General features: G+C 38.8%; 1 protein-coding gene across 1 annotated transcript; it reads right to left on the bottom strand.

The window, feature by feature from the left end:
- Positions 1–8,899: 8,899 nt before the first annotated feature.
- Tmprss11a (transmembrane serine protease 11A) lies at positions 8,900–45,823 on the bottom strand. The gene is made up of 10 exons (XM_041671126.1): positions 45,780–45,823; positions 38,716–38,781; positions 38,518–38,639; positions 36,965–37,041; positions 24,674–24,741; positions 22,117–22,277; positions 15,619–15,790; positions 13,023–13,282; positions 11,307–11,449; positions 8,900–9,061 (listed from the first exon to the last, which is right to left on the bottom strand). The coding sequence occupies exons 1-10, from the start codon at positions 45,821–45,823 to the stop codon at positions 8,900–8,902; spliced, it is 1,275 nt and encodes a 424-aa protein (XP_041527060.1).
- Positions 45,824–60,948: the final 15,125 nt, after the last annotated feature.

Here is a 60,948-nt window from a genome sequence, read left to right as displayed (position 1 = left end):
TTTAAAGAGGAAGCTGTGTTTATGAAGCGAGAAGAGCGTGTTTAAAGAGGAAGCTGTGCCAATTAAGGGAAGTCACAGAGCACATAAACAGAGCACAAGCAAAAGAAAAGTTCTATTGATTGCCATGGGGCATTGACTTAGGTTTGATTTTCAAGCAAAAGAGCTATCAATGATATACTGATAGAATATGTCCAAATTATGGAATTACATTATAACTTAACAATTCAGTAAATGAGTGCCATAAGGAGAGAATGAAGGTGAAGAAAACCACAATGTGATAATAAGAGGACATAAACAATAGCAATGATTATTCCAGCAATCTTCTGCAGGTGATGGGTTGGCAGAGTATAGAGTCAATTTGGTTGTAGGTATACTTCACAAAGATAACAAAATTATGCAATTACACTTTGTATTATTTGTAAGTATTGCTTCATGAAACTTCAGTCTAAGCTATTACTTATGTATTTTATTGTGTATGTAAGGGATTATGACATGAAAATATACTGTTTCTTGCTATGAATTTTTGCCAAGCTAGAGAAACTAAGAGAAACCCTTCCTTCATGATTGCTGCACACAGTGAGTTCAGAGAATTCTCTGTCTGAAGTATAAGTTAGTGCTGTATGGCACAATATAGTAAAAAGTTTTTAATGCTATTTTTATTCTTTGAAAGTTTTGTACATTTCTATAATACAAATTGACCATACTTATCCACTACTACTTCCCTTTAACCCCATATATTCCATTCCCTTTCTTACCTCATGTCCTCTGGGGACTGAAAGTAAATCCTCCCACTTTAGGTGGAGAGAAATTCTCTGAGCTGATGAGCCTGTATCTGGAAGAGCCTCTGGCAAGCATTGTTCATCTATTCCAGTATTTACTAAGTAGGTGGTCTGCTTCATAACTCTACTGTGGCCGGGCGGTGGTGGCCCACACCTTTAATCCCAGCACTCAGGAGGCAGAGGCAGGCGGATCTCTGTGAGTTCGAGACCAGCCTGGTCTACAGAGCTAGTTCCAGGACAGGCTCCAAAACCACAGAGAAACCCTGTCTCGAAAAACCAAAAAAAAAAAAAAAATAATAACTCTACTGTGCTTTTGAACACTCAATGTCACATCTTTGGGTTTCTCATATTTCCTAAAGTGATCAACTGCCTTCAAAAAGACAATTCTCCCGAGCATAATTTCACACATTGGAAGATATTCGATGTACAGAGTTATTGCTGGTTATCAAAATTTGTAGAAGAGGGGTGCTACAGGCATTGAAGAGGGTGTGTTGAACCCTCTGAACTGGTGATCTTTTCACAGTAAAGATTTGTTCTTTGTCTTTCACATCATGCATCTCAACCCCTTTCATTTCCCCATTCCTTTGTATCCTCTCTCTGCCCTTGCAACACTTCCTCCAAATAAAATTTAAAAGAAAAAAATGAAAAGTCAATCTCATCATGGAAGCTGCAGTGTGACACAGTGAGTTATGTAGTGATGTGTGATTCCCCTCTGTATGCTGTGAATATTGTTGGTTAATAAAGGAACTGCTTTGGGCCTATAGCAGAGCTATAGGGGGACAGAGTAGGCAGGGAAAACTAAACTGAAAGCTGGGAGAAAGAAGGGCAAAGTTAGAGAGAAGCCATGGAGCCACTGGAGCCAGATGGAACTTTACCCAGTAAGCCACAGCCACATGGTGATACACAGATTACTAGAAATGGGTTAAATTAAAATGTAAGAACTAGCTGATAAGAAGCTAGAGCTAATAGGCCAAGCAGTGATCTAAATAATATGGTTTCTGTGTGGTTAGTTTGGGAATAAGTGGCCAGAATGACAAAGCAGCCTTCTCACTACAAATTGGTGCCAACATGGCCAACTAAAATTCACTTTAAAACCTGAGAGAGCTTGAAAAGGAATTCTAGCCACAAAAATACAGAGTCTAACACAGCTTCTTGCTGTTTGCTGGTGGCATACTGCAGCTCCTTTAAAGGAGGTTTTCCTGACTCAGTGGCAGCAAAAAAAGAGTCATGCTGTTTTGAAATGCTGGCTTTCTGGGTCATGCTGCCAGCATGACCTCTGGCTCTTTCAGGACACCGAGCATTTGAATGGGGTTTGTGAACAATGTGCTATGGCTTGCTTGGTGGCAACATAGACTGGTTGTGTGCCTAAAGATGGGGCATGTGCATGGCACTCAGAGGCAGCAAGCAGCTCCACGATGCTGGATTGTATGGAGCCAGCAGGAAGTACTATATATACCCTGCTAATGCTGCAGCTTAAGTTATTAAGGAGCTCTTAGCATTTTAAGGCGTACTCTTGGACAGTAAAGAATTACAGATACACAACAGGACAAATTCAGACATAAAAGACCTCTCAATGAGTCACAGTGTTGGATAAATGTACATAGGCTTGGGAGAGAGAAATGGGGATTTATAAAAGGAAATAAATGGTTTATAAAAATAACACAAAGTCTTTAAAGAAAGAGTACAGGCAGTCATAGATTAAAATGACTAAAGATAATAAATATTAAGAAGTAATAGAGTAAAAACTAATAAGCCACATAAAGATGGCAAATACATAGAGAGTCTGGATTATATTATAATTGTGTGTTCTTTGAATTCTTTGACTGTGAAGAAGCTAAATAACCAACATATATACTATAAAAGTATCTTGACTTTAAAATTTGAGTCTAAGGATATGTTGCTTTGGAAAATAGGTTCTTTTTTTGTTTCCACAGAGGATGAGAACCTGTAGATTCATTCCAGGCTAATGTGGTTTGATGTACCAAGACCCCATGAAAGGTTACCATGAACTATGCCAAAAAAGTACTCCAGCCAATAAACAGAAGGAAGAAGTTTGGACAGAACTACAATATTTATTGTCTATAAATATTTGTTTACATTTAAAGGGGGATGTGCTATAGAGATGCATATGCATTGGTATGGATCTTGTTTATTGATACAAATTTAAGGTCAATTTTGTTATATGCGTATTTCTGCTCTTGATTAAGCTATTATGTGTGTAGTTCATTTAAAAATGTAATGTATAATTAAGAAATATAGGTTAATAGATAATCATCTATAATGGTCCAGTTTGTAGTCATGTTAGTTAGGTTTTCTAGATGTATAGAGATGTATTTCAGATGGATAGGCATTCTTCAAACCTTTCAAAGACTACAGAATATAGCATTTAAAATGTTTAAAGAATGTAGTACTTTTTATGACAGTGAGACACATCTGCTCCTGGCAGCACCAATTACTTCAAGAGGAAGATGGGCATTGAAGAGGCTCCTATGGAGTTGGTTAGGCATTTGGGCAAGAAAGTGCTTCTGCCTGGACTACTTGATGAATTGGACACGCAGGATCCACAGAAAAATGACTGCTGAACTTGGCTAAATGTGAGACAATCTTTGGGGCCTCCTTTTTCATGAAAGAGTCTACTAGACATTCTGCAGGACACAGAAGAAAGTTACTGACAAGCTGCCAATATCAACAGAACTGTCTTTGAAATTTCCTCATTCATGAAAAAGTCTGCTGGATATTATGGGCCTGTAGGCTGAAGATGGATGCCCAATGGTACAAAGAACTTTGGGTGACTGTCCAGGCAGCAAGATGTCTCTGTCAATTCCAGGGTTTTGGAAGTTGCTTACAATGCACTTCCTGTTAACTTAGGTAATATTATATCCTTCTAGAGTATTTGGTGGAGTTGAAGAATTTATAGTTATAGTTTTCCTTAGTACAGTAGATATAAATGTTGTAACTGTAATTCTTACTTGATACCTATTTTGTTATATGTTATTTTACTATGTTAAAGATAAAGCCTTCTTTTTCATTTAAACAGAAAAGGGGAGGTGATGTGAGATTCCCCTCTTTATGCTGTAAATATCATGGTTAATAAATGGTTAATAAAGGAATTGATTTGGGCCTATAGCAGAGCTATGGGAGAACAGAGGTAGACAGGGAAAACTAAACTGAAGGCTGGAAGAAAGAAAGGGGAAGTTAGAGAGAAGCCATGGAGCCCTGTGGGAGCCAAAAGGAACTTTACCCGGTAAGCCACAGCCACGTGGAGATACACAGATTACTAGAAATGGGTTAAATTAAAATGTAAGAGCTAGCTGATAAGAAGCTAGAGCTAATGAGCCAAGCAGTGATTTATATAATTTGGTTTCTATGTGATTATTTTTGGGGCTAAGTGGCCAGAGCTAACTATCAAGCGGCCTCCTTCAACAACGTAGTAAACTCTTTTGCTTTGCCCACATACCTTCAATTGCAAGTGTCCATTGCAGAGTGATTGTTATGGTTGGAAGTATATGGTTTCTGCTACACTATCAATGCTGGGCCCTCACTGAGACCCTTCTTGAATAGTCTATTGCTTCCCTGTGACGTGGCAACCCTGCAACTTTGGGTTTGCAGGTCTGGCCCCATTCACATGCGCCAGCAGATCATTGATGGGGCAGATGCTGGGGTGGGCCAAGACAGTCTTGGTTCTGGGCCTGAGTAGTTTCAGAGTCCCTCAGACAGCCAGCCCTTCCCGATCCTCACCACCAGGGTGTGCTGTCCAGCATTATCCTGGCTGGTTGATCCCTTGTGGATATTGGCAAGGGGCAGGGCCAGTTCTCCTGTTGTCATGTCCTCAGGGTAGGCTCTCCCACACCTACTCCATCAGGGGCAGTTCTACTGTGTTACCCAGGGGAGGTGCATGAGCCCCACCCCCAGTGCTGCATCTCATGAGGAACAGGTGTAGCTCTGCCTCTCTTATGACTTCAAGGCCAGTTCTCCCACCTGCCACAGTCAGTGAGAGGATTTGCTGCCCCAAATCACCACATGGCAGGTGAGTTACCTTTTAATATCCTCCGTGCTCAAGTTCTTAGGGCCCGATCACCCATCCCAGTCAATAGTGTCAGCTCTACTGTGCTGCCTGCCCAGGCAAGGTGCAGGGCCTGCTTTCCTGAGTGCTGCATCTGGTAAGGGAGAGGGTCAGATCCCTTGCCCACCACAGGTGGTAGGGGCAAGGTGTGGAGGCCAAAAAATGCAGGATGGATTCAAATTAAGATGAAAAAAACTAAAACAATTATCTGAGACCTGGAGGCCCCTGGAGAACTAAACATTGGCTTGATTTGGGGTCTAGTATCTTGACCAGAAAGCCAATCTGTTTTCTCTTTTGTATCTGTACAAATGTGTGCAGGTACACATGTCTGCACATACGTGTGGAGGCCAGAGGTCAAAGCCAGGTGTCTTTCTCAGACACTTTCGGCCTTCCCCTGTTTTTCTAGACACAGAATCGTTCAGTGAGCTCCATCTTTTTTTTCAATTAATTAATTTATTTATTAAAGATTTCTGCCTCCTCCCCCCCACTGCCTCCCATTTCCCTCCCCCTCCCCCGGTCAAGTCTCCCGCCCTCCTCAGCCCAAAGAGCAAACAGGGTTCCCTGCCCTGTGGGAAGTCCAAGGACTACCCACCTCCATCCAGGTCTAGTAAGGTGAGCATCCAAACTGCCGAGGCTCCCACAAAGCCAGTAGGTGCAGTAGGATCAAAAACTTATTGCCATTGTTCTTGAGTTCTCAGTAGTCCTCATTGTCAGCTAATGTTCAGCGAGTCTGGTTTTATCCCATGCTTTTTCAGACCTGGGCCAGCTGGCCTTGGTGAGTTCCCGTAAAAAACAATGACTTCTTGAATTTTGCATACAAATGGACGGAAATAGAAAACACTATCCTGAGTGAGGTAAGCCAGACCCAAAAAGAGGAGCATGGGATGTACTCACCCATATTTGGTTTCTAGCCATAAATAAAGGACATTGAGCCTATAATTCGTGATCCTAGAGAAGCTAAATAAGAAGGTGAACCCAAAGAAAAACATATGGGCATCCTCCTGAATATTAACCTTCATCAGGCGATGAAAGGAGACAGAGACAGAGACCCACATTGGAGCACCGGACAGAAATCTCAAGGTCCAAATCAGGAGCAGAAGGAGAGAGAGCACGAGCAAGGAACTCAGGACTGCGAGGGGTGCACCCACATACTGAGACAATGGGGATGTTCTGTCCTATTATTTTTATGTGTCTTCATCATATTCTTTACTTATATTTCTTCAATTTCCATGTCCCTACCCTGGCAAGAGGTGATTTTTGTTGAGGCCAGTCCGACAGCAAATGGCGAGGGCATTCTTCCCTTGCAGTCACCATCATGTGGCAGACGATGGGGGCGTGGCAGACGATGGGGGCGTGGCAGACGATGGGGTTGTGGCCGGTTATATTACTCTCACACCCTCCAGGCCAGGTCACCAGGGCCTCCACCAACAGGGTCAGCTCTATTTTGGTGCCCAGGGGAGGAACAGGCCCCACCTCCTGAGTGCTACAGCAGGTGAGAGGAGGGTCAGCTTCCTCATCTCTCAAAGATGGTGAGGGGTGTAGGGTGAGGGGTTAGGGGTACATCCCTCCCTACCTGACCCATGGCACAGTATGACAGATAAAGAGGGTCATGACCAGCTCTTCCATTTTTGTGCCCTCAGGGTCTGCTCACCAATGCACCTGCTACCAGGGACAACTCGACTCTACCGCCCAGGTGAGGGGTAAGACCCTCTCTTCTCAGTGCTTCAATCCTGAGGGGCAGAACCAATTTTCCCCAGTGTTGGCAGTCAGTGAGGGGCAGGGTCAACTCTGTACAACGCTATCTTTTTGGCCTGGTGTTATCAGGAACCATGAACACCAACACAGACGGTGGCCATCATTAGGGCTATGAACTCAGACATGGGCCTCGGCAGCAGTCCAGGAAGAGACATCAGCATAGTCCTGGGTATCAACGAATCCACTCTCTTTATCCCACTTATCGCCACTTTCAACTCTTCTGTCTCTGCCTCTGTCTGTCTCTGTGTCTCTGTCTCTCTCTTCCCCCTACACCAGACCATACATTTGATGACCATAATAGTACCCATCTGGTTGGTGCTGCAAGACACTGGGCAGGACTTTGTTTTCTCCTTGGAGCCCCGGTTAGACCACCCCAGACATGCTTGTGGGTCTTTTTTTATCCCGCTTTGACCTGTCATGACACTGGGCACAACCATGCTTCCTCCTGGGAGCCTAGGTTGGCCCACCTTGGGTCTGTATGTGGTTCTCTTTTTCTGCTCAGTCCTTTATTGAGAGTATTATTCTTTTGTTGGATGTTTTTCTTGTTGTTCGAGACAAAGTCTCACGTATGCCCGCTGACTAAGTAGCTAAGAATGATCTTAGAGTCCTTATTGTAACGAATATATCTCTTAACAAAAGTTGAAAGACTCACACCATGATCCAAACACAGACTCCATGATATTGTTTATGGAATGCTCTGATCACCAACTTTATTAGATTTAAAATGATAAAACAGTATTTTTCCCACACAGCCCCAAATGAAATGCTGCAGCAGACAGTTTAGAACCTGTCATTTACAACTCCAAGATTTTCTGAATCTTAGCATTAGAAGCAAAATCATATCTTACCACCACAACACAAAAAATTTATGTGGAAATGTGTGTGTGTGTGTGTGTGTGTGTGTGTGTGTGAAGGAGCAACTTTGCTTTGAAGTGAGTTCAGATCATTGACAGCAGCTGCCTCAGAGAATTCTTTAAAATCATTACAGTAAGTTTCCTAGTTCAAATCAATAACACTTAGTGAAAAATGTCATGGGTGTTCTGATATACCGGATACAGCAGCCATAAAGAAACTTTGTAAGGAAAGGGTACATGTGACTTTGACAGCCAAGGATGCAAATTTCCAATTCTTTATCAAGCTGTTTATATATCTTGTCTTAGAAACACATACATCTCAAAATCCAAGAAATAGTCCAAGAGAACTTTATCTAATTCTATTATGGGCACTGAAACCTTATTCTCTTGATGCCTGCATGAGTTTGTTTGTTTGTTTATTTATTTATCTATCAATCTATTTATCTATTTATTGTTTGTTTGTTGTTTTGTTTGAGAGAGAATATATAAGGTTCCATGATTGAAATAATCAAAGCATGAACCTCAGGATGTACTTGGTGGCAGAAACAAAGGCATCATAAATATTCTTTCTGTAAAGAAACAGATTTCTTCTATGTGTTAAATTCTCAATTGTGTTCAGGCATTTGACCTAAGGTAATACTGGACAATATCTCCCCCTGGTGAACAAAATATGTAAATGCACATTCAAAATGTCAAATTCTTGTACACCTATCCTGGAACAGAATCCTCACAATGTTAGCAGACCCTCTCAATTTTTCATGACAAAAGTTACATATTGAGTAAACAATTCCTTTATATAAAACATTAATCGCTATTTCTTTTACATATATCTATGCAGTGGGGATGGTGATGTGACTATCGTTCACATGGTTGTGTGTGTGTGTATCTTAAAATCATAGAAAAATCAGAAAGGTTTTCCAGCAAAGGTTAAACTACCATTGCTTTATTTTGCCACCAGACTTTGATGGTTGCATACAATCTTCTTTTATAAAATTTCCTTATATGCACTTAGAAGTAGCAAATGTATTGTCTGTGATAGAAAGCTCATGAAGACAGAGAAGGAAAGTAAAGAGGACAAGAGGAGTTGGCGAGCTCTGGAGATATCATGGGCATAGTATGAGCACCTTGAGATTTCTGAGAATTCAGAAAGTCTTTCACTTGAGGAGGCACCCAGGAAAAACACACTCTAAAAGTCTCCTAGGCTATCTTCAAAACTGCACAATGTACAGTCCAATTTACTTGGCTTAAAGATATGAATATCTTTGCTGCATGATAAAACAAGCCATCACTTCACAAATAAGTGATTCTGAAATGAATCACATGTGTTTCATGTTGCTAGGTGCAGCTTTTTTATCTCACTTCTTGGTACCAGTGCCACCAAATGAATGTCTGAATTCTTATATACATATGGCCTGCATGCTACGATTGTGTTTAGTGTCTGCAGCCTGTTAGAGACCCGTTTTTGAAGCAATCCAGCGTCGGTAATAAGTCACTTGTGTGTAAACTCCGGGTTTGTTCCTTTGACCACAGTTGTCCCCCCAGCTCACAATTCCAAGGAGATACCAAGTGTCTTTAGTGTCTCTTACAACCAATGGTCCCCCAGAATCACCCTGAAAATAAACAAGAGAAAAACAATTAGCTAAACTGTTTATCACTTACAAAAGTTTGATGAATTACTTATTTTATTATTCGTGTATGTGTAGATCTCATCTAGTCTGTTTCCTAGGGGTACCATTTTATGGCTTAAACGTTTCTTATTGTATTTAACTCCTTATCAAGTACTTTCATTGCTGTTTTTTTTTCCCAGCTAGATGGCACATATTGCTTTTCTGTCATGGCAGTGGATATTTAACCCTTTACCCTCCACCAGATCTTAATGAGTTCTAGTTCTTACCAGTGATGCTTGTCTTGTAAATATTACTTATGAACGAGTCAAATTCTCCAGAAAGGTATTGCCTGAACCCACCCACTGATTTCTTTTTGTTTTAATTTTTTTGGACAATGAATACATTCTGATCATGGTTTCCCCTCCTTCATCTCCCAGATCCTCCCCACTTCCTACCCTTCCAACTCCAAGCCTTCTTTCTAGCTTAAGAAAGCAAACAGGCAAATAAAACAAATTAACAATCGAGAGATGTGTTGGCTGTCTGTTGTTGGGCATGCGGTCTACCCTTAAGTAAGTGTGGTTTGTGCCAGTGAGGCTCCACTGGAGAAAACTTCTTCTTCCTTTACAAACATTGTCAAATTTCAAAAATGGCTTCTTCCACCCAGTGTGTTCTACAGTGATTGAAATCACCCAAAGAGAGCTCTCTCTCCCTCAGTGCCTGATGGTGGATAGTAACCCGAATCTATTTTATCAAATGTTTGACTGAACTACAACCAGAAATAAAACTGAAAATCTGCATGAGGTTGTGAAGACTCTCTTTTTTCCCCCCTGGGTTTCTCATCAGCAATTCTGATAGTTTTTTATTTGTACTTGGATCTTGCCTACCTAGATGTTTGGTGGAGGAATATTCTCATTCTCGCTCTTGTGTTCTTGGGCTCTTACACGGAGGCTCTCTCCTGCGTTCTCTGTCTCTGTCTTTGTCTCTCTCTCTCTCTCTCTCTCTCTCTCTCTCTCTCTGTCTGTCTCTCTGTCTGTCTGTCTCTGTCTATCTCTCTCTTCCCCCTCCATCCTTCTCCCCTTTTCCTTTTCTCTCTCCTCTATTGATATTAGAGAGATCTATTGAATTCTAAATGAATATTTGATGATATAAGGAATCCAGGTTGATGTTGGTACTTTTGATTCAGTTTTATCAGTTGCTCTGAAACTCTCATCATGTACCCTGGTCACCATCACTTGAACTACTTTCCCAGTGACTTTCCATGAGTAGAGGTTTTTCTTAGATATCTTTGCCTCCCATCCCATTGAGTCCTCTTGCTTGGATCCTTAAATTCTGGCTGCGTCCTTCTGTACTCTTGACAACTTAGATTACCTGTGCATTAGGCCCTGTTCGGACCTACCCTGTGTGTTATAAAACATTGTGCTCTTTTCACCAATGGCTGCTTGTTCTGTAATTTGTGGGTATGAGGGTAGGGCATTAAGCATCCCACGCCACTAACAGTCTCATCATTTCACTGAGTAGATTCACCTCCTTGAAATTTTCAAGAGTCTGATGTCAAGAGAACGATTGCATATGGAAAGAAGCACACCCAGACCTTAATCAGAAGACGCATATTTCACGTGGGTTATGGAAGACTGAAGGAAACACCACACAGGATATTGACAATGTGACCTAATCAAACTTTGCACTGCTAAGTAGACCTCACACCTGTCATCACACTTGTGTTTTGCTAGGGGTTACCAATTATGAATTACAATAGTCGGTAATGAATACGTATACATCTTCAGAGTTTTAACTATTCTCTCTTCTAATTTTGTGATTGTGTAAGATTTACTTATTCTTTAGTCCCCTTTGGAGCAACATCTTTCTGATGCTTGTCCCAAAAATGTTTCCCTGAAGGGAAAACTGTTTCTTTTCCATTATATTGTTAGAACATCACAGTTCATTGTACATGGTTGTTGCCCTTTAATACAAACATGAGCCTGTTGTGCACAAAGACATTACTATCCTCTTATCCTGTGAGTTTCTGGTTATTAAGACATTTAAATTTTGTGTTTGATAGAATTGATGAAATTCTTTACTTGTTTCAGGTGGTTTAATAATAAAACACTTAAAGTACTTATATACTATGGAGGTTACACATTTGGAGATGTCAGAATGTCTGTGCTGTGCTAGCATAAAGAATATAAAAATATTTCCTGGACTGGGCAAAAAGCTTAGTGACCTTGGTGATTTTCTCTCCCCAACCTACCCTGCAGGCATCATAAATTCCTTCCAGATATCCCGCACAGAACATCCCACGCTTGATTTCATTGCCATACACCTGTTGTTGCTTGCACACGTCATTGCTTATGATCTGCACTCTGGCTTCTCGGAGCTCGTTTTGAGATTCCCCTTAAGAAAAAACAAAGCAGTCTCAGAATTTTCCATAGGTGTTCTTAGATGGACTGAATTGAGCTTGTTCTTCTCCAATCTCCTTCACTCTAAAGTTGTTTATGCAGACTGCAGTTAGGGTGAACTGTCCTAGAGAAAAAAATTCTAGCTAAAAGCCTTTAACCCCCATATTTGAAAGGCAGAGGTACATGTGTCTCTGCAAGTTTGAGATGAGTTTGGTCTACATAGACAGTTCAAGGACAGACAGTGCTATACAGTGAGACCCTGTCTCAAAACAAAAGCAATACATAAAACTGGTTCATTTATTGATGGTTGTATTACCAGTTTTAATAAATATTTCTCTAAGCAGGATGACCATTTGGTTTCCTTTCTAGAGAATCCTTGAATTTTTACTTCCAAAGTAATATATTTATTTTTTATTAATTTTGATTTTATGTATATAGAAGTTTTACATTCATATATGTTTGTGCACAGCATCCATGCAGTGTCTATGGAGTTCAGAAGAATTGCATCCCCAGGAACTGAAATTATATGACTGAACCATCATGTGGGTGCTGGGAACCGAACCTGGGTCCTTTGGAAGAGCTGTCAGTGCTGTTAACTTCTTGAGTCCTCAAGACCAGTCTTTATTGTTAAAGAATATATCCCATTTTTTAAAAAATGAACTTTATGTTTATGGATTTCAGATTGTTCCCACAAATGTTACATGCTTGTTTGTCTTTGTTTCTTGGTATGACAAACATGGTATTTTATGACAAACTGCCTACATTATATGTTTATCCAGTCCTATGCATTTGCAAAGAGCTTCCATGAATATAATTGCATTACATCACAGTGTAATGGCTTATAAATAAATTTGTCTTGAATAAATTTAGGCATCCAGATCCTAAGCAGGCAGAAGCAGAGGAAAACAAAGAATATCACAAACATTCTGGAACTGTCTTTCTCACTCAATGAATAATAGGAAATCACGGCTCTCTTGTTGGTAGAACTGTCCAGCATAGCCCCCAATATTCTTGTGTTATTTCTCTTTCCCCACGTATGGGTTGGACTCTCTGAGTGTAACGGAAATTATTTTCGTGATTAGTTTTAAGTTACATGGAAAAGTTCTGGGAAATTTTTCATAAAAAAATAATATCTTTAATCAGATTGACTTTGGCATAATTAAAAGGGAGAGTATTCAAGGCCTGGCCAAATCAGATAAGGTTTAGAATTCCTCATGGTTGGACCGCGTATAGACTACTTCGGCCACTTGGTGGCGCCAGAGTCCTTTCCAATGAACTAGGAAAAAGTAGATCTCAGGCACAAGAATTTAGAGGTCTAAGGTGTAGCAAAAACCATCTAAAGTTTGTGTTCTACCTGTATCTAAGCCAGATTTCTCATGCAGGACTCTTGAATTCCAAGGACCAAATTTGCTTTGTTTCTATTTTGTGTTGGGTTTTTGGCACTTTGTAAAACAAGATCTCAAACTAACCAAAGACAAGCTCTGGGGAAAGGGCTGGCCACTTAATACAGGCGATGAAATTCCTCTGCTAAGGACTGAGGCATCTGCTCTGTGTTCAGAGGTACCCACCAGTGTAGTAGAGTGCTCCAAATCCTGTGATGTAGACAGTTGAATTTGGCGGGAATGACGCAGAAGGTTCCGGCAAACAAATTCGGCGTACTTCATCTGAAAAGGTGACTCTCGGAGAAAACTGCACAAGAGCAATGTCGTGGTCTCTTGCTGGGGGGCGGTACCTCTCGTGCATAATAATTCTTCGGACGTATCTTTTCATTAAGGGAGGGTTTATTGTTGTTCCAAAACTAAGAGTCCATTGGCGTGGGTTTGAATTACTGGAAAAGATTAGCAGCATACATGAGTCACACAGAATTCATTAACTACATCGTTTAGATTAGTCAACTGCATGCAGTTAGGTTACCTCAGGAAAAAAAATACCGCTCTCAATAACACTTGTTTGCAATTACAGTTTCATTTCATTTAAATGTCTGTTGCCCAGGATTTAAGTATAAAATACATACAAATAGCATATCGGAAATGAATTTCATATTTAATTATTGAGTTTTAGAAGTGTTCCCTTAACAAATCCTTATTAATCATGCATATGCCTAATATTATCGAGATGCTAGGAACAAAGAAGTGAACAAGACAGAAACACTCGGTTCCCATGAGTGTTATGCTTGAAGAAAGAATATAAAATAAATTAAAATGTTGATAAATAATACAAATTCTAAAGATGATTAATAAAATAAAACAGGATAATGTATAAGGTACAACTGCTATGCAGCTTTGGGAGGCTCTTTTTTATTATTGTTATTTTAGTACAATATCTTTACACCAGTGAAGGGAGGGTTGTCAGCTATGAGACAGTCAGGACAACAAGTTTCCAGGGAAGCATCTGAGGGCCTTGGGCCACGTGAAATTCAGTTTTGGACACCAGAGGAAGAATGGCAGAAGATGATGCTGGAGAGGGGGGGTGGGTGCCAGAGGGTCTTACAGGAGAGAGAAAATGCTTATGGGATATTTAAGGGATACTGGAATTCTTTTAAAGTTTTAAAACTGGGGCTTATGTAGTCTCATTTACATATGCATATCTTTTGATGCTAGGACATCCCTATCTTCCGTGTAATGAAGCCTTGTGTTAACTCAATTTCAGATTGTGCTTTTGAGAACTGCTATACTCACCTTTCCGTGAAAGGGCTCCCCATCAGGGCTGATATGGAGAGAGGGTTTTAAGGATTACATAAAGAAGTCTCAAGCACCTAATCACGTGCCTGTAGCCACAGAGCCTAACAATTGTGCTAATTGTTGATACAAAACCGCTGTCAACTCTTCCTTGTCTCTGCTTGATCGCGCCTGCAGATGGAGGCGTGCTCCACTTAAGAATCCCTTTGTTCAACTTGGCATCCCTTTCATCTCTGAGCAGCTTTGCCTGCTGACAAGTTCTTTCTTGACTCCCTAAGTCTTGCCGAAAAACATGACAGTACTTTCGATCAGTTAATATGACTCTATTATCTGTATTAGAGATTTCTCGGAATAAGATTTCATCATGTAGGACAACGTATCTAAAATATTAATGTGCACACATAAGATTAGGGGCTTTTATTAAAACCCAGCTCCCGAGCCTGTAGCTCTGGGATAGGGTTTAAACCATTTTCATTCCTGACGAATTCCCAGGCGATGTGGGTGCTGTGGCTCCATGAACTGCACTTTGAACGGGAAGGCAAGCAAACAGCTTACTCCTGCCTGCCCGTTGCCACCCCTGTTAACTTTAACTGTGCCGCCCAGTTCACAATTTACTCTCCCGGTAAGAGTTGATCAGCTTAGGTTTCACAGGTCACATATTCTGGCTCTGCTTTTTAAAGATGTAATGTGGAATCATAATCAAACTTTGGTGACTGATTAATGTCCATGCTGTGAACTTGACCTGGACCGGTCTCCAGCAACAGTTCTGTACTTCCTGCCTCCTAGCAGATTCCAATTGCAGTTTATGAGCAGCACTGAGACTGGCGAAGGGCTTGACGGGAGAAGGCACTCATGTTAAGTGGAGAGTAACAAAGAGCTGCGTTTGTAGTACATGTGTTGTGTTGGAGTAAGTTCTACTTTGTTATAATTTCTTCAGTTAAAACTCTGAAGACTTAATTAATGGGTATTTGTTGGGAGCTGTGTACCCCCCCCCACACCAGATCCTGAATTTCTTGTAAACAACTTGTTTTCCTCTGTTCTGAGACAGCCTGCAGCTGCTCTGAGCACGAGACCCTCAGGAGTTCCTGATGACAGGAGAGTGGTTTCTGGTGGGTTTGGCTGGGGCGTGGCTATCAGTTAAGGATCTCTATATAAGCGGCTCTGGCACACAATAAAGGGGGCATTCCTGTTTCAAGGATGACGTGTGTTTCGATCTCTAGCCCCTTGCCCGGTTCACAAACTGTACGGTAGCGCCTAGAGTGCAGATGGGCATGGTGCGCTACAGGTGTTGGTACGATGCTCACTATTACTCTATTCCCACCAAACTTTCCGAATAAGTATGCAAGGGGAGCATTACTTTAGAAAAGGATCAGAAAGATTTACTTATTATACTTCAGTCATATTTGGAACTTTGATTGGCACTCAGAATATGGAAATGCTTCAGGTTTTTAGCAACATGGGGACTGACTTAAGTTCAACAACTCACGTTCTGAAGCAGTGTGCTGCCGTGACGACCCACATGTTCCCAATCAAGGTGCCCCCACACTGATGGATGTTGCTGCGCTGAAGAGAAACTTGCCAAGGCCAGGCACCTTTAGCTGCAGGGTTTCCGGACACGATTCTGTTGGCAATTAACGGGATAGCTCTTTTGCCACAATCTGAAAAAGGTGAAAACGTTTATAAGGAATGTCTGTCTAGTTTTTGATGCCACAGAATACTGCAGGGCAGACGTCACATTTGTCATTTTTAAAACATGACCAATATTTAATTTTTGTTTTTCCTTTTGCACTGATACATTCATTGCTTAGTCCAACCATTGTATATGTGAATATATGTTGTTCACTAAGTTATAAACTATTGACAACTTCATCCCCATGAACTATCAATTGCCAGTTATCCAGTTGTTCTGGGAGCCCTCACTGTTTCGCAGTTGTAGGTGATCCAGCAGTGTTGTTACCAAGGAGTCCTCTTCAGAAGGACAACTCTGTTAAGCCAGATAAGCAGAGGCCTGTTTGGTGGAAGCACCTTTGATGTCTACTAGAGTGACTATATTTTAAGGTGTGCAAGGATTAGTGCATCACAACTAGCCATTCATTCTTTAGGATGGAGGTTTCCATGTTTCCATATAAACATTACATCCACCATTGACAAGAATGAACATGCACTTCATCGCATCAGAGGCTGCTTTGGTGCTTGGGTTTCTGTGAAGACAAAAACTTATATAAGATCCTATTGTTAAAAAAACATAGTGGGCTGGGTCTTGTTCCAACAAATAATTATCAGAAAAGAAAAATCATTCTACTTGTGTTGATTATCCTCCACACATGGCTGTTTCAGAAATCTCCAACACACTACCATGGCTCTCGCTGGTCCAACCACTGTCCTCATCTGAACATCTAGACTAGCTCCCACACCATTTCCTTGGCCTGTCTTCTACATTCTGTTTCTGCACTGGGCATTGAATGGGCTTTCTGAAGTGTGCAAACTTTCGTTGCCTTCCAAATGAGGTAGATATCTTTCCAGGTGATTCTGGCCACTGATGACTGTGAATCACATCTCTTTCCCACACACTCAGGTCCCAAGCCTTTGGCACAGTCAAGAAGACTCTTTCCATTTGTAGGAAATGATGACGCCTTCACTTTCCTGGTCTTCATGTCCGGAACACTTACTAGCAGTCTCTTGATTCATGGCCTCTCTTCTCTGACATTTCAGGGATTATTTTCTGATTCAACAAGGCCAGATGAGCTAACTCTGATAAATCTTAAAGCACTGCGTATTTTCTTAAATCATCTGTCCTACTGTATTTATAATTTTCAATTAATTTCTGTCTTCTTTTACTTTGGAATTAGGTTTTAAAGAAGATCATGTCTTAGTCACAGTAATATGACCAGCTCCTGGCACACTTTTTGACACTATATTAAAGATGTTAAAAGGTAGATGAATAATGATAAGTAATGAAGTTCTAAAATAATGAAAATAGATAAATGAATAAATAAGCAAAAAATAGTACAGGTGTTTGCAACACAAAGAATCGAAAGCATGGATTACTGATGAAATCCTTCACCACATATGTAAAATCCTTCAAAATTCATGCCACATTAAGTTGAAACAAATTGATGTCACTGCCAGGTATGAAAATAATGCTATATTTTCAGTAGTCAGTCTAGAAAATGGGTTAATTTCTTCCCTTTGGATCTCCTTGAATCGTTTTAATTTCAGTAGAAAGCAGGTCTCAAAATTTTTTAAAGAAATTAGAAAAGTAGGCCCACTTATTAAAAATGAGAAATGTCTTTTTAAACTTTCTTAGTCTTAAAATTAGAAAAACACATATCTATCTATTGCCCAATTATTATTCTTACAGATGAAAATGTGAATGTAGATGAGAAGTTAAAGATACAATTGAATATGTGGAATTTGAGACTATTTTTATAAGCTAATTAGACTTAAACATGTTTGGACAGTTAGCTCCCCTGATGATGAAATACATCATTTAAAGTCAAACAGAAGAAAAGTGAAGACTTTATGTTCTCCCAGTTCATTGTAATAGCCAAGAATCACCAGAGGTCACTGACCATAAACTCTGGACAGCTGAGTGCACAGACCAGTTAGGACACTGGCTCTCTCGTATACATTTGATGTAAAAGGCAAATCTAATTAGTTGGGCAATTTCTTATTCATTGTGTCAGATAAAAGCAGTGGATGAATAAATTCTGCAAATGATTTACATTAATGCAGATCTGTCATTTTCCAAGAGTGCCAGGTAAACCCTCTTGGATTCCACTTTAGGATGAGGAGAGGGAGTAAGTAGATAGGCCCCTAGGCATCACACTTTTCCTCAACCAAAACATGTCTGTTTTTGTCTCTTTTGTTTATTTAAGATTTCATATAATCCTGTTCTTCTTGGAGTGTTTAGGATGAAAAGACTTTAAAAAACTCCAGCATAAATTGTGTTTAAAGTACTTCTCAGACATATTCCTAACTAATTAAATGCTGTGGCTTTAAAAAAAATTATAAAATGGACACAACAGTGTATGCCTTTAATCCCAACATTGAGGAGGCTAAGGTAGGAAAAGCCCCAGATGGACCCTTTTTCAAACTAAAAGGAAAAATGAAAATAAAACTATGGTGTATTATTATATAATATAAGCTGAATATTGGGAAAGGTCAACTTTAAGGTTAAATTTTGCCAATCTCCAACAGTTTTAAATTTGACAAAGGAAGCAAACTCTTACACACATATGAAATAGCATGTTGTTATTAGTAAATATGTGAAATTTTCACTTACACACTATAGTTCGGTAAGATGGAAATATGATGTGCAAAGTTGCCTAACAGTTGTGCTGGTAGTTTAGTTAGAGAGGCTGACTCAACAAGATAGTGACAAACTAGAGGGCCATATTTCTCTGAATTAGTCTCTGCGTCCTATTTCCATTTGAGGAAAATAAGAAAGTGCCAACTCCTTATAAGTCCTTTGTGAGTAGCTGGTGACAATGACCCCTATGAAGCAGGAGCGTAAGGAAGAATGAGTTCAGAATCATCCTCGAAGGCACCCGCCGGACACAATGAAGATGCGATTGCTTAAGCGCTTAGCCTATAGAAGCAGCTCAGTTTCTAGCTCATGTGGTTTGTAAGGTTCCTGTTTAACTAAAGCCAAAACAAAACACAGACGGAAGGAATTTAATTTGTCTGTAGTGACGCATTGAAATTGTGTCACAGATGGAAGGCCTAAGTGAACCTCCGTGCTCCTTTTTCTTTCGGCTGCTCCTTGCTAGTTCTGCGACCATACAAGACTCATCTGGCTGATGACCCTGAAGACTTCACCAGCCAAATGCTTCCTCCCTTGTCCTCTGGAAGAAAGTCGCTTGTCTTTATCTCCCTTAGAATTCGGGGGAAAGGTGGCCATTTGCTATCTACCCTTTTCTCTGTTGAAAACATTCTCTCAGTGTACCGGTGATAACTGGGGATACAGTCACTCTCTGGAAAAGGCACAAAAAAGAGAGTAATTCCAAATTTTCTCCTCAATAATTCTTTTTTACATTTACAAAACACAAACTATCGAATCATGCATTGTATTGGTAGTCTGTGAATTAGAAGAATCGACTATCCTGTATTTGTAACCTCCTTCTGCCCACCCTCTATACTACTCCCTAGATAAATTGGGTGCTTATACCCACACAAAATAATATGATATTGGTAGTTTGAATAAGAATGGCACCCATAGGCTTATATATCTGAGTCCTAGGTTCCCAGTTAATGGAACTGTCTGGGAAGAATGGGGAGGTGTGGCCTTGGTGGAAGAGGTGTGTATTTGGGCAGTGGGTGGGTAGGCTTTGAGGTTTCAAAAGGCATGCATCATTCCCAGTTATCTTTCTCCCTGCCTCATGGTGGTAATCTCAGAATATAAGCTCTCAGCTACTGCTCCAGTGTTATGCCTGTCTGTCTGCTGCTATGCTTGTCATGGCAATAGACAAGTAACTAAGACAGAGCCTCTGTCTTCTTTAGTTTGGTTATATTTCAGAATAATTATTTTTCCTTATTCTAACAACTTACTATTGTGTTATTGGTGTTTTTGAGCAGCAAGTAAGATTCATAGGCTCACAGTCATACATTAGAATTCTTCTATTAGACACTCATCACTTCAGAATCAGGATGCAAATTATCCATCACTCTAATGACTCTAGGATAAGCACTAATGTAGTTGGAAATAGTATTTTTTCCTCTGAATTCATTTTTATTTTTCTTTTTGAGAGAATATTGCCCCAGGACCCTGACTTGCCTGAAACTCACTATATAGGCTGGTCTGGCTTTAAAGTTATGTCAAGTCTCCTGCCTCCACCTCTTGAACGTTGGGATTACAGGCATGCACTTCCATGCCTGGTACTCTAATTAGAATTCTAAGAATATTTTTTTTTGTTTTTAGGGAGAATGTTACAATCAGGGGTTGTCTGTCAATTCCTAGATAAAAAATTCCAACTTTTCTAAATATTTTCCATTTCCAGTGCAGACATAAAAATACTTTTACTTAATTCAAAGTGACCATCTCCAACACATTTTGGAGGTAAGAAAGATTTAGCATTATTTATATTTTGCAGACTACAACCACTGTGATGGGAAGTCAGGCACACTTTCCCTAATACAGGCAGTGAGCTCGTTTACCACAGGAATAGGAAGAAATTGATTCTAGTATTGATTTCACAGCATTGTGTCTAATAAAGGACCCAAATTTCACAGTTATTTATCAAAATAAAACACAGATTCTTGAGAAAGAACGGAAGACCCCTGAACTAAAAGCTTATTTCTAGCTGCTCATAAACACTGCATTTGGAAAATTCGGAAACCTTTACAGTTCTAACTCTTTCTCCCACCAGTCAATTTCCAAAGGGCGTACAATCCAACAGCTTCTGAAACAATAGTTTCCAGGTGCTGTATTATGTTCTCTGTTTTCCCATATGTTTTCTCATACTTTTGTGTAGTCAAGAAGAACAAGCATTATTTTACTTTTACAGGTTAAAAAAATGCACACGCAGGTACAGGTGATTGCTTGTATACTACAATAACAAAGAGACTTTATAACTAAGTAACTCAAATATTGTTCTCCACAAGAACATCCCCTCCTTAAATATAGTATAATCATTAAAGTACTTGAAACACAAGCTGAGTCTATATGAAACAGAAAGGCCTGGTGGTCAGGGGCCATTCAATGCTCCATCTCTTGTTTCCAATACTGCAGGGAAAATCTTGAGTTCCTGAAAAATTAACTCACTATTGGAATTACATACATCTTGTCATGTATCTTCTCAGAATGGCCATTATTTCACAATGAAGGAAAATGGATCATACATTTGACAGGTTCTTTCCTCCCAGCTGGGAGGGGTCCATAGCTTTACGTCTTAGTAACTGACTTCATGTCCTATGAGCAAGCGTCTATTGATCCATTACCTTGGGTTCTCATTTCCTAATGAGGTTTCCTCAACTTGACCCTCAAAAGGGCAGGGCACTCTGTTTTATTTCTAATACAAATCTTTTGTTCTTACTCACTTAAATCTGGTTCTGGTGGAGTTTATGGGATAACTCTGTACCTGTCTGCTAGAAGCAGATGTTATGTTAGCACATTGTCTGCTAGGTAAGAAAATCCCTGGCTTCCTGCACTCAGAGTCTCAAATATGCTACTACAAGGATGAATTTCAAAAGGAGACAATGATCATAGAGTTTTCACTTTTGTTTAAGCACAGAACTTCTTTTTTGTGATGCCCATCAACAAATTAGACATCTAGATTTGAATCCTTGCTCCTTTAAATTATTATATTCCTTAATATTTTTATAACTATGTAATAGAGTTTTTCTATTTTATTAATGCATGCAAATTAAAGTAGATATTGCATATAAGATATAGCGATGGACCTTGACAAAGATAGACTCTCGTCAATTCAGAGAGTTGATGGTGTAATGAGTTAAAGGTGAACAAAAAAGAGAAAAATATATAAATGGTTATAGTGACTTCTTATTCCCACTGAATTTTAAGGTATTATTCTTTATAAGATGCCTCTAAAGGCAGTTTTTCTTTCTTCTAAATACTCATAAGGAATAAAAATAATAAAACTTCATAACATCATCAAATACTGAAACTAACTATATTTTTAAAGGATACAGATGAGTCTCTATTTGTATAAGATCCCAAACACAAATCATTTATTGCTTAACATTTTCACTTGCTTAATCATGGGGGCAGTGACTGACTTGGATTAACCTTGCTTGTGGTAAAGATGTCTTTATTGAGAGAGGAGTTCCAATCAGTTACTTTCAGGAAAACTACTTGATGACTAATGCCAGACATTCTTTCATCAACAAATAATAAAAACTTGAAATGTTTCATCTTTAGGTTGAATTTTTTTCCCGTATGATGTTTTAGTGTTTGCAATGGGAATGACGCGTGAGCTTCTGTCTGTACAGAGCATTTATATCGTGTGACAGTCAACCTACTTACCATTTACTTGAACTACTGACACATCAGCACGCAAGGATCTTGTGTTCCTCTTCTTCTGATTTAAGATGCTGTGGTTCTTCTTTTCTCCCACAGTTCTTTGCCCAGTAGAGGGGGACTGTAGTGCCATAACAATGTCTGCTTCTGCATCATCTGCTTCTGGACTAGGAAACACAAGAGCAAGGTTCACATTCAAAGGGCACACCTGGTACTGTCTCACTGTCTTTCCTTTCTAGTCCTGATCTATGCTTCAGTTGCTGAGACGTCAAGGGCTAGGTAATCCACTCATAAACACACTCTTCTACATGCTACTTTCTGACTTAAACGAATTTCTCATTTTCCCCCTTGTAGCTTTTTTTTAAATTTTTTTTGTTTTGATTACATCCCTCCATTAACTTGAGGACACGTTACTATATTGGAATAAGACTCAAATACCAAAGTCAAAAGGTCATCAGAAAAAAAAAAAAGGTTTTAGTATTCTCAGGCTTTTAGGATCAGCCTAGGTCTCATTCCTCAGAACTACAGTTGGTCAAAGGGCAGAGAATAAGTGGCCGACCGTGAGGTATCTGTTCCTAAATGGGAAACAACCCTTATCCCTAAAGTTCAGGGAACATCATGGAAAGGGTAATGGAAGATTGTAAGAGGCAGGGAACTGGGGCGGGGGGCAGTTACAAAGCTGTCTTCTGGCCATGGAAGATGCATATTCAGAACACTCATCTGGAGTGGCTGACTGCCTAATCCTGTACAAAACTGTACCAGGCAAAACTTCAGTATTGGTTGGGGAAGGGCTCATAAGACCCGAGTTATAGTTGAGGAGCTACAGGCAACCAACAGCTGCTGAGGGAGGAAGAGTCAGATTTCTTCAGGGATGTGTTTTTTGTAGGTTGCCTATGATGTGCCAGAGGTCATCCTCCTATGTGCATGTGAGCAATGGGTGATTGAACTCAATAGGATGCACACACACACTCTTGTGTGTGTGTATTATATCTGTATACAAACAGATAACAACAACAGAAAAAGAAGACTCAAACTTGGAAGGGAAGTGTTGGGGGCACACAAGAGGAATTGTGGGGTGGGGAGGATAAAACTGATGTGATCAAAATGCACTGTACTAGTAATAGCTTCTTAAAAATGAAATAAAAACATAAAAGGCTACTTGAATCTTTGGGTAAAAAATAAAATAAGAAAATTTCATAAATTCTGAGACATAATGAGTCTCACATTCTACTATTGCTCTAGTTTAGAGAAGTATAAGTAATTAGAATTTTATGCTAAATTGGCAAAGCTGACCTGAATATTTTTCTATTTTAAATAAAAGGAAATAAAACAGTTTACTGAACAGATTTCCACAAAAAATATCACAATCAGCACTAGCTACTCATCGTGAGAAGCTTCTCAGATTGTGGTGATGTTACTAAATGTTATAAAAATTAGAATGTGAAGACAGAGGGTATAAAATGTAGGAAGTTCCAGCATTTATATGCTTTTTGTCTCCTAAATGATCTAACCATATGATAGCAAGATCACAGAGGGGCTGGAGGGATGATGCAGTCGTTAAGAGCACTTGCTTCTCTTGCAGAGCGCCTGAGTTCAACTTCCAGCACCTACATGGTGGCTCACAACCATTCATTGTTCTCTTCTGGTCTCTGCGGCACGGGAAAGGATTGGTGAACATGTCCACAGACAGACAGAAACACTAACTACTATGCAATAAAAATAAATCTTAAAAAACTACTTGTGGAAGTCATGAGTTAGTAGAAGTAAAGATCTTTAGAAATTGTTCAATCATGCATTAGTCTCTTGGTAAGAAAAGTGATCACCACCCATTCCTTCAAATAAATTCAACTAAATATTTTAGTTGTTTTTATCAAGCTTTTTCATATACATTTATTGTACAAAGTAGTGGGTTTCATAATTACAGTTTTGTTTGAGTTTCTTTTTTCTCCTTGACATGAGTCATACAAACTCCTGGTTTTGTGCTCGTCCTGCTGTGTGATTTTTAAAATAACAAAGTTTAAACCTCTGAGCAATTTCAGCAACTGATCTGAGTCTTTCCTCCCCATCCAAACAAAAGGGAGCATCTATTACAACACGATCATCTTTTGGTTCGGGCATGTCGCCTGTCACTAGGTCTTTGTTACAGGTAAACTTATGATCCCATTTTGTAGCAAACTTTTCTTTCCTTGATGTCTTTGAAGCGCCATATCTGTCAGAAGTATAGAACTTGATGCATACAAAGACATAGCCAGGGTTTACCTATGGCTGTGGATTAAGGTGGATTCCAGGCCTCACAGTTAGTGGGGAGGGTTTGAGTGCCAGCTCTACTGATTGTAAACGTCTCCTGAGGAACATTCAGTATATCACCATCCTCCTCCTCACACCTCAGCATCTCGATTTTCAGGATGAATTTAGCCCTGTCCATTGAGAGAAACTATTGCAGCAGCAATATTTATGAAGAGCCCAGTATCCGCTCTAGAGACACATATTATATGGAGGGCCCTGTGTTCTTTCCCTTTGTCCCTCCAGCCTTGCAACTACACCCTTTCCCAAATATACATACGTTAGTCTGACTGCATGGTTGTTGACATGGTATTTGTTCAAGGTTGACTCTATAAATATTTCATCTACCTGAAATTACAAAAAAGGAAAAACAGTATGTTAGTAGGATGATTTATAATGAGACTATATCCCAGATTAAATGTTAAAGAAATGCAGTTTTTTAAATGAACGTCACATATTTCCAATTGCCTGCTATATTATAAAAGAATCTTATTGAAAAATGCTTGAATGAAAAGGGAAAAAAGAAATTCAGAATGTCCCCCAACCTAATGGCTTTTACATTATAAAGAGATTCTGTAATAGACACACAAGCACGCTGAGTGATCCCATCCTGCTTCCACCATTTCTATCTTTTCAAACTATAGTAAGAGTTTTTACTTATGCAGAATTTCCAAAATTAAAAATGAAATAAATTCTCACTTTGTAGTAAATCCAGGGGTTGTACATTTCATATTAATTTTGTAAAAATCTCACAAATAAAATAATTCATGTTTAAGGGAAACAATACAGAATTTTTCACACAGAAGTATGTAATAAAATGCAAAAACATATTCCTATTCGTTTACAGTATGTTTAGTAGGTAGTCACTTGCTCTGTAGATCTTTGGTTGTGAAGTATAGGAGGTATTGGGGTAATATTATGGAGAAACAGACATTTGAATCCACTGTGAACTCTAAGGCTACCCAGAAATGAAGAGAGTAAGATAATGTTGAAACATCAAATAGCAGTGGTGGTTCTCATCTTATACTATAAAGAAAAAGAAGAATAGTATTTTTGACAGATACATATGCAGGTCCAAGCCTGCTACATCATGATGTTGTGTGGCCCATCACAGGTATGTCTGATTTTTTGTTCTCTCTAACAACCTCTTGGTGGTGGCAGTGTCATCTGAATGTCTGCACTGGAGCTAGGGTTGCAAAGGAACCAGATACAGCAAATAAAGAAGGACAAGGTCCTAAATCCTAAAGCCAAGGGCCGGAGATGCAGGTCTTATTTTTAAAGGAACAAGACATAAAAATGAAAAAAAAATATGTTTTAGGAATGGTGGATCAAGTTATGACTTCTTCTTACCACTACTAGTAATTCACAGATATGTCATTGGGAGCCAGGATTTTCATTACTTACATTAACTCTTATAATTACTCCATGAAATAGGAGTGATTTGATTCCTGTCTCACCAGAAAACTGACTTTGAGGCAATGTCTAGTTCTGTGATTCCATGCAGATGAGAACATGCTGAGACTTAAGACTTCCACATGTAGGAGCAGTGGTCGGTTTCCACTCAGTTAGAGAGCGTTTCTTCTTTAATATGCTGTATCCTATAGTTCAATTTCTTTCCTAAAGCACAATGATCAGTCTGCAAATATAGCTGGTTACTGTGAATGCAATGTAGTCTAATACTTGGGGTAGACTTAAACACAAGCTCATAGTACTTAAAGAGTAAGTTGTTGGCATCTATCAGAGTTCGGTGTCTACTACTGTGCTGAAACACCATGACGAAAAGCAACTTTGCCTCCACCTCCAGGTAACAATTAATCACTGGGGAAATTTAGGGCAAAAACTCAACAGGGCAGGTTTCTGGAGTCAGAGCAGCCCCAGAGGCCATGGAGGAGTGCTTCTTACTGGCTTGCTCCTTATCTCTTACTCAGCCTGTTTCTTAGAGAATCCACCACCAGCAGCCCAAGGAAGGATAGCACCACCCAGAAAGGACTAGCCCCTCACGTGGATCACTAAATAAGAAAATACTTGCCTACAGGACAGTCTTCGGGCATCATTTTCTCAGCTAAAATTCCCTCCTCTCAGATGACTCTAGCTTGTGTCAAAGTGACACAAAAACTTCTCAGAACAGCACCCAAAATACATCCTCACCTGGATTTCTATAGGAGAAGCTTAAATTCAGCAGTTTGAAAGAAACTATTTTGCAAGATTTCCTCCAAACTTGCATTGCTCTAATAATCTTTGCCTCAACATGTGAGAGAGAAGTCCTCCTCTCCCACGAAAAGGCAAACCCAAATGAAGGAGGAGAAAATTAATAAACTTTAAAAGAAAAAGTGCCCATTGTGATTGGGCACTAAAAATCTATGGCTTGTATTAATAGTCTGAGTAAGTTCTATCCACAATTGAGTTTTGTGCAACCTGATAAAAACACTGGATTAAGGTTTCGACCACTGACCTGTGGAGAACACCAGTTCCATGGTGGAGTATAAGCCCTCTGTGAAGATGGGAACCAAGGGAGCAGCAAGAGGAAAAGTGACATAAGTCACTTTCGTGCTTATAACAAAGAAAGATTCTTCTCTATGATTCCAGGACCTTGTCTCTAGACAGCCCGACTAATTAGATGTGGGCCAAGAGCCAAGGATGTTTATGTGACATGTGTACGGACAGCACACTAAGGGAGGAGCTACAGGAACTGGTCAAAAGAGAGCTCGCGTAATGACTTACATGCTAGGGACAGGGGTGAGGAATCCAGCACAACATAAACATTAACTGTATTACTGAAAGGGGTGTAGTAGAACCAAGCCCTGTGGCTGTCCCAAAGTTACACTTGTGTGGGAGATGAGGGCTCGTTTCATCATACACACTTTCTCTGTTGATGCTGACATTCCAAGTTCTAGGACACTTTCTTCTTTCTCCAATGTAGATACGTAAGAGTTGGCTAAAAATTTATTGTCATTAACACAATCTAATAGAGTCAATGATTTAAAACTCCTACCTGTCACTTAAGGGCATCTGTAGCTTTGTCATTAGGAATGGAGTGTCCTAATAGTGAACAAAAGACTTTTTTTAGGGCGGTACTTAGTTTTTGCTTGGTGACTCTGGAAGGCTTCAAATTGCACCGAGATTTAAATCCTAAGAGGGCAACAGAAGGTTAGCTGGGTGTTTAATGAAATAGTTGGGGAGAGGCTGACAACTCAAACAGATACACCCAGCCGTTGAGCTCATTCCCAATCATTCCTGAAGTAGCTGTTTGCACATGTCAAAGTCTTTTTTTTTTTTTCTGTTAGCTCTAATTGACTTCTCCTTTCAAAGCCGTCCATGTTTTCACATGATGGTATTTCTAGACTGACATTGCAAAACTCAGCTATTCCCCTGAAGATTTAAGACAAGCTTGTATTTCCAGTTAACCTTAGTTGACCTCCCGAGAACTAAAGGAACCAAAAAAAAAAAAAAACAAAAAACCAAAAACCACCTTATATTATCCTATTTATAATAATGGTACCATAGAAAGCATGATGTTTTAAAAGCAAGATCTTTAAAATATCTGTTCATTTTAGTTGTACAGGTATGTCCAAGTACCTGGGCATACAAATCAGCCCTGCAGGAGTGGAGTACCTGCAGAGGCCAAGAGAAGGCATCAGATATCCCACAGATGGAATCTTAGACAGTTGTGAGCCATCGGCTGTGGGTGCTGGGAACTGAACCCACACCCTCTGGAAGAGCAGTTAAATGTACTTAACCTCTCAACCATTTCTCCAAAAATCTTTATATAGGATTTTTTAAAAAAAATACCTTTAGTTTTAGTAAAGCTTACTTGAAGTTACTGGTGCTACAGGGATGATGCCAGTAGAAACAGGGAATCAAGAAAATTTGAAGCTTTGTGCACCTCAACAATATTCAAGGACCCCCCAGACTGCTGCCAGGCTTCCTATTCAACCCTCCACACACAAGTACCTTCCAACCCTGACCTCCATTATTCTGAGTACTTGACCTTTGACCTATTGAGTCCTTCTACTTTCTGGCAGTCTTGCTTCTCTGAATCAGTTACTTTTGGGGGCATCTCTCTCAGGGAATTAATTTGGGATTTAGTTTATTATTATAAGATTATTATATTGTAAGATTAGTTTATTCTCAAGCTAATCTTATTTCCTACTGTCTGGGTTTTCCTTATGCAATCTACACCTTCTACCTATTTGTATATCTATTTGCATAAGTGTGTTATTTCTTTTATAAACTGTAAAGAATTCCAAGTAACCATGGTGATTTTGTTTCCATGGTCTGTAATATCTAGTCCAGCACTTTGCAGTGATAGTCATGTTGCATGTTGTCGAATAAACAAATAAAAGGGAGAAATAAATTTTGCATCAGAAAGTCTTGCATTTACAAGGAAAGTTCTAGGATAGGTTTAAGAGTGTCCCTTACATCAGGCTGAGATCAATGCTTCTATATATACACACACACACACACACACACACACACACATACACACACACAAAAGCATGTGAACTATTTGAAGGGATTTATTTCTTCTTCTCTTCTTCTCATGGCTTTTCCCAGAAGCTGGGTTCCTTGAGGCAAGTTGCTCCATCATGAGTGTACACGTGGTAAATGCAGGAGTCATTATCACCATCATCTGCTATCTGTGCACTAAGTTCTAACTCCCGTGCGTTTGATCACACATGCTTCCTCAACAATCAGAGGTGATTACTATTATTACCCACATTATTTGAATGAGGAAATGACGTGCCCTAGCTGACACAGCTGTGAGCCACAGACTCAGATTGGGCCAGGCTGGCCAGCTTTTGCGTGCTAATGCCCTCACAGCACTGACCTAAGGATGAGCACACAAGCAGGTTTGCACCAAGAGATCTTTACCACCGTGGGCAGCACACTGTACCTAAGAAGGCCATCAACTACAAAGGCCTGACAAAAATAAATGGCACGATCCTGGGAGCTTTTATGGCAATCCACTAACAGTTATTATACTGACTGGAAATTCGGGATACCTCACGTGCAAGTGAGTCTGGAGGCCAGAGGTCAGTGTTAGGTGGCTTCCTCAATCCCTGAACCTCACTGATTCAGCTAGGCTGCCTAGACAGTGAGATCCAGGGAAACTGTATTCTGTCTCCCTAGTGCTGCTGGGTTACATGCAGAAGCTTCCATGCCTGGTTTACACTGAGCGCTTTACTGACTGAGCCATTTCCCACCCCACCCCAAATTTTTTTTTTAAAAAAAAGTTAGCTGCAAATCCTTCCTTCCAGGCTGGGTCGAGGATAGCCATACCGAGTACCAGATAACGTCTAAAGCATTGCCAGCGTCACTGAACAGATAAGGTCTACTTCTCCTGGCTTTGAACACAGTGCTGGATCGACTGGAGAAAGGAGCTGGATCCAGTGTCTTCTGAGGTCTGGATATGTGGGTGGAGGGACATGACTGTGTGACTTTCTGACTACCTTAAATCAATAGGCAATGAGATCACTAAATGGGCTGTGCTGTTTCACGATGTTGCCAGTTTCTTTGGTGGCACTGCTCTCTTTCAATGCCTTTTTACAGGATGCCTTAACCACACATTGCTGGCTTTAGTGTACTAGGTAGCCTGATCCCAACTTGGTTACTATTCCTGAGATGGGGAGTCAAAGAAAATATGTCAAAATTAAAAGGTTACCGTTAAGCAATATAAAGATAAAATTCAGTGTGCCTCAAAACTCGGGATCTAAAAATCATCTTTCAAAAGAAGGATCAAATATGCATCTATTTCAAACAGTACTAAAGAAATTTAGCATCAGGAATTTCAACGCAAGGGAGAGAAGTTACCATGTAGAAGGCTCCTATCTTCTCCAGGGTGGCTATCTTTTAAATCTCTAAATTTGATTATGAGAGAGAGGGGAAACAGAAAGAAATTTTATTCAGTCTCTTTTCTCATTGTCCAGTGTGTTATTATGTTTCAAAATAATGGATTAATAATCCAAATTAATTACAGACTATCTGGAGGAATGAAGACTGTGCTGTAATTCTACATCTATCCTGGTTAGAGACGCCCGTCTCAGAAACCTTTCCTCAAAGAGCACACTCATGTGCAGGCTTCCTTCAGCTGCAGATTATTCATGCTATACATACATGTAGCACTGTATTCATCAACATTCTCTCTACTTCTATTTCACTTGAGAAATACTAAAGCCAGGAAATGAAGATGAGAACACCTTTACATAATAAGTAACTCTAGTATATTGGTTAAGAAAATTATGTATAATATTTTTGACATAAAAAAAAACTAAATGAAAGAATTCAATAGGTTTTACCAGTTTTGTCTTCCACTTTAGCTGACTCTGCCCATACTGGGAGAACAATTTACTAGAAAGAGGCCACATTTGAAGTCTGAACCCAGAGGCTTAGTTCTCTGACATAGGAGGATAAAAGCATCCCTCTTACACTGATAAAGATTAGACATGAAATATACAACACTTATCTTCTTCCCTGACAGGATTCACATGCGACAGATCTGTAGTCATACACATCAACCCATCCAAGCACACCTACTTTAGTTTCAGAAGGGATACAAATCTGAGTCCTTTGCAAGCATTCGGCTACTTTCCATTCCTGCATTCTCAAGCCTCTGAGCATGAACTGTGTCCTTGTTTCTGTTAATTATCAATTCTTATTATGATCTCACCATGTAGCTAAGGGTGGCCTCAGATTTGTGATTACTGGGTTGCACCACAATGCCTGTCTTTGCTCTTTCCTTTTATTTAGATTTTTCTTTGACCTTCCAAATTCAATGTCTTATTTCAGCCATAGCTCCAATCCAAGCAGTGGGCATCTCTCTTGTCTCTCTGAGTTTCTCAAACACTGTTGTTGAGATTAAGTTCATTATCATCATGTTCCAGCTGCTTTTTCTCAGTAGCAATTATTCTGTGATGTACATCAGAGCCCAATCCTTTACTCTGTCTTCTAATTAGGATTGTTTCTAGAATAATTTTTAAAATAATGACTATCTATTTCCAAGTTCTTTGTCGCTATTCTCAATACAAAAATCTCAAAGATAATTTGAGGGTAATTCTGAGCCCTGTTTCTGGTGGCACATGCTTTAATTCCAGCACCAGAAAGGCAGAGGCAGAAGGATGTCTGAGTTCAAGGTTTGCTTGGTCTACAGAGCGAGTTCCAGGACAGCCAAGGTTACACAGAGAAAACCTGTCTCAAAACAAAACAAACAAAAAATAAATAAGGCAAAATTTAGAACGTCTTTGGCATTGGGGAGCAGATTCTCATTGCCTGGGGATGGGGAAACTGAAGAAAACTTCAAATTTCAATTGTTGCCATTGGTTGCAATCTAATGTGAGCAGGATAACTGTCAGAGAATAATGTGCAAGAGGCAAAAGAGGTTCTGGGAATTTGAGGCATGATATACAGAAAGCAAACTCACATAGGTGATTCTCACACACAATCACTGTCCTGGGGACAGATGCTCACTAAGAACGTGGCATCTGGAATCATAATGTCTGCTTTCAAAGGCTCACTGTATCGTTTAACCAAATAATCAAAATGCATGACCTTGAGCAAGTTAGGATTTCTGTATTTTCATGTTCTCACCTGTAAAATTGAGGTTGTAATTTATTTCCCCCAAAAGGTTGTCATTAAGTATTAAGTGGAATAATATGTATAAAATACTCAAGGTGTTGCTTCATATTATATATTATTACTATTGTTATGGTATGACAAGTTTGTAACTTCTATATGTATAGTGATCCTATGAATTTAAATGTTTTTGATATTTCTAAAAATACTTGCTAAGTAAAGCACTGTCAATATTTCTCTATTGATTCTCATAAGACTTAGATAGAAGTTAAGAATGTCATTGATTGTGATATCTACCCCTGTCAATGTTTCTATTGATCCTCATAACACTAGGATGGAAGTCAAGTATATCATTGATTGTGATATCTACAGTGACTCCACTTGTGGGTTTTCCTTTGGTTTTGACTTTACAGTGGTATGAAAGCTGGACATTTGGCAGAAACTATAGTTTGAATGTTTGGTGTGGGAGATCTTTCTGTTTGTGTGTTGCTTTCATTGGTTAATGAATAAAGAAACTGCCTTGGCCAAGTTGACAGGGCAGAACTTAGGTAGGCAGGGAGATGGAGCTGAATTCTGGGAGAAAGAAGGCAGAGCCAGGGAGAGACACCATGGAGCCTCCAGAGACAGATATGCTGAATCTTTCCCAGTAAGCCACTGCCACGTGGTGATATATAGATTAATAGAAATGGGTTAAACTAAGGTGAAGAGTTATCCAATAAGAAGTTAGAGCTAATAGGCCAAGCAGTGATTTAATGAATACATTTTTCTATGTGGTTATTTCAGGTGTAAGCTAGCCTGGGGGAGGGTCGGGATGAACAAGCAGCCCCTTCCTCCTACAAATGTTAAATTTCAATCTTTTCTTGGATTAGCAATATGGATGTGAGATGCTCTCACGGTGGTCAACAATACTCTACATTGTAATGTGTTTTAGTGATTTTGCATATAAATATCTAGTAAATGACCTGAGCCACCCATCATTATTATAAAATGGGCTTTGTGTGAGATTATTTTGTCCAATTCTAGGGTACTATATATGTTCTGGGTGTCTTTAGCGTTGCTCAGGCTGAGCTATGATGCTTAGTAAATTAAGTGTACTACATGCCTTTTTGGCTTATTAATAATTCCATCTTGGGGATACTAGAGGTAACTTGATAATAACTTAAGGAATATCTTTCCTGGAGTCAGGATACCAGTCCTCTCTAAGGGATGTGAGGGGACAGCTACTTCTGTCACATCATTTCGTGGAGGTGGGATGAATTCTAGCAATCCTGGGGCATGAACTCAATTTACTTTTACATCTCTATTCCCATCCAAATCAGTAAAGTGAAAACTATGAGGCAGAACAAGATCTGCAGCTCATCCTTCTTGGTGATCTAATTCATGTCCAGAGAGGAGGGAGAAGGATCTGGTTTTACTCATTAGGATTTAGCAACTATTAAGAGGAGTGACTCAGCATGGAGCAAGAACCCTTCCAGGAAGTCCTCCAAAGCAAACTTTGTAGGGGAGGGGGATACACCTGCAACATTTAAGTAAGAGTGAGATAATACAAAGCTTTCCTGTTCATGGGGAGCTTCCTTGAGCTCCCCTACCTTTGATATTCTCCTCTACTTATTGTCCCTTACACACAATTTAATCCTTAATTATATCATGTCCTGCTGTTTGACTCCAGCTGTATTACTCACATCTTCCCAAAGATATTGCAACAGTTTGAGAAGACAGAGCCTACTTCCTTTTCTGAAAGACAAATGTGCCAAGAAAAGCAGTAAGCTCAATACCGGTATTACATATTCAGAAAAGCTTAGGTTGCTTAGTTGGTTGTTTCTGAAAACGAGTTCATTGGGCAGTATCTGAAAACTGGCCCCTCACCTAACACCACACTTGAAAATATTCACTAGATAAATTAAAGACATAATATTAAATACAAAATAGTAAAGTTTGCAGAAGAAAATACAGTACAATGCTTTTATGATTCAAAGCAGTCAAAGGGCTAAGAAAATCAGTATGATTGCATAGATTTTCATTTCATCAGCAGTACAAATAGAAGAAAAAGGAGATGATGTCTATAACAAATACACACTTAGTGTCTAAAAATTATATGTAACTCCTAAAAAATGTAATCAAACAGCAAAAATAAAAACATAGGCCAAAAAATACGTCCAGAAAATTATTCTTTTTAATTGATTTTATTGAGCTATACATTTTTCTCTCTGTCCAGAGAATTTGTAGAAAGAAGAACCCCAAAACAAATAAGGTATGAATTTATTCGTGATTTGCAAAGTGTGACTTAAATCATGACTAAGAAAAGAGTGCTACTTATTCCTCTTAGGTTAGCAAATAATGCCAAGAAAAGAAAAAGAATAATTGCAAATTATATGAAGTAGACTAAAGGTTCGTGTATTCCTGATAGAGTTTAAATATCAAACGTCTTCAACAGGCTCATGTTTGGAAAGCTTTCTACCTAGCTGATAGCACTATTTGGGGGGATATGGGCCTTCTAGCAAGTGAGATCTAGCTAGCCAAAGTAGGCCACTAGACACAGAATGGGGCAAGTAGGCTCTTTGAAGGTTGTTTCCAGGCCCTGGCTATACTGTGTTCTAGCTTCTTGCCTACTGTGATATGCAAACATGACCTGTGTCACACATCACCCCAGCTCGGATGTTCGCTAAGGTGCATGGACCAATCAACTATGGGCTGAGATAAAATAAATATTTTTCCCTTAAGTTATCTCTGTCAGGTATTTTGGTTCCCGTTTAGGGAAAAGTAATAAATAATTATTCCTTTCCATTATGAAGAAAGTTTTCGATGACCAAGAAGTGGGTTTTCACCAGATACCAAGTCTACTACGATCTTGATATTAAGCTCCTGAACTTCCAAATCTATTTGAAATGAAAGTTTGTTGTTTAAGTTTCTCTGTCGATGGTGTTTTTGCTATCAAAGCAAGAAAGGAGTAACACAACCAATATGAGGAAAGATGTGCAAATCTGTATTTTATGAGGATAAGGACATTATAGGTAGCAGGTCACATGGTGCCATGGCTTAGCTGGTTAATATAAATATCCCATAAATAGAGACAACCACAAGAGGCTCTGAATATGCCTGTGAGAATAAAATGTTATTATTTAACTCAATTTCAGTCCCTGATGTATTTTTATGCCTAGAAACTCACATATAAGTGGCTCTTGAAAATGTACTTTCAAACTCAGTTTCTGTGACACTCGTATGTCCAAATTTTGTTATTTTTTAAATTTAATATTTTTTATAGTTTTACTGTATTTATTTTTAATTTTATTGAACTCCACATTTTTCTCTGCTCCCCCGCCTCTCCTTCCCTTCAACCCTCTCCCTATATTCATTATTTTTTAAATAATGAAAGATAATAAAATGAGATAGAGTAAAAAGTAATCACCGGAATTGGACAAAACAAACAAACAGAAGGAAAAGAAACAAAGAAAAGGCACCAGAATCAGAGATTCTTTCATTTGCACACCCAGAAATCCCATAAAAACTCTAACCTGGAAGCCATAGTATAAACAAACATAGAGGACATGGTTCAGACCCATGCAGGCCCTCTGCATAATGCTCAGTGAGTTCACATGTTGTTCATTTATTTTCAATCCTATCTATTTAAGTCAAGCCATTAGAGGTAGAGTTTATTAGTTATTATATATTTAAACAGTAACAACAATATTGAATGCAGACTAAGTAAGACAAGTTTTAAGTTTCTCAAAAAGTAATAACATTTCCTATCATTCAGAAAAATTTATTTTTTCTAGTATGACACACACACATCAGAAAGCTTTATGAAGTCACTTGAGGTAAGAAGAATTGGGAGATACTGGGACACACACACATGCATACGCGCACTCATACATTCATAGTCGCTCATTCACAATCTGGAATTCCTCAACAATTTATTGCGAAGGCCATTGCCCATGATACTCTGGGTATAAAAGGATGGGAGAACATACATCAATCTGTGAACATAAATTATATGTTGGCACCCGAGGATACAAGATGGAAAAAGATTCGCAGCATAATGTGAATTGAGAATACACATTAGAAACACGATCTGTAACATTATAGCAGCCATGATGCAGCTGAGGATGCTGCACTCAGGAATATGGTGACATGACTAAAAGGACAACAGATTTGAGAAGGGATGATTTAAGGAAAAAAGTCTTGACTAAAGTATGAAATTCAATCATATTTCATGTATACCTCAATATATAAAATGTATTAATTTCTTATATTTCAAATACAATGATCAATTCCCCTTTAAGTGACTTAACTTCTGTGCTTTCTTCTGATAAGTTAATCTGAGCTGTTTTTGAGTGAGGATTCATAGACATTCATAACACAACTTTAACAACATAAGCATTTCTCTTTTGTAGAGCCTCCTGGACACCAGCGTTAACAAAACTGTTAGCATTAACTGTAAATATTACATAGTAAATCTGGGCTTCTTGCCATTAGTAACACATTTACAAGGAAAAATTGGTATTTTGTTATCTTTTGATATCTATTTTAAAAACTGTGTAGTGTGGTCTTACAAGAAAGTATGTTGTCATCGAATCCAGTATCGTTAGACTTTCTCTATTAGGAAACTAGAGAAATAAGAGAAACAAATGATCTGACACCTTAGCATACAATCCCTTGTCTTAAAGGAGATATTTGAGTCAGAACCCCCATTTATCAGGGTTCCCTTCGGGCCGAGGAGGAGGGGGACTTAGTTGGGGGAGGGGAAGGGAAATGGGAGGCGGTGGCGGGGAAGAGACAGAAATCTTTAATAAATAAATAAATTAAAAAAAGAACCCCCATTTATTACACAGGCATATTCTCTTACCCCAACTCTATCTATACATCTCTTGAAATGTAGAATAAACAGGTCTGAGCTAGAGGGCTAGAAAGCTACAAGATGATGCTAATGTGAGTGGTTGGAAAATTATAATTTTTGAAATAATTCTTGCAGTATTCTATGATAAGATAAATTTATCTGACTTACCAAATCTTCATTCGCCTCCTGTAAGTCCTTCAGCTGATTTGAGCTCTTTCGTTCTGAACCGCTAATGACGTGAATATCTGAAATTGTAAAGGTTCCTTGGTAATACTCCATTTTCTGGCCTGTGAAGATAATGAAATATAGAAAATCCATAATCTATGCAGACTTCAAGATATAAGACCTAACTATAAAGGACCTGAAGTGAAGTCTTAAATATATCACCAAGCTTCCTTTTCTTAATAGTTTTATGTTAACAGTAGTTGAATATATACAGAACACTGTTCTGTCATGCCACCCATGTATCGTTTGTTCATAACTGCAGTTTCTTGAGATTGGCATCGCTTCCATTTTATAAAGGAGCAGAGTAAGACACCACCATGCTTGCTATACAACTAGTAGGTGGTCTTTCTGAAAGTTTCAGTCTTAGAGTTTGGCCCTAGAGCTTGGATGTTCATTGTTATGTTTTCATGTGCTATGTTGTTGTTGAAGTGTGCACCGTCCATGAACACAGGTAAGTAAATGAGCATTCTTGTATACTTTCACTTGTGGTGAAAGATCCAAGTACAGTGAAGGAAATCACAAGAAAAAGAGCTATCAGAGATCACAAGAGAAAACAGTCTGTAACAGAGCTCACGGTCTGTTCATCAGGAATGAAAGTAAAGAGATTAGAGTCTGTTGTCAAACAGTACTTCACAGGTAAAGATGCTTCTGTACAATCAAATGAACTGACTCGTGCATGGGTCTTTGTCATTTGTAGAAACTACTACTGGGTTTTGAGTATAAGACTCGGAATATGGTAGAAAGTCATTTTACTCTCCTAAGAGTACTGGCCTCATCAAGTCTTTAAAGATGCCATCAGATCAAGCCATTCAAGCAAGCAGCATGAGCTACTCATTTTAATCACACATCATCATCATCTGAGTGTTCATTGTGGAGATTTGTCAAAAATGTAAATGGTTTATATTTAGCAAAGAAAGATTAAATGGAGAGGGAAATTAAAATGTATTATTTGCATTAATATAAACATATTAAACAATAAACACAAAATTATTCAATACAGTTTGGGGAAGAGTAATTTTTAAGAGAAAGTAATAACACTGCGTCATAGTTTATCTGTGATTTTAAAATTCACTATTTTCTTTCTTTTCATAGTGTTTTTTTCCATAGAAATTCTACTGGATAGAGAGCAATGGTCAAAAGCAAAAGAACCAATTTTGGTAGCACATTTATCATAGTCTTTCATGTTGATGTGCAGCAGGTGGTAAGATTTGCATGGTCTGACTGCCAATAGCCCATGAAAAATGACTATTTGGGGTATTATATGTAGATTCTAAAGAATATTGTACCTCAGCAAGTGAGAATCTTCTATACTTTGTTGAATGCTGTATCATACACATCCAGAAAAGTATTTACATAATTATTTGTTAACGAAATGACAGACTAAGCTTTAAAATAATCTGAGTGGGGACAGTCTCAGGTGCAAATATGAATCCCATTTACAGACTTGCAAATCATGCTTCCCTGTGTGGGGAAGTGAAATTACCAATTCTTCTTACCAGAGACTAAGACGTGAGCCAGAAGTCCAATGGTCGCTGCTACCATCATCAAGGCAAGCACCGTGAGAAGGGCAATTACCCACGGCTTCAGATCTCTGCTGTGGGTACCATATTCTGCCACTCTGCACAAAGGAAGACCATGGTTACTCTCACATGGGAATAGTTTGAGGTTTTCTAGTTGTGCTTCAGTGAATTCACATGGCTACATGCTTCTTTACCAGCAAGAGGACATCATTTTTAATTTTGGTTAAGGTCATCTTGGTCCTGTGAGGAACCATTGAAAAGATTAGACATAGGAATCATGTTCTTGCCCTGCTTTCTGCTTCTGATGCAGTTTGGTGGTATCAGCGGGATGCCAAACTGCTGTCAGCAGAGATTCCAATCTCCTACGTATGCCTGCAAAAACTCACCCCCTTCCAACTCTCTTTTATGTCATATCAATCTATCTAAATTTCACAAGCTTTTTTTAAATATTTATTTCTTTATATGTGCATTCGTGTTTGGCCTGCATGTATAAATGTGCGAGGCTGTCAGATCCCCTGAAACTGGAGTTGCAGACAAATGTGAACTGTCATGGAGGAGCAGGGAATTGAACTAGGATCCTCTGGAAGAGCAGTCAGTGTTCTTAATCCCTGAGCCATCTCCCCATCCCCTAGGTTTCACTAACTAACTTCAGATATACTCTTTTACTCATCTTTTTAACAAGTGTGATATTTTAAAGGAGAAAAATTTAAAAAGTGTAAATAAATATATTCATCTTATAACTTTATCATCCATATTCTTATCATTCATTCATTTTTACCCCTGCATTAATAATGTGAATTAAGATATTATGACCTTCCACCCAACCACTGTTATAAACAGGCTATTTCCAACATCATATTAGCCCCCAAGATTAATGTTGTTCTAATATCTCCTAATGGCCAGTCTACCCTCAAATTACATTTTGTCTTCATAGTATTTATGCTTGTTTTACACAGGCCAGGATACTATCCTGTTTTATATGTGTCAATGCAGAGTTTGTGGTAATTATGACTTATAAGTCGCTTTTAGTCAAAAACAGCCACGCTTCCTTTGAAGTTTGGATGCTATTGGCTTGTTGAAGCAATCAAACTAACAGTCTTTAGATAGTTCCGCCTTTTATTCTTGTCCGATGCTTCCTTGTGGTATCAACCAGTTTGCTTTTCTAATTTCCTCGTAATTAGAATTTGCATTCTAAATTCTTAATTAAGTTTGGGTTAAATTAATTTGACACAAATACTTTAGATGTGACAATGTGTGTTTTATGTCTCATTAAACTAGAAGCAGAGAAAATTATCACAGTGTTCGATGAAAAGCTGCCTTTCTTCTCTTAACTTTTTATGGACAAATGTGTTCATTGTATTGTGTCAAGCATGGTGTGAGTGTTCACTGCACAGTGTCAATTGGGACTCCTCAGTGGGCTGCACTAGGTCATCTCTTACCACTAAAACCTGATGAGGAGCCTGGTACAGAATAAAATTTCATTAGCCTCTAAGCCACAAGCAGGTTAAACCAAGCTTGCATATGAATGACAAGAGGTCATCAGGCCCTCTAACTTGAGCGATCCATTCCAACAATTTTCCATGATAATAGTCTTGCTTGCATGTTTTGTTAGTTTATCATTTCATGATTATATGTTGATAACAATATTTCTTCATGAGCAAAAAATATTCTTCATATTTCCTTCACAGAATATGCTGAAATGTTTTATTCAAAGTAAAGTTTTAGTATATCGTGATTTTTGGACTACAAAGCAAAAGTAAGTTAATGTTAAGGCAAAAAGTATAATAACTGAGGCCTATGTAATAAATAAAATAACAGATTTCAGATGGGCATGCCAGAGTCGATGGAAAAAGCTTGCAAGACCTCAAACCTACACAAAAAGACTACAGGCAACTGAGAAAAGCTAGAAGCATGAGAGGTGATCCTCGATAGGAAAGGGTATACCGATGGATCATTCAATGCCAAACCATCAGCTATGAAACAGACATACAAATAATGTTACTTGTACGGAGCAGGGGATAATTAGAAATATACATGGATATACATATACACATGCAAGTATGCATGCAGTAACAATTAATGAAAGAAGACGCTATGAATTTGCAGGAGAGCGAGAAGAGTTATATGGAAGGATTTGAAGGGAGAAAATGGGATGGAGTAAAGTTGTAATTATACTCCAATCTCAGAAATTAAGAAGATACATATATCCTACAAGCCTGAGAAGCATAAATTATGTATTCAGAGAATATAGACTACGTGGACAATGGTTGATTAAAAATAACCCCGATTTGGCTGAAGAAAACCTGTATGCTCTCTGACTGAGACAATCTAACACACTCAATTATAACATCAAGCAGATGTTCCACCGGATGAGATGCTGTTCTGCCTTCTAAATGGCTTGATGCTTAATTCAGAAAGAAATGAATTAAGCATCAAGCATCAAGCATTTAAATGAATTAAAATGAAAGAAACCTTAGAGATGTTTTTGTGTAATTTAGCCACAATCTGAAAGAAAACACCTATATTCAAAGATATCAAGTAATTTCTCTCACATAACAGAAGTTGGCGATTTCCCAAACTAAGGTCTTTTGACTTCTAGAACACAAATTGCCAGTGGTCAGACTGCCTTTCAATTAGTTACATTTTGGATTCTTAAATGTGCTTACAGTTTATGTGTTCTCTGTGGCTGCCTTGGAAGGGTGCACAGGTCAGCTTCAAGAGACTGCTCTGCCTCAGTTGGGCCCCTTCATAGACTCTTGTTAGTGGACCCGAAAAAAGTCATCCAAAGAAAGAAAGGTTTAACTTAAGAATATGTACAAATTTTTAAATCCATCATACAACAGTTCCTTTGAACAGAGCGAATAGAGAAAGGCAATTGTGAAAAATCGCACAGCTGCTACTCAGGTATTTACAGATGACAGCACAGGCTCAGAAATGGGAGTGATTCAGCTTTGCTATGTGCCCCTAACATGCCTACGAGCAGTGTCTTCAAATCCCACAGAGAAGCCGTGAGCACCTGGGTCTCAACGAGCTAGAGTGAAAACTTTCATTTAAATTGTTCTATTTTGGGAGAGCCTGGAGGTGACTGGGTGGTTACAAGTGCTTGCTGCTCTTGCACACACATTCACACACCCACACATAATAAAATAAAACGTTGTATGTTTTAAAGAAGCTTTGGGGACTCTAGTCCCTGTACAACTTCGAGTAGTACAAGCTGCAAAGTCCTAAGTTAAAGTTACTGCCGTTTAATCCTGCATGAATCAAGGCAAAGACTAACTTTTTATGGAGATAAACATGTAATTCATGAAGGCAAAAAGCACACCATTGCCTTCCCATTCTGCACAGGCTCAATTAGTCATTTGCTTAAGATCACTTCCAATTAGGAAACACTTAGTAACGTTGTTTGGAATCTAACCTGTCTGTGAACCATTTTGTTATACATTGTTTGCATAAGCAGTTTTGCTTCTGAAGTCAAAACAAACACAGGTGTATTCATTTTCTATCCCCAAGTAACTGATTACTACAAAATTAGCAGCTCAAAGAAATACCCAGTGCTCTATGTGGCATGGCTGACTTCTTTGTTCATGTTCTCTCTCTCTCTCTCTCTCTCTCTCTCTCTCTCTCTCTCTCTCTCTCTCTCACACACACACACACACACACACACACACACACAAACTTAAGTACTATGATGTGTTTGGGTTGTTTGTTTTGTTCTCATATTTTGAGATTTTATTTTAATGATTTTCTCCCATCCCTTTCTTCCCTCTAAACCCTCCCCCATCAGCCCCTACCCACTCTCCTTTAAATTCCTGTTCTCTTTTTTCACTAATTATTATTACATGCATATATGTATAGGTATGTACATGTGTATATATATATATATATATATATATGTACACTCCTAAACATCAGAAGTTCAATCTTTATATCGTTATATGAATGTTATATGCATGTTTTTGGGGGTGACCATTTTGGCCCTGGACAACCTAGTATTCATAGTCTCTTATGACTCAGATCGAGGTTCTGCTTGGAGCTGCTTTCACAGTCAGTGGTTTTTGAGCCATTTCCATGTTCACTAGAATATTAGACAGAACTTGGTTTCTTGAGGTTGAACTAAGGTCAAAATAAAGCCTACCCTTTTCTTAAGTTATTATCGAATTAGACCTCCAAGGATAATATCCCATTTTTAAATATTTTTCTGAGGACATTATTACATCATAAAATCCCCTCATGGCATCTAGATAGGCATTTGATTCATATTCCTTCTCCTGGAGAAGGAGTATGTACAAGAGAGGGTGGGGATGCTGGCAGTCATCATGAGATTTGGCCACATGACAACTAAAAATATTATGGTTTTAATGAGAATGAATACATGCACCATCATGGGGAAGCATGTCTGAACTAAACTGTAAGACTGGCACTGGAGAACTGTCCCATGAGAAGGGAATTCTAAGATGGTCATAGAATAAAAAGAATAATAGGGAACGTAATGTTTTTAGTCAAACAGAAAACTCTCGGAAATTAAAATGAAGAAAGAGCTAAAGTTAATCCTCCGTCACGCTGTAATTGGCGCTTTGCATTCTTCTGGGGACCAGGAAAGTACAAATGATCCTTATTCCAAACTTCACAGACCTGTAATCTCCATGGAACCCAATCTGTCACATCCATTAGTCAGTTTTGAGAAGGGTGTGTTCGTGGCTGTCAAAGCAATATGATGCTAATTCAATAATGTGACTTGGCTTCTAAATCTTAGAGGTTGAAAATGCACAGAGAGTTACAGTCTGCAGTTCCTTAGTATCTTCATATGTGTGACTTCAAAGATGACTTAAGCAAAAGGACATGCTGATCCTCATGTTCCTTGGGATCTTCTTTTCCCTGGCTGGTAGACTGCCCAGGTGCTCCACCTTCAACTTTATGTCCTTTATCATTTTGTCTATAGGCCCCCAGAGTTTTCATACTCTGGAATTATTTTTCTGCTTTCCCTAAGAAGGTTCATGTTATTGGTATACAAATGTGTCTTAGGGCTATTGTTGCTGCGATAAAACACATGACCAAAAGCAATTTGGAGAGGAAAGGATTTATTTGATTTTCCTTCCATATCACTGTTCATCATTGGAAGAAATTAGGGTAGGAACTCAAACAAGACAGCACCCTGGAGGCAGAAGCTGATGCAGAAGTCATGGAGGGATGCTGCTTACTGTCTTACCGGTTTGCTCAAGCTGCTTCTTATAGAACTTAAGAAAACCAGGCCTGGGATGGCACCACCTACAATGAGCTGGGCCCTCCACCATCAATCACTAATTAAGACAATGCCCCTCAGACTTGCCTGTAGCCCAATCTGATGGAGACATTTTCTCATATGAAGTTCCATCCTCTGAGATTATTCTAACTTGTGTCAAGTTGACATAAAACTAGCCTGTACAATATATATATATATATATATATATATATATATATATATAAGATTGCCACACAACTGTCCATTTATACATTGGTTGTGTCCCTACAGGGAACATTGTGTAGTGACTTTTACAGCTGTCTACTGATTAACCTTTACATAACTTTTAGGATCACCATTTAATACAAAAATTATACAAATATGAGCTATCCTGGGAAAGTGTACTTTATAGGGTTAATGTATTACCACTTTTGGCCTATAGTCATTTTTGTCACTAGAATTACTTATATTACTTTTGTGAGTATTTTACTCTGAGGGAGAAACAATATGCTCCATTCATGTATCTTGAGTATGCAGTTAGGACCTCATTTATCTTAGAAACATATATTTCTATTTCTCACTGATGATGCACAATTGTGTGTGTGCATGGCCTATGTCGCGATATTTCAATGTAGGTATACAATGGACAGTGATCAAATCAAGGTTTCTACAAGTCTACTACTAGGTGTTTAACACTTTGTGCTGAGGATATTCAGAATCTTCTCCACTAGCTATTTTGAAATAGTTAATTAATTGTTACCGTTAATTGTTTTAGTAGCTATTGAATATTAGAAGCAATTCCTTTTACCCAATCGTGTAATGATAACCATTAGGTGTTTTCCCTCAAACTGTCTGCCTTTGGTTTCTATGAGCTGGAACATTTCTTTTGGGAGAGCAAACTGTTCTTTAAGAGACTCATTTTTACTCGTCAAGAGAGGCTTCCCAGTGGCACAAATGGATAATTCGTGGGATCTGAGCAGCCTGGAAATAAAGGCTTTCCTGAAGTGAGGCCGAGACTGTTTACTGGACAAAAGCTTTGTCAGACTTTCCTGTGCTTACGTCTTCAATTTGAGTTTGATTTTTGCACCTTAAGCCTTTTTATTGGTCTTAAATGTGTGTGTGTGTTTTCCAAAAGTGATTATTCTTATCAGTCCTCTCTTCAGCGAGCCTTTTGTGACAATGATAGTATGATTAGAGAGATGGGATGCTAAAGGAGGCATGCAGAGGGAAATGTAATGAGCATGCCTTTTTTAATTCTTGGGTGCGCGTGTGTGTGCGCACCGGCATGTGCATGTGTGTGTTCATTCAGAAATGCAAAAGCCAGAAGAGGAGTTGGGTGTTCTCTACTACTATATGTCTTATAACTTTGAGTCCAAACCTTTCACTGAACCATGAACTAGACAGGTGGTGAGTCTCAGGAATCCTCCTGTCTCTGCTGCAGCCTCCCATGCTGGGTGACACGTAGGCATGATTCCACCAAGCTTTTTTCTTTTTTCATGAGTTCTGAGGATTTTTACTTAAGTCCTCATGCTTGTGATGCAAGCGTTCTTGCATTTCCACAGCTCACAGTTTAGTTCCTGATAGCTTATGTAGACACATATCTTCTCAAAAACTACAAGATCATGGGGGCAGTTAATATGTCATGTATGGCACGGAGACATTTCTTTAGCATGTTCTCAAGTAGGAAGAAGAGTGGAAGCTTCTCATGTTCAAATATATTTGGTAATGAGAATGAAAACATTTTAGGAAATGTTAAATAGTATATATTTTTCTGAACTTTCAGTGATTTCAAATGAAGAGTGTAAAAATAGGAAGCGTGTTCACCAGTTTTTGCTACATGCCCTGGCCATTGACACACTCACAGTGCATCCCATACCACTAGGTCTTAGATACTGGAAACTAACAAATTAGCAAAATGAAAGTTTTTCATGCCTACTTTTCATCAGCTTCTTTCCTGATGTTTCTTGGGTCCTCCTGTTCTTAGAAGGGACAGAAGACGTAGGTGTGTATCTGTTCTCACCAGTGTGAGGCTTCATTAACAACAGGCGAAGCCAAGAGACCCATCATCTCGTATTTCTTTCAAGACAAGAAAGCAAAAACTATGCAAAATATCACCATGCGTTGAGAACAAAGGGAATCTTCTGTGGGGAATGAAAATAAAGTTCAGGCTGTGCTGAGTTCAGGGAACTGAGAAGGAAATTGGAATGCAGGAAGTACCTCAGATCTTTGTCTCTTTGCCCTGATCTCAAGAAACCAAAACCAGCTTTGGAAGGGGCTTGACTGTGAGAATTTGACAGTCAGAGAAAGATGTCAGCCAAAGGCTTCTGAGAATACCTTCTCTCTGCCCCCAATGATGGTCTCCACTCAGTAAGAAACATATAGATGTGGCCATTATCAGTCAATTTGTTGTTATAACAACATATGAAAGAAATCAGCCTTTCCCCCACTATCCCCCCCCCCCCAAAAAGCATTTTATTTTGAAGATATTGCAAGGAATTCTGGTACCAGGGTCATTTTGGGTTTTTAATCATCTTGGAGTTACCCCAAAGAAGTTTATACAAATAGACATCAGAAAGTACCCAGGACATTTTTAGTGCAAGTTAATCAAAGTTAAGAGTACTTTCTACTGTGGTTCAATGGATACAATAAAATCAGGATATTATTCAATATGTGTACGATTAATAGACAATAAAGGATTAAACAAACAGGCTAAACAAAGCTTACTATAAAATGTTCTATGGTCCACAAGATATAGGTAGGACTTAATGTTCCTATGTAGTGTATGTGTGTGTTTATGTGTATGCATGTGCTTGCTTAGTCTTGACACATTTTTCAGTTTCATCCATTAAATTGTGTAATAAGTATGTTGGATTGGAAGTTGGGATTCAGGCTGGAATCTATGTACTAAGAATGAATTCTATTTATGTAAATGCCTGTGTCGCAGCATCTTACAATACAAATATATTCCAAAAATTACTTCTAAGAAGTTAACCAGCCATAGTGATATATTCTACTCTTCATTTTTTTTTTAGTTTTTATTTATCTATTAACCTTTTCATACAGTTATACATCTTCTTCTCTTCACTTGAATCTGTTTTCTTCAACCTTTTCATGAGACTTTACTGTGTTTTAAGCACACTGAGTTTGAGTGAGTAAGGATATATGTGACATGGGCTCTAAGTTTAGAGAAACCATGTTACAACACTTTCTGTCTCATTATGCTGCCCAGGCTGACCTTGAACTTACATGTTCCTCCTTCCTCGGTTCCCTGGGTGCTGACATCATAGTCATGGCATAGTGGCATGGAATATGCCACCACACCCAGCTTCATGGTACAACCTCTAAGACTTGTGTGATTAAAAATAATACAGTATGGTAAACTTCTTTCTATAAATACTTAAAATAGCAAAAACAACAGCTTCATTTTGTTAACAAATATGAAAGTTCAACACTTTGAGAGATTCTCTAATTTTCCCTCTGCATGGAACAACCATCTATAAGCATTTTATATGGAAATATTGACTTGCTGTTTCGAGCAATAAATGCTTGCTTTCAGTGTGTGGAGTGACTTAGGTTTTGAGGTTTCTACAATCTCGTCAACTTCAGTTCCCTGTCCTCTGTGGAGGGGCGACAATAAAACTTACCCATAGATGAAAAGGCATGAACTGAGCAAATGAAGGTCTCTAGAATACACTGAAGCCACTCTGGTCTGGGGGCTTTCATGTAGGGTAAAATCCTTTGGGGAGTGGAATGACGTTTTCATAGAAGCCACATATCAGATATCCCACATATCAGTTTTTTTCTGAACTTTCAGTGATTTCAAATGAAAAGTGTAAAAATAGGAAGCATGTTCACCAGTTCACATACACATTATGATTCATAACTGTAATAAAATTATAGCTATGAAGGAGCAACAAAAGTAATTTTTTGGTAGGGGTCACCACAACATGGGGAAATGTATTAAAGGATCTCAGCATTAAGGAGTTTGAGAACCACTGATATAGATGATCTCACATACTTTTTGCCACAGCTTGGTGAGACTAGCCTTAGCACTACCACTTTATTAGTAAAGCCAGAGCGAAGGGAAGGAAAGGCCCTGTCTGTGTAGCTTCAAAGAATCCTGTTTGCAGCCAGACCACCTTGATACCTGTAGTTGGAGGAGCGGGGCCCCTTGTTTGTCCTGGCCTCCCAGCTAGTTTACACCCAAAATGAACACAGAGAAATTGTATTAATTAAATTACTGCCTTGCCCATTAGCTCTAGCCTCTTATTGGCTAACTCTCACATCTTGATTAACCCATTTCTGTTATATCTGTGTATCACCATGTGACTGTGCCTTACCGGCAAGATTCTAACCTACGTCCACCTCAGGCCGGAGATTCATGGCGTCTGCCACACTGCCTTCTTCCTCCCAGAATTCAGTTCTCTTTTCCACACCAACCTAAGCTCTTCCCTATCAAAAGGCCAAGGCAATTTTTTTTTATTCAACCAATGAAAGCAACACAAATACAGAAAGACCTCCTACACCAGATACCAAATGTGGACACCCAAGACAGAATAGTATCCAAGGTTTGCTTACTGGATGAAGCAAACCTTGGGTCCATTTCTGGCCACTACTCAGGATTTTTAGACATATAAATGAGTATGTGAGTTAATTGTGATCTGAGCAATGTTTTCTTCTCATGTAAACAGGATAAGCACAGAGGTTTGTTTTTGCCAGGATTGTAATGAATAAATAATCTAATAAATACTGTGCTTCAAATATGCATCTTAAATAAACAGGCAAAAATAAAAGTCCTTATTATAATAAGTATAAAAAATTACCACCCCATATGGAATTATGTACTACTCTGGTAATAAATTCCAACAATCTTGACCCCTAAGTGTGTGTGTATGTATGTGTATATGGATATTAGTATATAAGTAATTTTTTGTATCTTCAGTCTTTCTCTTTTGTTAGAAATATTATTTCCCATATTATAGCTATCAGGAAATGAGAGCACAACTAAGACAAAAATTTCCAGTTCCCTTTCTAAATATCAATGTTCACTTCAAACCATGCACTGTAGAGAGATACCTGAAGAGCGATGATACTCAATACTTCACAAAAATATAGGATTAGAAAACACAAAATATTATAGTCTTAAAAGTTGTTAAACAGAGGAAAAGCAGTATAGCCTTTCAGTTCATATTGGGCTTTGCCTCCACACCTAGGTTCTAGCTTTTCTTCTAATTAATTTATAATGTTGGGCTCGTGACTTCCTCCACCTATAAAGATGAGTTGCTAACAGGAGCTAAGTCTAAGACATGGGAGGATTACATGAGCTAACAGGTGTAGAAGGCACATTATAAGTACCATGAGTTTGCTGGAAACGGAAAATATAATATGCCATTGATAATTGCCAGTTAGTAATTTTAACTCTGAAGACAGTTTTAGACTGTATCAGGAACTGCACTTAACAAATTAACAAGTAATTGAAACAGTTATTGAAAATCAAATTGCAATTAAAACACAAATATTTGTAATGGAGTTTTTCCGAACTGCCTTTTCCCCTAAAGGTGAACCAAAAGATGAGTTTAGTTTTCCCTTTTTATTAAGCACTGCTTATACTAAGGAGCTAGAAGATGAGAGGACTTCTGAGAAGCCTGTCCCAGTTTCAAATGAAGGATAGCTTATCAGTTATAAAGTAAAAAAGTGAGATTTTAGAGTGAAATTCCCCCAAACCAATAGATTTTGAAAAAATAGGGATATGGCTATTCTTATAGGGAAACCTAAACAGAGTTCTACCAACCCAAGACCGGAGATGAGATCACAGACCCCAAGGCAGAGACATCCGGGTTCATGACAGCACAAAGAACAGGCTTGTGAATCAAATGGTATGTTCCCAAGTTCTCCACACTGTGTTTCTCGATAGTGAAGAAATAAGAAGCATGATCTTGAGCAGACCCGACAGACGCACTTTAGAAAGAGTGTAGGTGAGACTCCGGATATCCCTCAATTATTAAGCACCTTCTGGTCCTTAGTCTATGAATGCCATTAGCGAGATTTGCTATCGCTTGCAAATCTTCCATTTTGGGTGAGTTTTCCTGAATTTGACCCAAAGCAACTGTTGCTCCCTTGTGTTTCTTACCATCTCGATTTTTTTTTGTTAGTGATATGTCACTGATATCTGAAATGGTGACAACTGAGCACTAATATTACTCCTATAATACACTTTCCCTAAACCATAAAAGTTTCTAGGCACATAATTGTTCACTAGAAAAGAAAACTTTCTGTGGCTATACTTTCAAAACTTGATAATTTTGATAGGAAAAAATGGGGAATGTAAGGTTTTGTTTTGCAATATCTTAACGTCTATAAACATTGAGTATGAATTTTCTAATTCAAGGAATTTTAACAAATAAGCAAAACATTAGCATAAAGTGTTTATGTTTGTTAGCTTGTTTGTGTGTTCAGTAAATATCTGTGCAGTGCTGGCTATGCGCGAGACACTGGTGACCCTCCTAAGTGTGTCAGAAATAATGGTTACTATATGATTTCTTTCTGAAGCTCTGATCTAAATAAGTATCCTGAGACTGGCGAAATGGCCAGTGAAGCTCACTGACTTAGCAGCTGTCTAGGATCAAATTCTCACACATGAAGTTCCCAGGATGGTGCCTTCTACCTACCAAGATAGAAGTTAATAAGGTGACTATGCTCATTCATAAATAATACTATATGATGTATGTTTAAGACTCTACAAAATTCGGGCATCTGACAGTCCTGTAAGCCTGGAGGAATATTCTAACTTTTGTGTCTTCAGATTTCACTCATTAGGATAGGCATTAATGGCAGGTTGGCCAGGCTCTTGAATGAAAAATGTAAAATATTTTATGTAAAATATTTTGAAAATATTGTAAATATTAACAAAAATGAAATATTATCCTAGCTGTTAAAATCACTATTTTGAAATATATAGTTATATCAAAGTAGCTTTCTCTATCTTTAGATATGGCAAATCCTATTTAAAAATTTATATTTTTTACTTTTCCTCACTACTTAGTAAAAGAAGGTGTAGAAAGTTATCACACTAGCCCCAGTCTCAATCGCCTGATAGCTCTACTTCTCCTCAGCTTCTCCTCTGGTGTAAGCTTCTCTACAGTGGACCGGGGCGGGGGGGGGGGGGGGGGGTGTCTCTGAAGTTCATGACTTCTAACCTGCCTCACTCCACAAGAACCAACACAAAGTTACAAGGAGAAAAAGCTGAAGGAACAGCCTAGATACTGCTGGGCTGCTGCTGTGAGGACTGCTTTCAAACAAATCATCACCACCATCACCATCACCACCACTACCACCCCGACCATCACCACCACCAGCGGCCTTCGGTTCAGAATCAACCAGGACAAAGTGTGATTGTCTTTCCCAGTGCTGTCCCAATTAGTAACTATTGAACTTGGCAATAAGAGATAATGCTGCTGCTGATTTTTTTTTTTTACAAAATAACACCAATTTTTAAACACAGAGATTACTTAATGCAGCCCACTATAAAGATTCCAGAACTCTCTCAAGCTTAACTGACATTTGAATCCCTGAAGGATCCGTCCCCAGCCATGATCTGAAACTGGGGAAGCTATTCACTGACAGACAGCACAGCACAGCACAGCAAAGAAGCAGGGCCCAAAGGAAACAAAATGAACTTACCGATGCAGATACATCATGAATGGGAGGAAGGGAGCTTTCCGATGCCAGCCACTGAACAGGACGTTCCAATCAACTCTTTGACATCCCTACAGGTATTAGACATCTACTACTGGAAGGAATAAGGAAACAAATGACAAGTAGTTGAAAAGAAACGAGTTTGACAAGTCTGAACACAGAAGCCTCAACCCATCAGAGAGCTTGGAGAAAGCAGGCAGAGAAAACATACTCCCAGCAGGAAACAAATGGTTCTGGTTCTCTTCTCTTCTCTTCTCTCTCTCTCTCTCTCTCTCTCTCTCTCTCTCTCTCTCTCTCTCTCTCTCCCTCTCTCTCTCTCTCTCAAATATATATTGACTACCTTTGTTAAATAAGAACGTGGTTCCATAGATTTAAGTGAGAAATATATTATGAAGGCAATAGGATTAAGAGTTTAAAGGAGATTATTGGTAAGCATAGGAATATTTTAGGGACAATAACATAAAAGTGCTCAGAAAGAATCAATTATGCAATTCTGGTTGAAAAACAATCATCTTAAGTGTCAGCATATAGTGAATTTAGCACATACTAATTTATCATAAAAGATATGTTGTTATAATAATCAATACACTAACAGTTTACTTAAATGCCTACTGTAAAATATAGGCAAATAAATGAGTGTCAAATGAGATGTTTTAAAAATGACCTAATGTAATAAACAGCAACATGTATATTGGTATTTATCAGAGTGGGAAAAACTTAAAAAGAAGAAATAAGTTCTTTCATTTAGGCAAACAACACAGCGCATGTGTGCTCATTGTTCACATTAATATCTTAGTAGCAAAACTGAAGCCTCCATCTCTTTCCCTTTGACTCTTCTGATGAAAGGAGCTTTGATTAACTCTGTTTCTGTCATTCATTGCCTGCCTTGCAGAGCAGATAGAGTATGCAGTGTGATCCAGTTTCTTCCATCATTCTGTGCCCCTGGGGTAGTCCCTTTCTCCCTCCAGATGGCAGTTGCACAGTCCTCTGTACGCTGGGGTAGTCTCTTTCTCCCTCCTGGGTGGCAGTTGCATACTCCTCTGTACCCTGGGGTAGTCCCTTTCTCCCTTTTGGGTGGCAGTTGCTCCTACATCACTGCCAGTGGCCTTAACATATCACTACACATCTGACAAGTTAGAAATAAAATTAAGTGTGATGCTATATTTGTGAAAATGTCACAGTACAGTCAATTACTTAGAGACCTAACTAAAAATTAATAATATAAATGTTTCAAATATAAAACTCTTTCATCATTATGGATACCGTACACCCAAAATCAAGACATCAACACACTGTGATCTTTCTAGAGGAGTCTAGGGAAGACTCATTCCTTGATTTTTTAAAATTGAGATACTGAGTGTTGAATCAATAACTTCACATATGCAATGGTATTGCTGTATTAATGGGCTATATACCAAATATTTTAAGACAGGCTCTTGTTGAAGTCCTCAGGCTGCCCTTGAATTGGCATTGTATCCCAGACAGGTCTTTGACTTACAGTCTTTCTACTTTAGCTTCCAGGTGGCTGGATTGCAGGTTTGTAGCATCAGGCCCAGCCTCCTCTCGCATCTTACAGCACTTATGGACCAGGGACCCCTTGGCTTGTGATTGGTAACTCCAGCTTCTGCCTGTAGCCTCTCCTGGCTGTGTCATCTGCCTCTCCTTTTTTTCTCTCTTTTACTTTTGAATGTTATTATATAAATACATATAGAACATAAAACTTACTATATACCACTCTGTAGCAAATAATTTTGTGAAATGTTTTCCGTGAGCCCTGCCTTTCATTATTCGGGCATATACCCAGAAATGGAGCTGCTGAAGTGTATAATACTTTGTGCTTAGGTTCTTGAGAAGCCAAGTGGTGTGCTCTGATGCAAAGATGTTTTAAATTTTGATGTAGTCCAATTTACATATTTCTTCTTTAGTTGTCAGTCATTTTGGTTAGGTGTCCAAAAAATCCACTGCCAAATCCAGTGCCATGAAATTTGTCTACTATATTTTTTTATTCTAAGATTTGTATTCTTTGGCTCCTGCTCTTAAGACCTTTGGACCAATTATAGTTAATTTTTATGTGTGATGCAAATTAAATGGTATAAATTTCATTGTTTTGTAAGTGGATATCTAGATTTTATAATTAATTTTATTTGTTGAAAACATTATATCCTTTACTTATTGGATTGTTTCTATTCTCATTCATTAGTTTATGCATCTGTCTGTCTTTCTTCAAGTACTGAACTTTTTAGAGTATTTTTATGTATTTCTGGCTGTCCTGGAACTCATTGGTAGAACAGGCAGTCTAGCCTCATACTCATAGAGATCCACCTGCTTCTGTCTCCAGAGCACTGAGATGAGAGGCGTGTGCTACTTTACCTGTCTTAGACTGTTTTACAACAGAGGTCTTTAAATTTTTAAAAGTGTGTGTGTGTGTGTGTGTGTGTGTGTGTGTCTGTGTCTGTGTGTGTGTGTAAATGCCATGCAGGCTGTGAGCTGGCTCATGTTGCTCACAATGGAAGTCAGGTTCTCTGCCAGAGCTATAAGGCTCATAACTTGCCAAGTCACCTCTGCAGCCCCAGCACTACACTCTTGATTAGTTTTGCCACATGTCTCGAGATCCAGAAGTATGAATCTCCCATCTTTTCTTTTTGAAATCATTTGGAATAATCAGCATTCTTTGAAATTCTGTAAAAATGTTGATATGAGTTCTGCCCAATTGTCATTGAGATGATTAAAAGTCGTTGTCTAGTAATCCCCATGTCCATCCTTCCTCTGGAATTGTTTCTGCTAATCATTGTTTTTCCTGTAAATGGATCACACTTTCTTATTTTTCTCATTGAAGAATAGACATGAAATATTACACTGTTAAAGTGGATATCAGATTACCCCTTCCCACATTTGTTACTGTCGTCTTCTGTTGCTTGTATGTTTACTGATTTATTCAAGGCATCCTTGTAAATACTATGTTCTTTGTCGTGGATGGTCTCTAAATCCTTGGTTTCTTTAGTTTATCGAAGACTAGATTTCTGTAGGTGCATAGAACCCAGAAATGTGACAAAAGAAACAAAATACTCTCCCAGATCTTTCAAAATTGGCTCTAGGAAGAAGTATGGCCTCAGCACTTACAACTCTTTCTTACGACTTTCCTTGATCTCACATACCTATTAACTTTTCATCATTTTAAGTAGTCTCAAAATGGTCTTTTATATTTGCATAAAAATTTATACTTCTTTTTTCATATTAACATTAATGTGGGATACACACACAGAAGTACTCTTGGAATAATAAATTACAACTGTTAGTATTTCTTAGATGAGAATGATTGCAGATTTGGACCACTGTGCTAACAGTTTTATTCTGAAGCTAAATATACTGATCACACTGAAACAGTTCTAGCTGAAGTAGGCAGGGCATGCTAAAATCCCACTTACTCAGCATTCTGGAATCTCCCGAGAGATGGTGGCTGTGAAAGCTTTGTCCTTGAAACTTCAGGAGGAGCCTGTTTTCCCTGTTCCACAGAAAAGCAAGGATACATCCTGATAATGATGTAAACATGCTATCTGAATTTCTACTATACTGTTCATCCTCTTAATAAATGAATAAGATGGGAAGGTGTAGATGTTTTAATGTTGCTAGTCAGTGAAATTAGTAGCAAGTATTTGATATAAATATAAAAGGCTTTTTAAATTAAAAGATCACTGTGTAAACCTTGTTTTAGCTTCTGCAACACTGAGAGGTGTAATCTGGTTGTAATTTTGTCAAGTTCAAAGGTAATCCTTTGGCAAGGCAATCCTTTGGCTTGTTCCAACAGCCTTGGGAAGTTTGCTCAAGTTGAGAAAACTTCTCTCTTTCCTGGAACAAGTAAACCTAAAGGCACATCGTTGTTCTGATGAAGAAAATGTACCAAGATATAGTTTGAAACTAATTTAGAACATGGTATGGAGTGGTACAGATTATCCAGTCACAGTACATGGATTTGGCTGAAAAGAATCTTCTGCTATACCAGAGTCCATGGAAGTTCTACTTCCTTCCATACACTTCCTTTCTTCCCTTGTCTGCTGGGTGCCATGTGATGTCTCACCCTGGTTTTAATCAGATTTCTCTTAGAAATAAGTTACTGAGGGTTTCATCAGCATGTACCTTGGGAAACTGCCTGGTGCTTCTGAGTATAGGGTCACCTTTTGTTGATAATTAGTCTTGTCCCCTCTACAGAATCTAAACTCACCTTCCAGGTGAGCCTCTGGACATTTCTGGGGCTATTATCTTGATTGAATTAATTGAGGCAGTCCCTTTCTGGGATCCTAGACCATGTAAATTGTAGGGAATGTTTCTCTGTCTCACCAGTGAGCTCCCAAATCATGACAAAAAAAGCTTAATACTAATTATGAAAGCTCAGCCTATAGCATATGTTTGTTCCTAACTAGCTCTTATAACCTAAATTAACCCATTTATAATAATCTACTTTTCACTTATAATAATCTATGTTCTATCATGGGGCATGACCTCTCTTCCATCTTGCACCTCCTTCATGTCTCCTGGCATCTCCTGTGTGCCCAGTTCTCCTCCTCTTCCTCTCTCTCCCAGGAAACACCATCTATACCTCCTGCCTGGCTATTGGCCATTCATCACTTTATTAAACCAATCAGAAGGCGACTTGACAAAGACACATCTTCCAGCGTACAAGCATTCTGCAGCCGTACATAAAGAAAGGGAACCCCGAACCAGCATGCCTTACCACCTTCTGTTCCTGATTATGGATGCCATGTGAGCAGCTGCTTCATACTCCACTGTTTCACTTCCCTGTCCTATCAGTTGTACCATGAACTGTGAGCTATAAGCCCTTCCTCCCATAAGTGGCTTTGGTCAGGATCTTTTATCTTAGTGTCGGAAAAGAAACTCGGGCAAAACTCAGGCTGTTTTTGACCAACCTGACTAAGTGGTTCTTAGGTTATTGTTAGAATTGTTCTGTGGCTGAAATGTGGAAGAGTTTGGAACTTTGAGTTAGGAAAACTCTTAAATACAGGAAGCAGGGCTTAAGGGCCTGTAGTTTGGAACTTTGAGTTAGGAAAGCTCTTAAATACAGGAAGCAGATCATAAGGGTCCATGGTGCTGAGATCTTGAAAGAAAAAATGATGAGAGAAGCATGGCCAGTGTGGGCCGAGCTCATGAGCTTTCAGACAGGAACAAGACTTCTATTCACTTATCCAGTCATATTGTATTTTGGCCAAGAATCTGGTTTTATTTTGCTGATATCCTAAAAGATTAAATGAGGTTGAATTTTGAAGATGATGGATGATGATAACAATGACGTTATGATGGTGGTGGTAAAGAAGATAATGATTACTTTTACTATTACTGTTTGTGGCAGATGAAATCTCAAGACAGAATCATATTTGGCCTGGTGTGACAAGGTGCTATCCAGTCCAGCAACATAGCCCCAATGGTGGTATAGTGACAATTTTATTTTAGGGATACCCCAAAACTGTCTTATTGGTCTTAAGACCCATTCAATAGAAGGGGATTCAAACTGGGTACTGTAAACTTAGCCAAACACCTTTGGATAGAGAGGTCATAGTAAGGAAAACTATTGCTATTATTTTCCTAAATCAATACAGTTTCTCACTGTATTATAAACCCTTATTCTTATAGCCATAAATAATGGAGCTCTCCCCACTTCTATTACTTAGGGTTCCTATTGTGTGATAATATACAACCAAAAGTAACTTGGGGAAGAAAGCGTTTATTTCACCTTTAGATTATAAGTTCATCACAAAGGGAAATGAGGGCAGGAACTCAGGGCAGACATAGGAGCAAAGACCATGGAAGATGACTGTTTTCTGGTTTGCTTCCCATGACTTGTTCAGCCTGCTTTCTTACAGTGCTTAGGATCTCATAGTACCCAGCCAAGGAGTGGTACTGCCCAGTTACTTGGACCTTCCTATATCAAATCAAGAAAATGCATGACAGGTCAATCTAGCAGGGGGATTATTTTTTCAATTGAGGTTGTCTATTTCAAAATGTCTGGCTTGTGTCAAGGTGACATGACATAAAACTAAGCAGGTCACACCTTAATAGGGAAGCTTGTTTTTGTAGCAGACAGAGCCTTGTACAAAGATCTACAGTGGATTAAAAGGCAGAGAGTAGGTGACTGTAGGTTGATTATATACAACCCTGTGTTGTATAAGCACCAGTTCCATCCCTATACCTATGATTCAGGGAGCATCCCAGAAATGAGGAGAGATAGAAATATACTAAGAGCCAGAGGGAAAGAATGCCTGCTGAGAGCTGGTTGACTTCTAGATACAACATATAACTGAAATTGTAGTCATAGTATGCTTGCTTAAACAAAACCTGCATAATGACCATGCAAGATACAAGCTGACATGCAAAAATGAAAAGGGGACATTTCACCAGGCCTCACCCCTAGATGAAAAACTGTGGGCAATTAAAGGACGCCAGAGAAGGAAGAAAGAGTTTTCTCCATGGAAAGGGCCACTTATCGGTTATCCAATCCCCAAGTGGTCATCTCTGAACACACGTATATATGAGAAACAATAAATGGACTCAGTAATTTTTATGTGTGTGTATGTATAACAATAATAATTGTAGAAGGGGTGATGAATTTGAGATGGAGTTGGAGCAGGGGGGAGAGGAACAAGGGGAAATGATGTTAACAAAGTGTGCTTATGTGCAGACTTCTCAACAAAATGTATCAAAAGTAAATAAGCCTAAAAATAAGGAGTTCTCTGATTTTGAAAAGTCAATGCCCAGGAAAGAGTTTCCCCAGGATCAGTGTACAGATGCTGATCAGGCTGTGATCCAAGAGGCTTAGGCAATATCTCTAGACTGTAGCAATGCCCTTCTTGCATGGAAGATGAAAGGCTGAGAAGGTCAGAAAATGGACACGAGGCCAGGCCGTGTATGGTAGGCTTGAAGTCTCAGAAAGAAGGCCTGAGAAGCCATTATGTGCAGCTGTGGAGTTGAAACCTAGGTTCCAGTCCTGGAGACTCCAGATGCTGGAGATGTCAGTACCATGCAACATAGACCAAGGAGATCTAAGGCAATGGAATGTAGGCAACCTAGGAGAAAAATCTTTGAGTGCTTAAGACAGTTGTCTTAAGGTTACTATTGCTTGTTGAAAAACCTTGACCAAAAGCAAGTTGTAGAGAAAAGGATTTATTTGGCTTATAGTTTCACATCATAGTCCATCATTGAAGGAAGTCGGGACAAGAACTCAAGCAAGACTGGAACCAAGATGCAGGAGCTGATGCAGAGGCCATGGAGAGGTGCTGCTTATTAGCTTTCACCATGTGGTATGCTCAACCAGCTTTCATATAAAATCTAGGACCACCAGTCCAGGAATGGCCCTATCTACAATGGACTAGGCCCTCCCCCATCAATAGCTAATTAAGAAAATGCCTTACCGCCAGATCTTATGGAGGCATTTTCTCAATTGAGGATCCCTCCTTGCTAATGACTCTAGCTTGTGTCACGTTGACACAAAACCAGCCAGCACAGCAGCATAGCTGGGAGGAGGGATGTCAAGCCTTTTAGAGTCTAGTTGATTACATTACAATCCCTAGATGGATACAGAGCTTCAGTATTTAGTGTTTGCCTTGTGAATTTTGGTGGTCTTTCTTTCTTTCTTTCTTTCTGTCTTTCCTTCTTTCTTTTTTTCTTTCTTTCTTTTTTTGTGTGTGATTATTTCTTGCTATGCCCTTGTCATTCTTCTTTAAAATAGTAATGCTATTTTGTGTCACTAGATGTTGGAAATTTGCAAATTATTTTTGTTTTTTTAAGAGATTACGGTTAAGAGTTTTTGGACTTTTATAGTGTTGAAATTGTTAAGGCTTTTTGGAACAATTGATGTTAGGTTGAATGCATTTTCCATTATCAGATGACCATGAGTCTATAGATACAAGAGATTATGGATTAGAAATGACGTGTTTTAGTTTCGAGTTGACAAGAATGAAGTGGTTAATTGTTAGTATAGTTGTCAATTTGACAGGACCTAGAATGGCCTGGGATGTGAGCCTCTGGGCATGTTTGTAAGTAATTATTCTGATGGCATTGACTGAGGATGGTAAGATATGCCCATTGTGGAGGTGAGTCCCTGGAAGGAATCCTGAACTCTGTAAGTAGAGAAGATAACAAAGAACTAGCAGGTATTCCCAACTCTCTTCCTGATTATGGTTGCCCCGTGACCAGGTGTTTCTTGCTGCTGCCAATTACTCTGCTCTGGTGGACTGCCTTGAAATGTGAGCTAAACTAAGCCCTTTTCTCTTAAGTTACGTTGTAAGAGTCTTCCATGGCAGCAACACAAGAGAAACTAGGATACCCTTGCAAGTTACCATGACGTAGGCAGCTGAAAACCGAAAGAATGCCTTTTGCAAAGACAGAAAAGTTATTAGTCCATCTCAAATTGCTTTGCTGCACTGTATAGGAATGGGAACATGTTAGAATCCATTGCCCACCTCATAGGAGTTGAGGATAGAAGTGGTTACCCCAGATAGATGAAAGAAAGGGGGATGGAAATGGGGAGATGTTTGTCTGTGGAAATAACAGTAGATTTGGATAGGCATAATTTCTTGTTGTCAGTGACACACTAAAGACAGTTAACAACAGAATAGTTAAACAATAAAATAGAAGATTTTGAGTGAGCTCATAAGTGAATGATGAAAATTTAAGGTGATGGCATGATTGTTGCTGTAATCAGTTGATATGCAATACATACATTGACTTTGAACATCGCATTATTCTTCATAAATATGTGTAAATAATTATGTGTCTATTAAAATATTAACAATTAGTTAAATTCTAAATGTAAGAGTTAGTTTTCAAAACTCAAGTCAGCAGCAGCTGATGATCTAATAGATTGTCAGAGTTTGACTGTTTACTTACAATGCATCTGCTATCCATGGGTCAAAGCTTTATGGAACTGGAAACCTAAGCTAGCACAACTGAATGATGTCTCAGCAGTTTGTTCTGCTGACTTGCTGACCCCTCACAGCTTATAGGTTCTTCACAGGCAGTCTTTCATCCTGCTGCCCAGCTCCTTCCTTCAAGTTTTATTCACTTCTATTCAATAAATTAGCTGTCATGTACTGTGACTGACAATGAAAGGGACTGAGTAGCTATTGAATACTAAATTAACAATCCTGCTCTTGAAGATGACTTTAGAGCCTACACAACTGAGGAAGTGGGTAACTGAGTAAAGAACAACTCATTAACTAGGGGGCATTTTCCAAGATATGTAATTTAACATTTGTGGTGGTTTGAATGAGAAATGTCACTGTAGACTTGTATTTTTGAGCACATGGTTCCCAGCTAGTGGCACTATTCAGTAGGTTATAGGGCTTGGAGAAGGCACAGCTTAGCTGAAGGAAGTAGATCACTGAGGTTAGGCTGTATAGGGTTAGACCTCACTTCCTGTTCTCAGGGCCTCTGTGCTTCCCACTCCTACCATGCTTTCCCCATCATAGATTAAATTCTCTGTCGTT

Source organism: Microtus oregoni, unplaced genomic scaffold, assembly GCF_018167655.1.
Source record: "Microtus oregoni isolate MIOR12 unplaced genomic scaffold, Mior012 000021F_ref0000039, whole genome shotgun sequence".
Lineage (NCBI taxonomy): Eukaryota > Metazoa > Chordata > Mammalia > Rodentia > Cricetidae > Microtus > Microtus oregoni.
Note: the sequence above shows the minus strand (reverse complement) of the source record. Positions and strands in the feature narration are given on the sequence as shown.

Bases quoted from the DNA above. Each gene is read 5' to 3' on its own strand.
- Tmprss11a (XM_041671126.1), bottom strand. From the start codon at position 45,823: ATGGGTCTCTTGGCTTCGCCTGTTGTTAATGAAGCCTCACACTG. The intron at 22,278-24,673 runs GTATGTATATTT...TGTGTTTCCTAG, and splicing joins AACCATGCAGTCAGACTAAC to TCCAGAAGCAGATGATGCAG. The intron at 11,450-13,022 runs GTGGGTACCTCT...TTTTTTCTTAAG, and splicing joins TGGAGCACTCTACTACACTG to GGGAATCTCAAAACGAGCTC.